This window comes from Lathyrus oleraceus, chromosome 2 (assembly GCF_024323335.1).
Source record: "Lathyrus oleraceus cultivar Zhongwan6 chromosome 2, CAAS_Psat_ZW6_1.0, whole genome shotgun sequence".
Classification (NCBI taxonomy): Eukaryota; Viridiplantae; Streptophyta; class Magnoliopsida; order Fabales; family Fabaceae; genus Lathyrus; species Lathyrus oleraceus.
In genome coordinates this window covers 356,975,091-357,047,179 of record NC_066580.1, presented here as the reverse complement: position 1 = coordinate 357,047,179, position 72,089 = coordinate 356,975,091, and the positions used below count along the sequence as shown (strand labels likewise).

The following is a 72,089-nucleotide window of genomic DNA, read 5'->3' as shown; positions in this document are numbered from 1 at the left end:
AGAGGAGGAATCAACTATAATCCTTCTCTAGCAGTCAGACAGTTTGGGTATACTTTAAAAACTCCGCCTTTGGAAAAAGATGTGGAAGAATCTTTGTTTTTCCATTCTTCATCTGATCTGACTGTATCCCATAAGGCAGCTGAGGCCTGGCTCAAGGTAATCAAGAGAGGAAGGACTGTGTTTGGAAAGGGGGATTGCAGGACTTATCCTTAATATGAAGATTGGCTTCGGGGAAGAGTCGAAGAGTTTAGTCTGCCCTTTCCTATTAAAGAACCTTTGTATACGCCTACTCCTGAGTAGTCAACAATGATGAGCCGAGAGGAGTATGACAAATTGAAGGATACCATTGAGGAACTTCAAACTGAAAACTCGGAGTTGAGTGTGAAGTTGCAAGACTTTATGCGTCTATACCATGAGGCAGAATATCAGAAGGGGGAAGCTGTCAGATTGCAAGAGGAAGTGGAAAAGAAATTGGTTGTGGAGGTGAACTTCTTTAGGAAAATTGACAAAGCCTTGGAGTCATCCGATTCTGAGTTGAGGAGAGTCAAGCAGCAGTTGACAGATGCCCGTGGTAAGTTAGTTGGGTGGCAAGAACAATGGGATGCATTTTCAGCTTCTCGAAAGGCAAAAGAGGAGGAGATGGTGGCCCAATTGACTGGTCAGATGGAGAAGTTGAAGATTCTGCTGAAGGAGAAGAACAATGAGCTCCTGTGTGCCCGTACAACCAATGGTTACATCACGGATCAACTCGACAAGGCTCTAGAACAGATTGAAGAACTCAAAGTGCTAGCGGGTTTGAAGAAATCTAGACTTGAAGAGGTATTCGGGGAGGATGATGGGGATTATTACATAGAGCACATCAAAGAACTGGATGGGATTATTCACAAGAGGAATTTGCTTATCCGGCGTTTGACAGAATCTCCAGATCATCCTGACACGATGGCACTGCTGGCTGAAGTTAGGAGCAGTCCTTATGGGTTGTATACAGGAGGGTGATTTTTTGTTCCTTGTTTTACTTGTTGTGTTTCTTTGTTGCTTTGTAGTAATGATCCACAGGCTTGTTGTGGAGACCCTTTTTTGATGTACTGTTGGCTAAGGCCCTTCTCTTTGAACTCATTTGTGTGACGGTTTTTCTTTATTGCATCTTGGTCTCAGGAGTTTATCCACGGCTCGATCTTCTTACACTATTTATCTGATGTGAGACTGGAATCAAAGGGTAGAATACCCTTTGGAATTGATAAACATGTGATTGCATTTGCATATCCATTAGCATGTCTTGCATAACAGGTACCGCCGCGGTGTTCTCATTTTTGTTTGGTATTCCACTAGAAGGATAGCTTACTCGGGCATTCACCGATACGGTACCCGAAGGAATCAACGCAGAGCAATGGAAGGCCTACAAGCAGAGCTTGCTGAGATGAGGATTTGCATGAATCAGTTCATGGACATGGTCCAAGGGGTGGCTCAGGGACAGCAGGAACTTAGACTGTTGATACAAAGGAATCCCCCTACTCAACTGGAGATTGTGATTGATCCTCCAGTTGGAGAGACTAATGGACCCAATGGACCGGGGCCTATCCCTATCCCACGTGTCAACCCTGATCAATAACCCATCCATGATGATCAGGAGGATCAGTTCACCCTGCTTCAGGAAGACTTTGGCATGGGCCATGGTATGGACCCTATGTTTCGGAGATTGGAGGAGAGGTTGAAAGCGGTGGAAGGGCAGAATGCTCTTGGTGTGGATGTTGCTGACTTGGGGCTGGTCCCAGGTGTGAGAGTTCCACCAAAGTTCAGAGTTCCAGTTTTCGATAAGTACAATGGCAACTCTTGCCCGAAGACTCACGTGCAAGCCTACTTCCGCAAGATGATTGCGTATTCCGATAATGAGAAACTGCTCATGTACTTCTTCCAGGACAGCCTAGCTAGGGCATCCTTGGAGTGGTATATGAGGCTAGACAGAGCCCATATTCGTTGCTGGAGAGACTTGGCTGAGGCTTTTGTGAAGCAGTATCAGTACAATGCGGATATGGCACCTGACAGGACTCAACTCCAGAATCTGTCTCTCTAGAGTAATAAGTGCTTCAAAGAGTATGCTCAACGCTGGAGAGAGATGGCTTCCCGTGTTCAGCCTCCAATGTTGGAAAAAGAGATGGCCAACATGTTTATGAACACACTGCCCGGGTCTTATTTGGAGCGTCTGGTGGGTTGCAACGCCTCAAATTTTGCTGATGTGGTCTCTACCGGTGAGAGGGTGGAGAACTACTTAAAGACGTGTAAGATCCAAAGTGGGGTTGGATCATCCTCGGGGTCGAAGAAGCCGTTCATAGGAGGACAGAAGAGGAGAGAAGGGGATGCAAATTTTGTGTCTTCTTATCAGAGCAGGGGTAACCAAAGGAACAATTTTCAGAATTACCATCAGCAACCCTATGTTGCAGTTGTGACCATTCTGGCTGCAGCACCAGTATAACAATAACAACCCCAGCGTCAACAAAATCAGTACCAACAACAACAGGGTAACAGACCTGCCTACCAACAGAGGTAAAGGATGATGGATAGGCGTTTCGACACTCTTCCGATGTCGTACGCCCAGTTGCTTCCCAACCTTCAACAGTTGCAACTTGTGCATTTACGCACTTTGGCTCCTCCTATTGGCAGGCTTCCAGTGGGTTACGACGCCAATGCTAGGTGTGAGTTCCACTCTGGGGCACCTGGCCACACTATTGAAAACTGCAAAGCTTTTAAGCACGTAGTTCGGGACCTTATTGACTCCAAGGCCATTAACTTTGCGCCGGCTCCTAATGTTGTCAACAATCTTATGCCGCAGCATGGTGGAGAAAATGTTAACATGGTCGAATGAGAAGTCAAATTAGTCAAGGATGTGTTGAAACTGAAGACTCCGCTATTAGAAATTAAAGAATACTTGCTAAAGGCATATGTTTTCCCCGGTTGCGGGAGCGGATGTTTGGGTTGTGTTGCACAGAGCAGGGATTGTGCGAGGCTGCAGCAGGGTATCCAGGCCTTGCTTGACGATGGTATCCTCCAAGCTGAAGACCTATCTACCCAAAAGTCTATTGAAGGGGTTGTTGAAGAGGTGTTTGAGAATGCAGATGTTGATCCTCTCTTTTCTGAAGATGTCGTTGATGTTGAAGAATTTACGAATGTTGTTCCTGTTGATTTTATAATTCCTAATGATGTAATTAATTTTCCTGATGTTGTTGCTGATATTCCAAACATTGTGTTTGATTCTGATGAATTTGTTGAACTTAATTCCGATGTTTCGGATGTTTGTACTTCAATGAATGGGATTTCTGAGTATGACGGTGACGTTGCCACTATCACAATTTTCTACCCGACCGCTCAGATCAGTGTGCCAGTAGCGCAACAAGTACCACTAGTGCGACCACATCAATCCACTATGACCATCACGACCCCTGGTCCTTTACCTTTCACTAGCGAAAGGGTCATTCCTTGGCATTACGGGGGGAGTGTGTACACGCATGATCATAGAGTGGAGCAGCCACTGAAAATAGAAGAGGTGCAGGATCAGAAATCTGAACCTAAAGTTGAAATAAAAGATCCCGCAGTGGACAATGTTGGTGGAATCGGGCGATTCACCAGAAGTGGTAGACTGTTCTCACCACCAGTTACCCAATTTGATAGTGCTGACACCGCGGCGAAGGCCAAAGGGAAGCAAGTTGTGAATGAGGGTACCTCTGCACCACAGGCTGGCTCTGAGCCTGCTTCCGCGAAGGATATGGACGAGCTCTTGAGGATCATAAAGAAAAGCGACTACAAGGTAGTCGATCAATTGATTCAGACGCCGTCCAAGATATCTATTCTCTCACTCCTACTGTGTTTGGAGGCAAACAGGGAGGCACTTCTGAAGGTCCTTAATGTTGCTTATGTGCCTTAGGAGATCTCAGTGAACCAACTAGAAGGGATCGTTGCAAATGTTCATGCAAGCAACGGGTTGGGTTTTACTGATTCTGACTTGACGCCAGCTGGACGCGATCATAACAAGGCTTTGCACATTTCGATGGAGTGTAAAGACACTGTGTTATCCCATGTTTTGGTGGATACAGGTTCCTCTCTCAATGTGCTACCCAAGAGAGCCCTGTCAAGGTTAGATGTAGAAGGTTTGATCTTGAAGCCTTCCGATCTTGTTGTGAGAGCCTTCGATGGTTCTAAGAGGTCGATATTCGGAGAGGTAGAATTGCCAATTCAGATTGGATCACAAACCTTCAACGCCGTTTTCTATGTGATGGATATCAGTCCTTCGTATAGTTGCTTTCTAGGTCGTCCTTGGATCCACAATGCTGGGGCAGTCTCCTCGACCTTGCATCAGAAGATCAAGTTCCCGGTCAACGGAAGAATTATCACTGTCTGTGGTGAGGAGGATATTCTGGTCAGTCACCTGTCTACATTCAAGTATGTAGAGGTAGAAGGTGAGATTCATGAGACCCTGTGTCAGGCCTTTGAGGCAGTTCAAATCAAGGTTGCAGATCCAGTGGAAGAGGTTAAAATAGGTGCCTCTATTTCGTCCTTCTAGCAGGCACAGGCCGTGGTAAATTCAGGTGTTGCTCCCAGATGGGGACGTCTGTTGGATTTACCTATAAAGGAAGACAAGTTTGGGATTGGGTATCAGCCAGCATTGACTTCTACAACTTCAACGCCTCAGACTCGTCAGGGGCCGATTACTTTCTCCAGTGCTGGCGTCATTCGGTATGGCCAGATCTCTGCAATTAACGAAGAAGATGGGGATAGTGATTGCGACATTGACAACTGGGTGCGTCCAAGGGTCCCGGGTGAAGTTCTCCGCAATTGGTCTTCTGAAGAGATTATCCAAGTCACTTTTCTTGAAGAGTAACTTTCTTTGTTTATTTGTGCATATCCAAGTCTTACGATCCGCCCAGGGCGTAATGACTCATTGTAGTGCTCATCTATGTGAACACCTGCATTTTTTATCGTAAATAAAGGACGTCTTTTTGCATTCAAATATTTTGTTCACTGTCTTTCTATTTTTGCAGTTTTCAAAAATCAAAAAAATATATTTGGCAATGTTTTGTTTAGTTTCCACTCCTTGTTCACACTCATAAGCACATACCATCACTCATGCAGATGCACGTCATCAGATCCTATTGATAACAGTTCTGCTATGGCTCGCTTCGACTTTGAAAATCCAATCTTTCAAGCTGAAGAAGAGGGTGATGAAGACTGTGAACTCCCTGAAGAACTTGTCAGGTTGTTAAAACAGGAGGAATGGGTCATTCAACCGCATCAAGAGTCTATTGAAGTGATTAATCTCGGCACCGAGGACGTCAAGAGAGAAATCAAGATAGGGGTTGCTTTGGAAGATAATGTGAAAAAGGGGCTGATTAAATTGTTGCAAGAGTATGTTGACATCTTCGCCTGGTCTTATCAGGACATGCCAGGGCTTGACACAGACATTGTGGTACACCGTTTGCCTCTCAAAGAGGATTGTCCTTCGGTCAAGCAGAAGCTCAGAAGAACAAGACCAGAGATGGCTGTCAAGATAAAGGAAGAAGTGCAAAAACAGTTGGACGTAGGGTTTCTAGCGGTTACAAATTATCCTCCATGGGTTGCAAATATCGTCCCAGTACCTAAGAAGGATGAAAAGGTATGGATGTGTGTTGACTACCGGGATCTGAACAGAGCTAGTCGTAAAGATGATTTCCCATTACCTCACATCGATGTTTTGGTGGATAACACGGCTCAGTTCTCGGTATTCTCCTTTATGGATGGCTTTTCTGGCTATAATCAAATTAAGATGGCACCGGAAGACATGGAGAAGACAACTTTCATAACCCCATGGGGCACCTTCTGCTACAAGGTGATGCCGTTTGGTCTGAAAAATGCTGGGGCAACATATCAATGAGCTATGGTAACTATTTTCCATGATATGATTCATCATGAAATCGAGATTTATATTGATGATATGATTGCCAAATCTCAGACGGAAGAAGAACATTTGGTGAATTTGCAAAAACTGTTTGAGCGTTTGAGGAAATTCAAGCTGAGGCTTAATCCGAACAAGTGTACTTTCGGGGTGAGATCTAGAAAACTGCTGGGTTTTATTGTTAGTGAAAAAGGGATTGAGGTGGATCCTGCCAAAGTGAAAGCAATACAAGAAATGCCTGAGCCAAGAATAGAAAAACAAGTTTGTGGTTTCTTAGGGAGGTTGAACTACATTGCAAGGTTCATCTCTCACCTAACAGCCACGTGTGAGCCAATATTCAAATTGTTTAGAAAAGATCAGGCTATCAGGTGGAATGATGATTGCCAAAGGGCTTTCGAAAAAATAAAAGAGTATTTACAGAATCCTCATATCCTTATGCCTCCAGTCCCAAGGAGACCGCTGATTATGTATTTGACAGTACTTGATAATTCCATGGGTTGTGTTCTCGGTCAACACGACGAGACAGGTAGGAAAGAGCATGCCATCTACTACCTGAGTAAAAAATTCACAGATTGCGAGTCGAGATACTCAATGCTTGAAAAGACATGTTGTGCACTTGCATGGGCTGCTAAGCGATTGAGACAATACATGCTGACTCACACAACCTTACTGATCTCCAAAATGGACCCAGTCAAGTATATATTTGAGAAACCAGCTCTCACTGGAAGGGTTGCTCATTGGCAAATGGTACTAACAGAGTACGACATCCAGTATACATCCCAGAAAGCCATCAAATGGAGTATTCTGTCAGACTATCTTGCTCAGCAGCCGATTGATGATTATGTGTCGATGAAGTTTGATTTTCCGGATGAAGACATCATGTTCCTCAAGATGAAACACTGTGAAGAGACATTTGTTGAGGAGGGACCTGACCCAGATGAAAAGTGGACTTTAAGGTTTGATGGGGCCGTCAATGCCAAAGGAAGTGGAATTGGTGCTGTCATTACCACTCCGAAAGGTGCCCACATGCCTTTCACCGCTCGTCTGACTTTTGAGTGCACCAATAATGAAGCTGAGTATTAGGCATGTATATTGGGTATTGAGCAAGCCATTGATTTGAGAATCAAGACTCTGGACATCTTCGGAGATTCAACTCTAGTGATCAATCAAGTGAATGGTGATTGGAATACTCTCCAGCCTAATCTGGTCCCCTATAGAGATTACACTAGAAGACTGTTTACTTTCTTCACAATAGTAAAGTTGTATCATATACCTCGTGATAAGAACTAGATGGCAGATGCTCTTGCTACTCTATCCTCTATGATCAAGGTGATTTGGTGGAACTATGTTCCCAGGATCGATGTTATGCGCCTAGATAGGGCCGCGTATGTGTTTACTGCTGAACTGGTAGTTGATGACAAGCCTTGGTATCACGATATCAAGTGCTTTCTGAAGAACCAAGGGTAGCCTGCAGAGGCATCCAACAATGATAGAAAGACTTTGAGAAGATTGGCAGGCAGTTTCTTCTTGAACAAAGACGATGTGATGTATAAGAGGAACTTCGACATGGTTTTGCTCAGATGCGTGGATAGACACGAAGCAGACATGTTAATGCAGGAAGTTCATGAAGGCTCTTTCGGTACTCATGCCGGCGGACATGCAATGGCTAAGAAATTGTTGAGAGCGGGTTATTACTGGATGACCATGGAATCTGATTGTTTCAAATATGCTCGGAAGTGTCATAAATGCCAGATTTATGCTGATAAGGTGCATGTGCCACCAAATCCTCTGAATGTGATGTCTTCGCCGTGGCCGTTTGCTATGTGGGGCATTGATATGATTGGAAAGATTGAGCCGACTACTTCTAATGGGCATCGCTTCATCCTTGTTGCCATTGACTATTTCACCAAGTGGGTCGAAGCAGCGTCATTTGCGAAGGTCACCAGACATGTGGTTGCCCGATTCATTAAGAAAGAAATCATTTGTCGTTATGGGATTCCCGAAAGAATCATTATTGATAATGTTTCTAATCTCAATAACAAAATGATGAAGGAGTTGTGCAAGAACTTCAACATTCAACATCACAATTCTTCCCCTTATCGTTCTAAGATGAACGGTGCTGTTGAGGAAGAAAATAAGAACATAAAGAAGATTGTGCAAAAGATGGTCGTTACATACAGAGATTGGCATAAGATGCTACCCTTCGCCTTGCATGGGTACCGTGCTTCAGTACGTACATCGACCGGGGCAACCCCTTACTCCCTTATGTATGGTATGGAAGCAGTCCTACCTGTTGAAGTGGAGATTCCTTCTCTAAGAGTCCTGCTGGATATCGAGTTAGACGAAGCTGAATGGATTCAGACAAGGTTCAATGAGTTGAGTCTTATCGAAGAGAAGGGAATGGCAGCCATTTGTCATGGGCAGTTGTATCAAAGTCGGATGAAGAGAGCCTTTGATCAGAAAGTGCGTCCTCGATGTTTCCAAGTCAGAGATTTGGTGTTGAAAAGGATCCTTCCTCCTCAGACAGATCACAGGGGCAAGTGGACTCCTAACTATGATGGACCGTATATTGTCACCAAGATTTTTGATGGTGGAGCCTTAATGCTTGCAACTATGGATGGTGAAGACTTTACTTCCCCTGTGAACTCAGACGCAGTTAAAAAAAACTTTGCATAGAATAGACCCGCTGGACAATAAAAAGAATAGTCCAGGCAAAAAATGGGCATCCCGGCGAACCAAGAAAATAAAAAGGTTCGGGCAAAAGTTGGGATTAAAAAATGAAAAGATTGTACACCCGGTAAGTTGATAACCTGAAAAAGGCAACTTAGGCAAAAATGGGTATCCCAGTGGATTGAAAACCCGAAAGGGCGATCCAGGCAAAAGTTAGGGATTAAGCGAATGACTGCGTTCTGAATCTCATCTCGTGTCGATAACTGGAAACTTTCGAAGGATAGGAAACAGTCCAATCACCTTTTTCAGAAAGCTGATCATTTGGAGGATCTTGAAGATGAGCGAGTCATAGCAAAACTGGAACTCGATAGAAATCCATTTCACATTGCCATTAGATTAATTTCTGTTTTTATCTTTTGTGCAATTACCTCTTTCCAGGGATTGCTTACTGATGTAAATGCCTATTCAGAGGTCATTCAATCAATAAAATCATGTTATCAGTATATCTCTGTGTTCATTTTCATTTTACTATTTTGTTTGCAAAAATGACGTCCGAATTTTTGATAAACATTGCATCATGAAACATAAGAGCTTTACAAGTACATGCTTAATAAACATTTAAAATTGCTCTAAATTTTAAATGCTTTGGATCGTCTATTCAAAACAGGTACACTCGCGGCATTTCCTTAAGGTTCCCGGCAGATGATCACGGATGTTTTTCTTCAATAGTTGGTATTTGGTATCTTATCCCTGCAAAGTTGGTCCAAGCATTGGATTCTTCAATCCCCAACAGGTTCTCACTACTGTATTTCCCCAAGCATTTGTTTCAGATTATACATTCACCAGTAGAGTCGATAGTGTCAGACTGTATCTTCCCAGCAAAAGCGGCTGCTCCTCAGAGTTCGATGCCAGATCGATGATCTCGACGCTAGATCCATGGTTTCTTTCCTTGAAGCAGAATCTCGGTACCATATCGATGTTTGCTTCCCCTGCTGAGTCGTCTCTCTCGCAGATTATGGTGGCCAGAACCACTGTCGGTTTCCTCAACAGCAAGCTTTCAGTGCCATTCTCTCCCAAGTTAGAGTCTCGGTATTTTGTTATTGCCAGAACACCGCGTGGCTGGTCATTTCCCCACAGAGTTCATTGTGCTGTGTATTTCCAACAGCATTGCCAAGGTCCAGAAGATTGTGATCATTTCCCCAGCATAATTCCTTGCCTCGGCTTGACGTTCTCTCTAACTTAGCATTTCGCATCCCTGCATGTAGAATCATATCGCATCGCATCCTCCCAAATCGCGTAGCATTTCCATTTTCATGGAGCATTACGCCATTGAAAAATTCAAACATACGGATGTAAAGCATAAGACATTCACGGTATCCCAAGTGATAAGCCAGAAGTTTGTTTCCAGTACTCAGACTGAAGGTTGTTCATGACTTATCCTTTATTATTCCCAACAGGGGTCGTTGGCCCACGCGCCGCCTCAATTATCATTTTCCCTATTTCTCCCGATGTTGACAGGCATGCAAGTTTTCGGTATTCAAACCGAAGTGGCACTCAGGCCAGTTTTTCGATGTTCAGATCGAAGAAGTTTCTGACGTTCAGGTCGACGCAGCTTGTGGCATTCAGGCCGGTTTCCGGTATTCAGACCGAAGTGGCATTCAGGCCAGTTTTCCGATGTTCAGATCGAAGAAGTTTTCGACGTTCAGGTCGACGCAACTTGTGGCATTCAGGCCAGTTTCCGGTATTCAGACCGAAGTGGCGTTCAGGCCAGTTTTTCGATGTTCGGATCGAAGAAGTTTCCGACGTTCAGGTCGATGCAGCTTGTGGCATTCTGTAGCAGGGTATTCGTTACCATTAGAGATATTGACTAAATCCAAGGTAAATCATACAAGTCGAGTCGCCACCGCACTTCTATTTATCCAAAGGAATGGTTAGAAAGCGAACAAAAACCTAAAAGTTTTATCGAATCAAAAACTAGTAAAAATGTCAGAGATCTGGGTAAGGGGGTTGGTTATGCAATGGGAAGGTATTAGGCACCCAAAGCATCCTAGGTACTCCTAGGGAGCCCTTTTCACATTTGTTGCAAAGGTTGTTGTTTTTTTTTTTTGAAAATTTATTTGTGCAAACATGATTGAAGGGATGAGAAAAGCGTGTATGTTTATCTAATGTACTACTTACTAAAAGAAGGGTCAAAAGAAAATGACTCGCACGGACGTCGCATCCACTGCATACGTATCTCATTTGAATTTGAGAATCAGAGTCTTCGTAGCTCGGCTACCTATGGGTTAAAGAGGAGTGTGCTCCCTAAGACATCGCGTCTTATGCCTACGTATCTCATCTGGGATGAAAATCAGAGCAAAACGTAGTTCGACCACCTATGGGGTAAGGGTTGCGTTTTGGGGTGAACGACGTTACTACGCAATCTACCGGATGTTTGACCTTTGGAGACTTACTCGTCTGTAGTAGAAGGAGATAATGTGTTCTTAGGAGAAGAAAAATCAATAAGTTTGGGGTGTTTAGGGATGCTCATGCAAAAAGGCAGTCCTAGATGAAGGAACCGCGCTACCTTAAATGACATGCCACGAGAGGCTATACGAAACCTAAGAAATCGGTAACATGCGGGAAAAGTAAAGGGATCGAGAGATCTACCGTACGGATAAAGATCCGAAGTAACAGCAATTAGATAAATAAGAAACCCAAAGATCTCTCAAGCTAGCACCATCAAAGAAAGTGAGTCAGTACAGGTAATCGGAATAAACCTCCAGGTGGTATCCCACAAATAAAGTGGAACACCAAGCAAGCTATCTATGCAAGAGTATGTGAGCCCTCACAAAACAAAACTCAACAAACAGGTTAGAGAAACAAGATAGGGTAATCAAGAGTTGCCCCCAAATCAAAATGTAACCACATGAATCATGCCATTAAAATTCACAAAAAGCTCACAAAAAGCAACCAAGGGTAGGAGGCCTAAACCTCTTGTCAAACACATGCATCAAAAGGGTATCAAATTCACCCATAATACCTCATACATTCAGAGTATTCAAATTAAAAGCATAAAGTAATGGGAATAAGGCAAACCTGACTGGAGAGATCGAATGAAATTGAATTGCCCGGTTGGGTTTGCAAAGCACTCTGAGGGTTTATATGAGAGGGAATTGGTTCTTTGCCGATGAGTTCCCTTCAGTCTCTGGAGGTTGCTCTGAACTCTGTTAGCTCTTCTCTCACTATCTTTTTCCCTGCCAGGGTAATAGGAATAGAATGCCTTTTGTTTCACTGAAACTCTGAATTTATAACCTGATTTTTGTGGACCTGTGGGCTCAAATGAGAGAGGCCCAAGTCCAAAAATTTTATGTTATATTTTATTTATTTATTTATTTATTTTCGTTTTTTTTAACACGTGGGCTTCGCGTAGCGAGCATGACAGTTCAAGAAATTCCTCTGAGCGTAGGTGATTCTGGTGGCTTTTCTTGGGACTCGCTAGGCGACCCATTCTGCTCGCCTAGCGAGCATGACAGCTCATGAACAAACTTTTGCTCCTTCAAGATTAACGTTTTGACTAACGAATAGACCCCATTTGAACCTGATGGAAGTATCTCAAGCCATTCCCTTGTGTTGACTGATCATCTAAATAGAACCCACAAAGTGTCTTGGATGATACTCAAGCTTCAAACAAAAGATGTTAGTGACACATTTTTGTGCTTTTGGTTAGTAAACAAAAGTAAGAGAAACAATGATGTATAATTCAAGCATGCTTGGTGATCTCAAACCAATCACAAGGAGTCCCACCCAAAGGCAAAGGGAACCAAGATGCTAAAGATCCTTGAGGCAATGCAAATGCAATGTTATGATGCCATGAGGGATCTTAGGGTCAAAATTGGGGTCTTACAAATGCCCCTATTTAAGGTCATTCTAGCCGGAGAAGTGAAGGTTAAAATCTTCGTCTCGACGGGGTAGAATGGGCTTAAATAATAACAAAGAGACGAATTTTGGTCCCTAAGAGACCTCATGATGCAAATGTAGGTATGAAAAATGGTAGCACTCTATGGAGATATGTGTCCACAAAAGCAAAGAAATCAGAAGCCACTGATAATCCATATGAGCAATTCACTCCATGGGACCAAGACCCTGGGGACTCTCCTGGGGATAGAAAAGGGATAAAAATGCGCGAGCAGGTCACGACTCAAAGCGTGGGGAACAGAATTCCAAAGGGAAAAGATCCAATGGAAAGACTCGAGCTGGCTCGAAGATGCATGTATTGGGGAATATGCCAATACAGCAAAAAACTATCCACAGCGGATACTTCGGATAAAATCCGGATGAAAACAATCCACTAAGGGACTTCGCTGGGGATGTCCACAAGGACACTCCTGGGGAAGCAGCGGGACGAGGTATTACCGGTTACTGGGTAATAAGCTCAAGGAGACATGTGATCTGAACGCCAGGTATGAGGGTGAGAGATACAACATGCTCAGGAAGAGATGAATATCCAAGACCGACATAAGGGTGAGAGATATCAAAACTTCAAAACGTCTGAGGAAAACCTAAAAGGTATACTTCAACTCAGGGATTCTGACTCCACAGGGGACAAAAAGTCATAATAGAGAGCAGAGAGGAAGGAACACCAGGGATACCGGTTACTGGGCATATAATAGGTGACCAACCAAGGCGTGAATTGGGGAATATTCCCAAAACACTCATCATCCAAAAGAGGGCTAAAAGCAAACTCGATTTCAGGATGGATATTCGACTCCACAAAGGGGATACGAATCTTACTCAACTGGGGAAGAACAAAAGGCTTCAGACCCGAGAGTGCATGAGATATACTATTTATTACCGTCAGAACATAGATAATATGCTCGCATGGACGATTATCCACAACCGGTTACTGGGTTAATAAAGGATAAATCGACCGAAAAGAAAAGGCATCGGGATACCGAAACTAGGTATATAATGATGACCAATTCAGGGGAGAAACAATCGTTACCAACAATAACAAGGTAGACGAGAGATGACCCGCTGGGGGATAAATTGCGTAATCAGGGCAATTATCCAAGCAGATGAGGGGATATCATCACCGAATATTGGATGAAGATAACTGTCACCAATTAAAGATGAGCAAAAATAGTTACTCTGCAAAAAGGGAAGAAATAGGGTTTACAACTACCGGTATGAGGGTAGAGAAACACAGACTCCGCCGGGGATAATAATTACTAATTATTGAGAAATTATTCATTTACCACGAGGAAACAGGAAAAGAGTCTCAAGAGACCGATCTAGGATCAAACTAGATATGCACACCAAATCAAGACTTGTCCTGGTGAGAATATAACTCAATGGGGAAACCCATCCCAATATATGTGTTGGGAAGGAACAAAAACAATCAACATCCACGAGGATATAACCCGGTGGGGAATATGGAAGAAAGGATAGACGCTTTCTGCCTATGGAGCTGACTCTATATGGAGAGATCAGACGCACACATCTGCTTGGGGGAATATATCACCAAATAGCAGGAGACAGCAAACAACGATATATGGCAAAGAATGCAACATGAATATATGAATGTTATAATTATGCATGAATATGCGTGGTTTATGTATGATGTATGCTGACAGACAGACATATTTAACACAACCAGGTCCAAGAATCAACCACCCGGTACTACATCTCGAGAGAGAAAGCCAAGTCCACCGGAGAGTATCCAATCTGCTGGGGATCAGAGATACCAGGAAGCAAAGAACTCTGCAGGGGATGAATCATCAATCATTCCAGCTGGGGACGAGAGTTATCACAGACAAGGTCCACCATACCAACAACTCTACTGGGGAATTTATCCGAGGAGATAAAGGATTTATCAAGATCAACCACCAAATACCGCTCTTGCCCAAAGAAGATCCAAGCTGCTGAGGAAGAAAGATTGCTACTCTACTGAAGGGAAGAGAGGTGACTCTCAACAAGCAATCCACTTGGTAGGATAAACCACAAGGGGTTCCGGAGGGAGGAGATACAGTCATGCCAGGAATATGGACAAAAATCTTACCCTGTTGGGGATCGTACCACCCTTGGGAGAGCACTGAGGATCTCCTAAGTATCCTTTCGTCATTTTGAATGTTCACTTTGTTTAAAAACAAATTATAAAAAATTTGATCGTTTAAAACAATGATATTTTCTTAATCAAAACATGCAAAACATTTGTTGGATAGAAACAAATAAGAGTGCCAATAATTGGATAAAAGGCTCAAATTTATTTGATAGAATGGTAGTCTGCGAATGGCAAGACTCCATAGATCTTTACAAATTTGAAATTGGTGATATATATTGGAAAAGGGCTACATTGAACATAATGACCATTTCTCCACCAATTTTGAATGTGATGTATTTGAAGCTTTGGCTGATAATGAGCAAGGATCTCTGATGGACGATAGTTGTAGAACAAAGTCTTGTCAGGATGCAGTTACTTGCCAAATCCCTAATTTTTGCCTAGATTTCCCCAGGATGAGGTACTCAATCTAGCGGGATACATATATCATTATTATATATTTGTTGTGTCTCTAACTTTTGCCTGGATCGCCCTTTCGGGTTTTCAATCCACCAAGACGCTCATTTTTGCCTAAGCCGCCCTTTCGGGTTTTCAACTTAGCGAGCTATTCAGTTTTTATTTTTTAGGCGAAGTATTTCTTGACTGCATCTGAATTCACATGACGAATGAAATCCTCCCCATCCATAGTTGTAAGTATCAAAGCACCGCCTGAAAAGGCTCTCTTAACAACATATGGACCTTCATAGTTTGGAGTCCACTTGCCCCTGGAATTGGGCGCGAAAGACAAGACTTTCTTGAGCACAAGTTCATCTTCTCGGAACACACGAGGCTTGACCTTCTTATCAAAAACTTTCTTCATCCTTTGCTGATATAACTGACTGTGGCACATGGCAGTCAATCTCTTTTCTTCTATCAAGTTCAGCTGGTCATAACGACTCTGAACCCATTCAACATTAGTCAACTTGGCCTCCATCAAGACTCTCATTGATGGGATCTCCACCTCTACTGGGAGTACCGCCTTCAATCTTGACTTAGCGATCATATCGTCAACGTACACCTAAATCTCCTTGTGCATCATGTCATGGAACAAGGTAGTCATAGCTCGTTGATACGTGGCTCTGGCGTTCTTCAAACCGAAGGGCATCACTCGATAACAGAATGTTCCCCAAGGTGTGATGAATGTTGTCTTCTCCATATCCTCGGGTGCCATTTTAATCTGATTATATCCGGAAAATCCATCCATAAACGAGAAGACTTTGAATTTAGCTGTATTATCTACCAACATATCAATATGTGGTAGAGGGAAATCATCTTTCGGACTAGCTTTATTCAAGTCTCTATAGTCCACACACATCCGGACTTTTCCATCTTTCTTAGGCACGGGCACAATATTGGCCACCCATTGAGGATATATAGAAGTCACCAGAAACCCCGAATCAATTTCTTTCTGAACTTCCTCTTTGATCTTCACTGCCATATCAGGATGAGTTCTTCTGAGCTTCTGCTTTACAGGCATACACTCAGGCTTTAGAGGTAGGAAATGTTGCATAATATCAGTATCTAGACCAGGCATGTCTTCATATGACCAGGCAAAGACGTCAACATATTCTCGTAGCAACTTAATCAACCCCTTCTTAACAGATTCTTCCAGAAGTGCCCAATCTTTACCTCTCGCACACAATCTTCAGACCCCAAGTTGACTGTGTCCAGATTCTCAAGATGCGGCTGAATGATCTTCTCTTCATGCTCAAGTAGCCGGGTGATCTCATCAGGAATCTCTTCAACATCATCTTCCTATGCCTCAAATACAGGGGATTCAAAATTGGGAGATGGTGTTGGGTCATTATGTTCAATGGGTTTGATCAGCCTGCATAATGATTTTGGATATAAAAGAGATTTTAGAATTCAAACAAAGCAAATCATTATGCAGATGAAAAGATTGATTTTATTCTATTTTTAGGGTTGTATGTGATCACCAATTCCATGCAAAAACGAAAAGGGAAAATAATTGGAAAAACAAACATTTAACATGAATTTATTGAATGAAAATATCATGGTATTTATGCGCCAACAATGTCATCACTCCTCCTTTTGGCATGGGAGAAGGGTTTTTAAAACAAAGTGATCATTACGTTGACTTATGGGCAACTGTTGGAATATCCACAGCGACCCAATTGTTGCAGACCCCTCCAGGGATGATGAAATTGCCAGAATCCTCTGCATCTTCTTCTAAGACAGCAACAGCCTCCTCATCTAGACCAGTGTGGATGAAACCTCCACTCTTGAATAACCCTTGCTTGTTGAAAGTACCAGAAGAAAAACCTATGCCAGCCCGGGACTCGTTGTCTTCTAACTCAATCATTTTTCCTAAACCAGTGGTTGCACCACGCTCAATGGCCAACTTTGCATCTTTATAGGAAGCAAATGAAGGAGTTCTCTTCTCAATAGGCTCAGCTATAGATAAAGCTTGGAAAGGAGTTCCAATTTCAATCTCAGCATCTATATAAGAGAAGGAAGACAAATGGCTAACCAGGAGAGCCCTTTCTCCCCCTACCACCACCAGCTTCTTATTTTTCACGAATTTCAATTTCTGGTGTATGGTGGACGTCACGGCGCCTGCCTCGTGAATCCATGGTCTGCCTAAAAGACAACTATACGATGGGTGAATGTCCATAACCTGGAAGGTAATCTGGATATCACTTGGTCCGATCTTGATTGGGAGATCAACTTCCCTAATCACAGTTTTACGAGACCCATCGAAAGCCTTCACAACTACTCCACTCTGCCTCATGGGAGGCCCTTGATATGATAGCTTTGAGAGAGTGGACTTTGGCAATACGTTCAATGATGACCCGGTGTCCACCAGTACATTGGACATGGCGTCGTCTCTACAACCCATAGATATATGTAATGCCAAGTTGTGGTCTCTTCCCTCCTCAGGGAGATCAGAGTCACAAAAGCTCAGGTTGTTGCAAGCAGTAATGTTTGCAGCAATGCTATCGAATTGCTCCAAAGTGACATCGTGATCCACATATGCCACATCCAACACCTTCTGCAGAGCCTCTCGGTGTGGTTTTGAATTTAAGAGTAAGGATAACACGGATATTTTGGATGGCGTTTGTAGAAGTTGGTCTACAACATTGTACTCGCTCCTTTTGATGAGTCTCAGCATCTCATCACAGTCTTCTTTCACATTGCCACTCGGGCCAACAGAAGTAGGAGTTTTTAGTACGGAGGAGGGCTTAACAGCAAGTGCCGGATTCGGAGAATTCACAGCGTTCCCGATCGGGCGTTCAACAAAATCAGCATTAATTTGAGGCTTCGGCGGTGCTGAAAATACACGGCCACTACGGGTCAAACCGCTAACATCGGCAATATTCACAACAAAAGAAGAGGGCAAGGACACCTCTTTCCCATTCTCTACTGCTACGGCGTTGTAGCGATAGGGAACTGCCTTTTCAGAGGAGTAAGGCACAGGACCAGCAGGCTTAATGATTAGAGCGGGAGAAGCCTTCTGCTTGCTACCATTGTACTTGATGATAACAGGCTCGGGTATCCGGAACACTGGGGAGATCACATTGACCTCAGGCTCATTTTTATCAACATTCCTATTTTGAAGGATCTCAATGACTCCTTCGTCCAGCATTTCCTGAACATCCTTGCGCACCTGGCAACAACCCAATCGGTTAACAGAGCAGACTCGGCATCTATCATGGTCATGCTCATAATGACTGTAGTCACACAACAAACGATGCATCTGGACCAGAGACTGTTGAATATGACTTACATATTTGACCTTGTATTTTCCAGGGCAACCCTGGACCATGTTGACAGATTTCCCATGTTCGGGCAATGGGTTCTTCTTCACATTAGGGCCTACGTCCTCAACACATAGAATACCACACCTCACAAGGTCTTGAACCTTGGTCTTCAAAGGGTAACAATTCTCCACGTCATGGCCGGGAGCACCAGAACGGTAAACACAATGTAACTCGGGCTTATACCACCACTGGGGGTTAGCAGGTATAGCCGGTGGGTCTCTCGGAGTAATCAGCTTCCTTTCTATCAAAGAGGGATATAACTATGTGTACGTCATAGGAATAGGATCGAAGGTGACCCTTTTCCTCTCGTAACTCGTGTTGGTTTGATTACTATTTCGAGGCTGGTAGGCTTGTTGTTATGGTTGGTGCTGTTGTTGCTGATATTGCGGATGTGGTTGCTGATTGTTGCTGTGTTGCTGATATTGTTGATTGTCTCTGAAAACAGATGTTATATGAGCCACCTGGTGCTGGTTACTAGCGGGACGCACAGTCTTCCTCCTCACAGAGGGTTTTCTTGGTTTCTCATGGGAGATCACAGCATGTGCCTCTCCATCTTTCTTCTTTGCAAATGCCCCATAACGTTTGGCAGAAGAGCCTTCTTCTCTGGTTAACCGTCCTTCACGGACCCCTTCTTCTAGACGCATCCCCATATTTACCATCTCGATGAAATCAGAAGGAGCGCTAGCAATCATCCGCTCATAATAAAAAGAACTTAAAGTCTTCAAAAAGATCTTAGTCATCTCTTTCTCTTCTAGAGGAGGCACGATCTGTGCTGCCACCTCTCGCCACCTCTGGGCGTACTCCTTAAATGTTTCTTTATCCTTCTGGGACATGGCTCTCAATTGATCTCTATCGGGAGCCATATCCACGTTGTACTTGTACTGCTTGACGAAGGCTTCGCCGAGATCATTGAAGGATCGGATGTTCGTGCTGTCTAAACCCATGTACCAACGCAGAGCGACACCGGACAGACTATCCTGAAAGTAGTGGATGAGTAGTTGGTCATTATCGGTTTGAGTCGACATCTTCCTGGCATACATGACCAGGTGGCTGAGAGGACAAGTATTTCCTTTGTACTTTTCAAAATCAGGGATCTTCACATTTGGAACGAAGCAGAGTTCGGCAGCAGACTTGCCGAAAAGATCCTTCCCTCTGAGAGTTTTCAAATCCTTGCGAAGCTCAAGAAATTGGTCGTTCATAGCATCCATCTTCTCATAAACATTTGGACCCTCAGACGGCTCAGAATGATAGATGGTGTCGTCTACCCTGGGCAAAGTATGCACGACAGGAGGAGGAACGGCAAGGACCGGGCTAGATGCCGGCAGAGAAGCAAAGGTAGGAACAGGACCCTCAGGCATGAAATTGGGAGGCATCCCCCACGGGAACCTGGTTGGCATGGTTGTTGGAACAAAGTATGCACAGGCAGCAGGCACAGTAGAGGAGACAATCTCGGAGATAACTGTCCTCTGGGGAGGAGTTGAAGGTGTCGGAGAAGACTGGCTCTGGGCGGCCATGAATGACTCAATTAGGGCAGTCAATTTGGCCACTTCTTCTTTCAGCTCGCGGTTCTCTTGCTCTAAGTGATCCATCAGTCTTGAAATGTTGGCTCTAGTGTGGTACCGGTGAGTCAACTTGTCTTTCAAAATAAATGAAGGACGCGGAGTTAGACCATAGGGCAAGGGACCGGAAACAAAACCTGCTTGTGCATATGATGCATGCAATGTTTGTGCATATGATTTGTTTTTTATTTTAAAGGAACTTTAGAGTTTTATTTGCAAATTCTGGAAATATTAAGCATTTTATCACATATGGAAATATCTCATCAAATAATATCAGGGAAAAGAAGTGCAGCATCGTCAATCATATACAAGAGAAAAGGAAAATAATCGTCTTATGGATCCCTAGAAACAATCATCTAAAGCTCGGGACACAGGAAGATAAGATGCGCGAAGCCTCTTCACCTCCCTCTCGTAGGCTGCCTCCATATCGGCTTTCTCTTTGGCGAGTCGATCATACCTCCTCTTCTAGAACTTAGAAGACTAAGGAAGTAGAGAAGTCCATACATCATCAGGGTCATCAATAACCTAATGCTCAAGAAACTCAATCAACGCATCCTTCTCCTTAATCTGCTGAAGCAACTCTTCACGTTCACGGATCCAGGCACGTGAACGGTCTTCGTCTCTCAACTCCTCTACTCCTTGATTAGGGAGGGTTGAAGGCCTAGCCATAATCATAGGTGTAGGTCTCGGATACTCGTAAGGCATGAGATACTCAGATGCCCTCTTCCTAACCCAAACAGTGTAAGGCTCCAAAGCGATGCAATTCTTAGGACCCAACTCTTTCCTCCCTTTCCTATGAATCTTGCGCCAAGCACGGACCATCCTAACTTTCAAGCCTTGGGGATCTTTACCATCCTAAAAGAATGCACCCTCTAACAGAATGTTATTGGGTTTATCCTTTAGGGGGAACCCAAACTGCCGACGTGCCAAAACAGGATTGTAGTTAATCCCACCACATGTACCAAGAAGAGGTACATTGGAGAATTCGCCACAAGAGTCAATAATCCGCACACCATCATACACATGGTTATACCAAGAGATATCATCATTAGTGAGAGACATAAGTCTCGTGGACCACCGTAGACATTCCTTGTTCTCCTTGAAAGCTACCGTCTGAGGTAAGTGAGAAATAAACCACTTATACAACAGAGGCAAACAACACACAATGGCGCCACCACCCTTTGCATTCCTCATATGCAAAGAGAAGTAGGTATCGCCCAACAGAGTCGGAAAGGGATTAAGAGTAGAGAAGATCCTAATAGCGTTCACATCCATAAACTTGTCGATGTTGGGGAACAATACCAATCCATAGATGAGAAGTACAAATATGGCTTCAAAGGCATCCTCCCTCATGGCCTTCCCATATATAGTAGCTTGAGCAATGAGGAACTCAGAAGGGAGACCTTGAATTCCACCTTTGGTAGTCATATGAGCACCAACCAGAGATTCATCTATGTGTAACATGTAAGCTATCTCTTGAGAAGTAGGAATACTCTCCAAGCCACTGAACGTCAACTGGTCTAGAATAGGTATACCCACAAGGTAAGCATACTCCTCAAGGGTAGGCAAAAGCTGGAAATCCGGAAACGTGAAGCAACGGTACAAGGGATCATAAAACTGCACCAATACACTCATCATTCCTTCATCCACCTGAGTAGTCAGAAGAGGAAGAAGCTTCCCAAAATGAGCTTTGAAACCCAAGGGATCTAATACATAAGATGTCAAATTCCTTAACTCTTTCAAGTCTGGTTGCCTGAAGCTGTACTTCTTTGTATTCCTTCTTTGTCTTTCCATGTCTGAAAATTTTGCAAATAAACCCCTTAAGTTCCTTGAAATTTTTTCTTATTTATTGATGATATGGATGCAAATGGGTGCATGAATGCATGAATGCAACAATCACACTCAAGGATCAAGCAAAGCACACCAAACAAAGGTCATGGGATGGATCATGTTATCCTTAATATCAATCATCCATTTTGGTAGATTATGGTTTACACCTTATCAACACCCAAGTTCCATTGATATTAAGGATTCATGAACGGATCAACCATGAATCAAGGGTTTGTTGTAAGTCACGAGCATGGAGTTAGGTTAAGAACCACCCAAAGGGAGTGTACTAAGGTTTAAACCTGCCAAACATGTTCTACAAAAGGTTCCCATAGTCATCATCCCATCTTTTGGATATTATCGAAGAAACAACTACTCGTATTCCGAAAATATTCTCAAGAGAGACTCTTATGAGTGTAGTATCGCGTAACAATCGTATCAAATCTTACACTTGAACGACTTTCGCACTACATCCTAAGAATAGGCCAAGATGGGCTTGGTAAACTAAGGTCCTTGGCTTCTAAGGTCTATATTGGAAAGAGTAATGTCTAACCATAACTTACTTGTGTGACATTATTGATCCCAACATAACCTCCACCAAGTGAATGGACTTGCAAGTCAACTTGCTAAGGAATAACTCCACACAAGTCAACAAGACTACGCCATTCTCCTATCCTAAGTGAACTCGAGTCCGGGTATAGAACTCATCTCACAAAGATCACCAAGCATACAAGGAATTAATATTCAAACAATTCAATCATTACATACAATACAGTAATCCCAAATTGCACAAAAATATGTCACACAAAGAAAAATATACAATACAACAAATATGAAAAGTAGGCAAAACCCACTAGGCAAATACCCCATTTTGTCCCCAGCAGAGTCGCCACTTTTCTGTAGCGGGGTATTCGTTACCATTAGAGATATTGACTAAATCCAAGGTAAATCATACAAGTCGAGTCGCCACCGCACTTCTATTTATCCAAAGGAATGGTTAGAAAGCAAACAAAAACCTAAAAGTTTTATCTAATAAAAAACTAGTAAAAATGTCAGAGATCTGGGTAAGGGGGTTGGTTATGCAATGGGAAGGTATTAGGCACCCAAAGCATCCTAGGTACTCCTAGGGAGCCCTTTTCACATTTGTTGCAAAGGTTGTTGTTTTTTTTTTGAAAATTTATTTGTGCAAACATGATTGAAGGGATGAGAAAAACATGTATGTTTATCTAATGTACTACTTACTGAAAGAAGGGTCAAAAGAAAATGACTCGCACGGACGTCGCATCCACTGCATACGTATCTCATTTGAATTTGAGAATCAGAGTCTTCGTAGCTCGGCTACCTATGGGTTAAAGAGGAGTGTGCTCCCTAAGACATCGCGTCTTATGCCTACGTATCTCATCTGGGATGAAAATCAGAGCAAAACGTAGTTCGACCACCTATGGGGTAAGGGTTGTGTTTTGGGGTGAACGACGTTACTACGCAATCTACCGGATGCTCGACCTTTGGAGACTTACTCGCCTGTAGTAGAAGGAGATAACGTGTTCTTAGGAGAAGAAAAATCAATGAGTTTGAGGTGTTTAAGGATGCTCATGCAAAAAGGCAGTCCTAGATGAAGGAACCGCGCTACCTTAAATGACATGCCACGAGAGGCTATACGAAACCTAAGAAATCGGTAACATGCGGGAAAAGTAAAGGGATCGAGAGATCTACCGTACGGATAAAGATCCGAAGTAACAGCAATTAGATAAATAAGAAACCCAAAGATCTCTCAAGCTAGCACCATCAAAGAAAGTGAGTCAGTACAGGTAATCGGAATAAACCTCCAGGTGGTATCCCACAAATAAAGTGGAACACCAAGCAAGCTATCCCTGCAAGAGTATGTGAGCCCTCACAAAACAAAACTCAACACAGGTTAGAGAAATAAGATAGGGTAATCAAGAGTTTCCCCCAAATCAAAATGTAACCACATGAATCATGCCATTATAATTCACAAAAAGCAACCAAGGGTAGGAGGCCTAAACCTCTTGTCAAACACATGCATCAAAAGGGTATCAAATTCACCCATAATACCTCATACATTCAGAGCGTTCAAATTAAAAGCATAAAGTAATGGGAATAAGGCAAACCTGACTGGAGAGATCGAATGAAATTGAATTGCCCGGTTGGGTTTGCAAAGCACTCTGAGGGTTTATATGAGAGGGAATTGGTTCTTTGCCGATGAGTTCTCTTCAGTCTCTGGAGGTTGCTCTGAACTCTGTTAGCTCTTCTCTCACTATCTTTTTCCCTGCCAGGGTAATAGGAATAGAATGCCTTTTGTTTCACTGAAACTTTGAATTTATAACCTGATTTTTGTGGACCTGTGAGCTCAAATGAGAGAGGCCCAAGTCCAAAAAATTTCTGTTATTTATTTATTTATTTCGTTTTTCTTTTCGTTTTTTTTAACACGTGGGCTTCGCCTAGCGAGCATGACAATTCAAGAAATTCCTCTGAGCGTAGGTGATTCTTGTGGCTTTTCTTAGGACTCGCTAGGCGACCCATTCTGCTCGCCCAGCGAGCATGACAGCTCATGAACAAACTTTTGCTCCTTCAAGATTAACGTTTTGACTGACGAATAGACCCCATTTGAACCTGTTGGAAGTATCTCAAGCCATTCTCTTGTGTTGACTGATCATCTAAATAGAACCCACAAAGTGTCTTGGATGATACTCAAGCTTCAAACAAAAGATGTTAGTGACACATTTTTGTGCTTTTGGTTAGTAAACAAAAGTAAGAGAAACAATGATGTATAATTCAAGCATGCTTGGTGATCTCAAACCAATCACAAGGAGTCCCACCCAAAGGCAAAGGGAACCAAGATGTTAGAAAACTATTTTTAGATATATATATATATATATATATATATATATATATATATATATATATATATATATATATATATATATAATATATATTATATATATATATATATATATATATATATATATATATATATATATATATATATATAGAGAGAGAGAGAGAGAGAGAGAGAGAGAGAGAGAGAGATAAAGATATATATATATATAATATATATATATATATATATATATATATATATATATATAATATATATATATATATATATATAGAGAGAGAGAGAGAGAGAGAGAGAGAGAGAGAGAGAGAGAGAGAGAGAGAGAGAGAGAGAGAGAGAGGAGAGAGAGAGAGAGAGAGAGAGAGAGAGAGAGCTCATGGTTTATGGATGTGAAAATGTAAAGGGATATGCATTTATTTATAGGCTAGAGGTTGACACAAAAAAAGGAAAAAATCCATGGCCAAATTAATGTCCTAATTGATTGGGTCCTCAAGCCAATTGATAGGGAGAGTAAAATAATCAATTAGAAAAACTCATTTTAGAAAGTTTTGATAGAGAGTAGTTGCCAGTAATTAAGACACTTTCCTAATCAATGAAGGACATAATTTGAACTTACATAATCGATTTGGAATATGTCCCAATCGATTAGAGAGTTCAAAAAGTTATTCAAATCATTTTGATAGCTCCCGATTCAATTGGAACGTCTCCAAAACATGTTTAGGTTATTTTATTTGAGAAATAGAGGCTTTAAAACATGTTTTAGTGTGTGTAATGTATCCATGCAACTTTACGAAAATGCCCTTGTGTTTTTACAAAACATTGAGAACTCAGACGTAATTGGGCGAGCTTTAACACTTACTCTCTTTCACATTTAGAATCTTCAAGTCTTTTCCAAATAAGCTAATCATATAAGCACTTGCTTGAATTTTCTTGGAGATGAGGCTTGAGATATCTTCAAGTTAAATACCATCATCAGAGGATAAAAATCATTAAAACCCTAGTTCATCAGAATGATTCAGAGGAAGAACTTTACACAAACCACTACTATAAAATATATATTTTATAACGATTGAAATAGACATTTAACCATGTATTTCAGGTGTTTAAGGACAAAACATGGCAAGTTGGAGCTAAACTGGGGCATAATACATGAAGACTGCACAAAGAGAAAGTCTTAAATACAAAAACAGAGCCCACTCGGCCTGGGCGTAGCAGTTGCTACAGGCCGTACTAGGTACAACTTTCCCCCTTTTCCATTTTTGGCTCAATGGTAAAACTAGAGGCCACTACGACCCACCAATAGCGGGCACTGCGACCGTAATGCACCTAGAGTCAGCCTAAAATTCCATTTTTTATGCAACAATTTTCATTAAATTTTTAACTCTTAGCAGCTACAACTGTTTCTTTTTAGCTTTATGGCTTAATTACACAAATTAGTCATCATCATTATGGATTTAGGCCTATATGAAGGTTTTTAACATTAAGTTTGAGACACCAAGTTTTTTTTACATACACTAGTACTCTTAAGATTAAGTTTATTTTCTCTACCTTTTATTTCCTGCAAAGCTTTGTTTCTGTCATTGCTATTAAAGTCTCCATAGAGCAATCTTGTATCAAACTTTTTCAATGCAATTCTAGGTTTTATTTTGTCTATATATTGTTGTTATAATTATTTTCATGTCTAATGCCATGTATGATTTAATATTAAGCAATGCCTAAGTAGAGTTTCCTTAAGATTTTGGAAATGGGGACATTCCAAATGACATAACTCATCTAGGTTTCTTAATGAATGATGTATAACGAGAAATTCCGATTTGTTTCGATTTTTTATTTTAAATGATTGAGTTCCCTACAAAAGTAGAAACAATTTGAGTATCAATTATGTTCTGAAAATGTATAGTTGATGTCTGACTTAGAAATTTTGGATAGTTGAACCTAAGGCGACGAAAGTGTCTAAAGCTCAACTGAGAAAAACTTTACCTTTTTAAAATGATTGTGTTATAAGGGATTCTAAACGAATGAGATACACTTTTAAAGCAAGTAACTCGTTAGTTTTCGACATGGTAATGCACTGACAAAAATAGACATTACGACAGTTTCTATTATTTTTCTTCTGCAAATGAGTTTCTTGTTATTAAGTAGAATCGAAACTTGCACAAGCAAGTCAAGGATAAGATTCATTGTCTTGAATCTCATTTTATAAACCGTTAAAAATCAATTATAATTATTTTCAAAGCAATATCAAAACTCGTCTTAGATAAACATAGGAGTGGTGGAAATTGATAATCAATTAGGTCTTTGGGGACAATACTCTTTTTATTACTTCGATATAGTTGTATGCTTGTGACATGTTAAAATGTTACTTGATCGATTAACAAGAGCACCTAGCCGATTAGGATGTGTTACTCTTTCTTTAACCGATTAGATGAAAGACCTAATCAATTATGCAATGCATTTTACTTTCCTAATTGATTATAATTGCTTCATAATAGATTAAGTACTTGCTAGGATTGATTTTAAGAAGCTTGAAGAAAAAGATGAAGCATTTTAGTGTGTATCTCTGAGTGCACATAAGCTTAATACTGCAAGACTTACTCTTACTTCATTTAGATAAAACACTAAGTACGAGATCATTGAAGCTTTCACAATTCCAATTCTTTTCGATTATTTGATCTAAGTTTGTTCAACTCTTTCAACAAAAATTTTAAACAAATTTATAGTTTAATTAAAAATACAAAATTTAAAATAATAATATACTTTTTAAAATATAAACTAATAATAACATAAAAATAATATTCATACTTATTTAAAAGGGTCATCTTCTAAACCTATAAAAAGTATGTATATATTAAATTAAGTTTTCTTGTTAACTAAATTGCAACTTGTGTCAATAATATGTCTCGTCTATTCCCACCTCTAATAAGTCCATAAAAAAGTTTGATATTTTCTTAGACCAAATGATAGTGACCCTCAAAAAGAAATATCCTAATTACATTAGTGTTACATAAAAAGTACTAAGTGACAAGATACAAGGTGGACCATTTAAACAAATATGGATCGATGAAAATTGAAAACAAATTTATCTTTTGACACCCATAACACAACTACCTTTTTTTCATTTGCTTCAAGCCTGCCATACAACCAACAATGTCATTCTTATTCTTTGGTGAGATGTCAATAACACATGGCAATGCTTTGCTTCATATGAAACCATCTACCTAAACTACACTACACATATACAATAATTAATTAATGAAAGCTACCAACAAATTTCTGTTGCCTAACTCAATATAAAAAATTCAACAATGTTATAAATAGAAAGGCTATTCATTGTATTTAGTTAGTAACTTATAAACAACGTTTGCCATTTTTCAATTATGTGTTTCTTCGAAATATGAACGGGGATTGACCGTTGGATGATTGCAAGTTAATTTTTTTTTTCTCTAAAAATAATTTAATAAGAAAGTTACATTTCACCTGATAGGAAAAACAAAGATTTTGAATTAAAAATTAACTTTTGGTAAAAGATAAGGCTACTTTGGTAATAACGTGACAAACCGGCTCTTAGCCTGCTACTTTATTAATTAGTTAGTTATTAATGTACGACCTATTCTATGATCATGCCAAATTCACAAACTTATTGTTTAAACCTATAATTATATGAAAATAGTTTTTCAAAATATTAATCAAACAGACCCATTTTAGAAACATACTAATGTTTTATTTATTGAATTTTTAAAGAAATTCATATGATAAAATATGAAATTTTATATATTATAAAAATCAACCTAAAGTATTAAGAAGTTTTACGTGTTTTAACTTATAATTTCAGTTTGTAATAGGAATTTCCATTTAATTTGATTAAGGGAATATATTAGTTAAACGCGTAAGAATTAAGAAAAATGTTCAGTTAGGCAAAACCAAGGGATTTGGTTTCTAGATTCCACCAAGGAAAACAAGGTGTCTTCGGCTGTGTTTGGGACATTACGAATACTCCAAGAGTAAATGGACCAGGTCAAGAACAAAGAAAATTAATACACATAATATCAATTCTAAAATATAACAAAAAAAATAATCCATTAAGTTTGTAATTTATTTCCAAAATTTAAGAAATTCATATTTAAAAGCCAAGATCAATATTTTTAAAAGTCATAATCAATTAATATGCACAATTCTTTAAACCCTCTTTAAAAAGTTTATTATTTCTATTTTAGATATTAAAAAATTAAATAATATTAAAATATTTTAATTGTAAAAATACTTATTTTATATAATAATATTTCCCAAAGACTCGTTAACTTGACTTAGCAATTTTTGTTTTTGCTTACAAATATTTATTTACATATTTACCTTCCATTTCAAACTAAAAAAATCTAATAACCCCGAAGAAAAGGTGTCCGAATGTCTTGTGTTTTTACTTTTCAATACCGACTCTTTTTTTAATATATTCATATATTTTTTTTAATTTTTATTTCTCTGTCAATCATTCATACTACACGTATTAAGTTTGAACAGAGAAGAAATTAAAAAGACACAAAATCAGAAAGAAACTTCAAACTTCTAAAACAAAGAAATAACACCAGCACAAATTATTATTATATTTCCCTCTCTCTCTCTCTCTCTCTCTCTCACTTCACTTTCTCTCTCTGCATTTTCCGCCATTTTCACAAGAAAACCTCAGAAGGTAAAACGATTCTCTCACTCGCTTTCTCTTTCAATGCTTTACATTGCGATTCTACTTCCTTTTCACACTCTCCCTGCTCGATTCTTTCTAATTTCTTCCAATTTATTTCTGATTTTTCACTTCTTTTGCTCCATTTGACTCCGCTTTTACTTGCTTTTCTTTCAGATGCTTGCTTGTATGTACACTTTAATTCTTCCTGAAATTAACTTCAATTTTATATAACTGTTTTAGTTTAATGCTAATTTTTGTTCATGATTTTGTTCTCAAGTTCATGATTCGATTTTGTAATGATTCATACTTTTTCTGCTTTGGCATTTGATTTGGAGATCGACTACTTTAGGAAGAAGCTCATAGATTAACGCGTTTACTATATTTTTATTATATATTTATCCATAAAAATATATAAATAAGTATTTTCTTTTGTATATGCATTTCTAAATTTAATGCTTAATTTGTAAAAAGGTGAAGCGATGAACATAGTAAGATCTGAGTTTAAATTGATAATAGTTGATTGCAGTAGGGTTTTGTGATTCTAATTAATGTATTATTTGAGATTACAATTGAATTTAATTGAACTTTTTCTGTGATTTAAGTGTCGTCAAATTATTAGTCAGTTTATCTTTGTTCTATTAAATATTTTCATTTTCACTTTTTTTTTTAGTTCTAGTTATTAGTATTATTTTTTTGTATATGTTAACGTTTCTAAATATGAATTACCGTAGTGCTATGTTGACCAAATGGTGGTTGTTTGCTTAGGTAGGGTATTGACTGGTCAACATTTATTGCTAGAAAACTTTATTTGAATTGGCTTCACTAGAATGCTGGTGAGGGGATTGACTAACAACAGAAAAATGTTTAGAAAATACTAATATCTTCATGATATTAGCAAATAATAAATTCCTAAAGCCATGATAAATTTTAAGTTTGAAAGAAGTTATGATTCATATTGCCTCATGGCAGTGTAAATAATTCAACATTTTTTGAGATGGTGTTTGAATTTGGTTACTATTCATATATTGGTGGAATTAATTATGGTCTGAAACCAATTCAGGAAATTAGTATATGCACACAAAACTGAAAACTGAACAAAATCAAACATGATATGTTAGTGGATTTAATTATGGCCTGAAACCGATTTCAACAAGAGCAGGGAAGAAGATGAGCACTAAGAATTATTGTTGTTGTTCAGTCTTGGAGCTTCTTTTTTTCATAACTATAATCTTAATCTAATTTCTTTTAACACTGTAGAGAGTTTACATGAATATACAATTCTTGTATTTTACTTGGATTACCCACTTAGAGATACTCAATGCTATTGATAAGATCCAAAACACAAGCTTTGCTGAAAACATAAATAGTAGAATTACGTTAAATCAATTATGGCCATTAACTGATTGTAACAGAATGTAAGAACCTGTAACAAAATCATAACAGACTCCTAGATGCTTTGGTATGTGTAATGTAAATCACTTGTAAAAAATTTTGAGACACTTGAACATGATACAAATAATACCATATGTACTATACATATTACAAGATTTGTTCGGTAGAAAGTCGTTCATCTTTTGCTTTAAATCTAGTTAGTAATGATTTGTAGTGTTTCCATTCTATTCTTTTTGTAGTATCCTTACAAAAAGGTGATAAGTTTCTTTAAGGTATAAAAGATCAAAAACTTGCTTTTGGTTTGGATTAATCTTATTGACAGAGCTCCGTGTTTGAGTTATTTTATCCCCATCTGCTGCATATATAAAGATATAATTGTGTAAACTTATTGTTTTGTATACAGGTTCAGCGTGCTTGCTACATTTGATTTGCTTTTGATATGATTTTCAAGGTGATGTCTCAGTATACAAACATGCTTCTAAAGGCTGGTAGTTGGTACTTGGTTTCAGATTGAGAACAGACATGAAAAAATAAGTGAATCTCGCATAGCTATCTAGCAAAGTTTCACTACACATGCTTCCATATATCTAATAAGAACTTTTACAATATTTGTGTTCCTTATCTGTTTCTATTCTACCATTTCTCTCTCCACAATTATTATAAGAAGTTGTCTGAAAGACAATGATCAATTTGGTTGTAGTTTGACATTCTCATGATCAAGTACCATAAAGTCGTAGGGATATTGCTTCATTCATAGGAGCATCAAGATGAAGAAATTGTATGGAGGAGTTCTGATTGCCTCATCGTTTACACTTTTTATGCTTATGATTCTGCGATATGGGGTCATGAAAAATCCTATTAGTGAAGGTTATTTGATCATACCTGTCTCTAATAATGGTACTAATCCTCTAGAATGGATAAATCCGGTGATTCCGACTGCTATTCAAAATCCAGATGGTAGTTCTCAAGTTATTTCTGCGGACATTTTAGTATCTAGCCTCTTTGCCAAGAACAGCTTTTCCAAAAAAGAACAACAAACTCTGCAAACATGGAACCACTTGAAACACTTAATTGGTCATGTTCAGGGTTTACCTAGTGCAGCAGACGCTATCAAGGAAGCTGCCAATGCATGGAATAGTCTTGTTTCTTCAGTTGAAGAGCAAAAGCAAGGTCATGCAAATGATAGTTCAAGAGCAAAAGAGAAACAGTGTCCCCATTTTCTTAATAAAATGAATTATTCTGAACTTGGTAATAGTAGCTACAGACTGCAAGTACCTTGTGGTCTGACACAGGGTTCTTCCATTACTGTAATTGGCACTCCAAATGGTATTCTAGGTAATTTTCGGATAGACTTGACTGGAGAACCAATCCCTGGGGAGCCTGATCCTCCAGTTATCTTGCACTACAATGTTAGGCTTCATGGTGATCAAATCACTGAAGATCCAGTAATTGTCCAAAACACCTGGACATTAGCTCATGATTGGGGTGAAGAGGAGCGTTGTCCATCCCCTGATTCTGAAGAGGTTAAGAAAGGTGAAAAATACTCTCATTAATATCCATAGGAATTCATGTTCATCATAATTGAATCCAAAGTTTCCTCTTATGATTCTGAAATAAATCATAATTGATGTCAAGGTTCCTCTAATGATTCTGAAATCAAATTTTAATATATTTGAGTTCAATGATGGCCGAAGAGTATTTGTTCTATAACAAAAAGGCCCTTCTGCTTAGTTTTATTAGCCAATTAACTCGCAGTTGCAACAGATTTGAGTCTTTTCTACCTTTTAATCTAATTATTTTTCTATCAATATTCATAATCACCGTTCCTCTTCTATATAGTTTGTAGTGCTAAAACTTAATTTGTTAACTTTTTGCTGATCCAGATGTTGTATATGCCATAAAGTGCATTTACACTACTTTTAACTTCCTTTATTTATTGCTGTTTTATATGCCAGTTGATGAGCTGGAACAGTGCAATAAGATTGTAGGCAAGAATATTAGCCAACTTTACATAGGCGGCATGCATTCCCACACTTCAAGACAAATATCAGCTGCTGAAGAGCAATCAATTAAGAGAAAATATTTTCCTTTTAAGCAAGGTTACCCATTTGTCGCAACTATTAGGGTGGGATCAGAGGGAATCCAGATGACAGTTGATGGAAAACACATATCTTCATTTGCTTTCCGTGAAGTACTTTCTTTCTCTCTTGCTTTTCATTTTTTAATATTATTGAATAAGTGTGTTTAAATATGCTGACTAATTTTGCTGGTTATGATTCAGACCTTGGAGCCATGGCTTGTAAGTGAGATAAGAATTTCAGGGGACCTAAAATTAGCATCCATTCTTGCAAGTGGTCTGCCTACATCAGAGGATTCAGAGCATATTGTTGATCTGGAGCTATTGAAATCAAGTCCTGTATCTGCACAGGCACCGTTGGATCTCTTCATTGGTGTTTTCTCTACAGCCAACAATTTTAAGCGAAGGATGTCTGTTAGAAGAACCTGGATGCAGTATAATGCAGTTAGATCAAATACAACGGCTGTGCGCTTCTTTGTTGGTTTGGTGGGTGTTACTTGTGATCTTCTCACTTGATTCTAAATAAGTAGAATTGGGGAAAGATCGTCTATCATATCATAATATAAAATTGATTTTTCTTTGTACTTTTCTGAATTAGTGGTCTTGGAACTTAGAAATTTGTTTCATTAACAATAAACAAAATGTGCTAACATATTTGTTTCCATTTGAGCCTTTTGTTTTCAGTATCTATACAGACATGATATTTTGATATGTAGAATTCTCTGTTAATAGTGTTAAATGAAGGACTTTGCTGAATTAAAGCTCATGTTTGATTTGATGCAGCATAAAAGCCAAATAGTTAATGAAGAATTATGGAAAGAAGCACAAACGTATGGAGACATACAGTTGATGCCATTTGTTGACTACTACAGCCTCATCACCTGGAAGTCTTTAGCAATCTGCATTTTTGGGGTAATGTCTTGTCTTTTCTTTGACTTGGAAAATCATTCATCTCTCATTGACTTTATCTTTTGAACAGACACAGGTTGTTTCAGCAAAGTTTATCATGAAGACAGATGATGATGCATTTGTTCGTGTAGATGAAGTGCTAGGCTCTTTGCAGAGGATCAATGTGGCTCACGGTTTGCTATACGGACTCATCAATTCTGATTCCCAGCCTCATCGAAATCCTGATAGCAAATGGTACATCAGTACAGAGGTAGAGATCTCCTTTCTTACTTGAACAATCTTCCTTCCATTTCATTTACATTATTAGTTTCTGATTGAAAGTTAATGGTATATGCAATATTTGTTGATTGAGCCTGCTTGTAAATAGATTTTGGATGAATCTATTATAGTTAATGTTATTTCCTGTGGTTGGATTGAAACTTGATTCTGCAGTCGCGGGCCATGGGCTGATGCATTTTTATCAATTATCATATGCTTATTATCAGAAAATGGAAATCTCCCTAGGTGAAAAAGTATTTACTGAGATTGGACTGAATGAACTGCTTATTTGCTACACTGTTGGAATGAAACTTTATTGTGCATTTCCTCTTTTTTATTTATTATTTTCAACTAATGTAACATTAACTTATTGTAAAGGAATGGAGCGAAGAAAGCTATCCTCCATGGGCACATGGCCCCGGCTATGTGATCTCACATGACATAGCAAAGGCAGTCTACAAGAAATACAGAGAGAATCATTTGAAGGTATGTAAAATCCTTTAATTGTTCAAAATGTAAAAAATGCTAGTGGGGCTCTAAAGATTTTATGCAAAAAGCATCGGAGGCATACATGAACACTTGGCAATTCTAAAACTGTTTTGCAGATGTTTAAATTAGAAGATGTTGCAATGGGAATCTGGATCGCAGAAATGAAGAAGGAAGGTCTAAAAGTTCGATACGAAAATGAGGGCAGAGTTTATAACGAGGGTTGCAAGGATGGTTATGTGGTTGCCCATTATCAAGGTCCAAGGGAGATGCTATGTTTGTGGCACAAACTTGAGGAATTAAAACGTGCAACATGCTGTGGTGATAGGAGGTGACTACTGAATGCTGACTAACCAAGATCCCACTTCTGATAAAGAATTTCCCACTTTTTTGTATAATAAATAGTAGAATAGTTAGCTAGCCAGATATGATTAGGAATAGGTATTAGTAGGGCATATATGTAAGTCATAGATTCGTTTAAGTAAATCTGATGATTGTCCTATGTAGAGAGAGGGAGAGATTTGTATAGAGCTGCCAATTAGAAATGGGTTATCAAATTTTCCCGTCTGATCAATTTTTTGATTGGAAACATGCCATTGTAGAAAGAAACCTCAAATAGTTTAATGTGCCAGTACTGCAATAGTTAAGTAATTTTTACTCAATTACTCACTCAGTCATGCCTTCTTAGTGTTATTCCCAGTGTCATTCAAATTGTAGCATGTGTGGGAAAGTAGTATTAAACTTGCATTCCATGTTATATTTTGCTTACTAAAATATGTTTACATATTTGTGACTTCTCATTTGTAAGATGGGAATGGTGATATTTATTTACCAGCTTGACAAAAAGTGATGGAAATAATACTATTTTAGGATAAAAATAAAAAAATATTCTATTTTTCTTACAAATATAACAATATGATGAGAAACATTATTTTTCTCTCTCTTTTTATTGAGCGTCAATTATATAGATAGTTTCTATTTTAAAATCATCAAATAGTATTCATATTTTCTTGTTTCTCACACTTTGTAGAGAAGACTTTAAATGAGGCAAGTTATTCTTTCATAAAATGGCAAAAATGTCATGTAATTCAGAATTTAACACCATTTAGTATTTTAACATGTTTATAGGAAAATTTCAACCCATACCCCATCATCTATTTTTTTTGGAAATTATAAATAATAAATGTCATGGGCATATTCCAATATGATAAAATTGAGCTTTTGAATTAATGATAATAAATACATTGTAAATAGTCTCATATAGAAAGTGGAGCTAACATTAAAAGCATTTATAAAGACATTGAAACATTAAACTTACCAAAGGAGTCAAAGAGGATAAGGTGCCACATTGACATATGTGGTGGTTTCAAACATTATGCCACATGTCACATCCGAACAACTCTTCGCCGGTGTAGCCACCGGGTCCGAGGGCGTGGGCGTAGAGACGTTAGTGGCGGCTTGTACACTATGTCTTAGATCCTGACTTAGCACCAATTCCTGAACCATCAGAAAATGAATCTGAAGAAGCCAAGAAAGAGCGCAAGAAACGTAGAGGACGAACTGTTATGCTGTGGACATATTCTGAATACACTGTCTGATCGTCTCTACGACCTCTATGCGGATAATCTGTCTGCAACAGAAATCTGGAAAGCGCTCGAATTCAAGTTCAAGGCCGAAGAGGGAGGTACGAAGAAGTTTTTAATTTCTAAATATTTTGATTTTAAATTTATAGACTGCAAGCTCATTCTTCCCCAAGTGCATGAGTTGTAAGTCCTCGTGAATAAAATAAAAGCGGTGAAAATAAACATCCCTGAGACCTTTCAAGTCGGCTGAGGACTTCTCTTTGAAGAAAATCCAGAAACATCTTCGAATCGAGGGGAATCGAAGGAGAGGGAGAAATCAGAATCTACGAGTCTTTCTAAAGTCAATGTCGTGACCACCAAAGGAAAGAAGAAACATGATGACTGATCAGTCACCATTTATGCTAGACAGTCCACTATTTAACCGTAAATAAGTCAGGTAAACTGTGTAAATTGAAGCATTTTTCATTAGATATAAGCTCAATTCTATAATATTAAGTGTGTTGTTACTTATGAGTTTCTTGAGGATATTTTACGCTTTTTGGTATGTTAGCAGGTAAAAAGCTAGTTTGGAAGCTCGGGAAAATCAAATGTAAGATGCCAAATCGAGCCCGAGCAAGAAAACGGAAGAAAAAGCCAATTTTTGGAGAACCTGCTGTCCATACGCGTATGGCCTTACATGATACGCGTATGGACCTTCCCAGTACGCGTAGCATACGCAAATGACCAGAGGGATGGAAAATTCAGCCAAAAGACCAGCTTCTGGTGATACGCGTACCAGTCTGGGCAATACGCGTACCAGTCTGGGCAATACGCGTATCAGAGGCTGTGTACGTGCAGTACGCGTTTGAGACCAGCCAATACGCGTATGGGACAGCTCAATACGCGTATGGAGCACAAAATCAGGAAAAATCCAACTGAAGAGCTATTAAGAGGCCAGACCACGATTTTCCGGGGGTTGGACAATTTTTGGAGAGAAAAGACGCGTTTTGAGAGCTGGAGACTCAACGAATATCCAAGGATTCATATGTTCAAGAGTTTTCCGACTATTGAAGATTGATTCCTCACGAAATTCTGTAATGACAACAATATTAATCTTTGTTTTTACTTTTATTATGAGTAGCTAAACCCCCCATTGCTAGGGGGGTGACCCTGATTCTGAATGTGACAGATTTGATGTTTATGAAAGTATTGCTTATTTCTTCTTTTCCATTAATTTGTTCTTATCGCCGTTCTTTGTGCTTTATTCGTCGGACCAACGAATGATGATTAATATGAATAGTGTAAGCTGGACAGCAATTATTCATTGACCTGGATAAGAACTTTGGATAGTAAAAATAACCTAGGACTAGGGATTTTCTATCTGACCGGTAATTCTTGATATGTGAATGCTTGAGTATGAACCTAATTGTTTATGGACATAGTAATTAGGTTACATAATCAAAGGTCTATTACTAAGGACTTAGGAATAGATACCCTTGAGGACCGGAATTAATTTGACAGGAATATTGTCTAAGTCTTCATAAATTATATCTGTTACAGGAAGATTCATTCACCGAACCCTAGCAATCTTCTCTCATTTGTATCTCGTTCAACCTTTTTACTTGTTTTCTTTATTTGAAATTGGTAGGATAATTACTCACCACACAAAAACCAAAGGCTTTTGTCTAATTGAAACAATCTATAAACTCTGTATTGTCAAGCAGTCCTTGAGATCGACAAACGGGGAAATTCCCTTTTATTACTACAGTGAGAAAAATAGTACACTTGCTATTTTCCCATCAAGTTTTTGGCGCCGTTGCCGAGGACTGCCAAAGATAGTAGAGTTTATTAATTTATTTTCAATTAGAATTTTGTTGCTCTGCATCAAAAATTTTATTTATTGTTAATTGTATTTTTATTATCATTATAACTAACTTCTGTCTAATCTGTGTATGCGAGGTAAGGCCTCAGCTGATTTTCATTTTGACGCAGAACCAGAGAGAACATTGCGCAAAAAGCTCAGAGAAGCGAGAAGAAAGAAACTGGCCAACTCTGACACCGAAGAACCGGCCACACCTGTCACACCAGTTTCTGTTCACTCCGAAAAATCTGAGTCAGACACAGATTCACATCCAGATACTGAAAACATGGCTGCAGATCCACCTCCAGCGGAAAGACTTTTAGGTGATTATGGCAGACAGAATAACCCAACAGTGCGGTTGACCATTGTTAACCAACCTGTTAATGTTGCCCACTTCCAGTTACATCCCTCAACTATCCGCCAGTTAGAAAGCAAACCTTTTGCAGGAAAGATCAATGAGGATGCAAACAAGCATCTGCAGAGGTTTCTGACTATGACTACATCATTAAAAATTGATGGGCATTCTGAAGAGGCAAAGAGATTGGTCATGTTCCCATTCACGTTATCTGAGGACGCTGAGGAATGGTTCTATTCCCTACCCGCCGGAAGCATTACTACTTGGCAACAAATGGAAACAGCATTCTTGAACGAATATTTTCCTGCTTCTGTGTATATCCGTAAGAGGTATGACATTGTGAATTTTAAACAGAAAGACGGAGAGACACTTGGAGATGCATACAAAAGATTCAAGAGATGTTTAGTTGCATGTCCTACACATAATCTGGATGAAACTGAACAAATGCAGAATTTTGTAAACGGGCTGAAAATGAAAACTAAGCAACTCATTGATACAGCTGCTGGTGGCTCATCTAATTTTTCAACAGCAACCGGTATCAAAAAGATCATCGAAGCTATTGCAGCAAATGAGCATTTGGAATTATATGACCGTACTGTGAATCAGCCAGAGGGAAAAGTTGACTTGAAATTAGCAAATCAGGTGGTGAAAATGGAAGACCAGGTTGCTGCTGAGGTTGAAAGAAGATTGAAAGCTATGAATTTAGGTACCCAGACTGTTGCTCAAGTGCAACCGGTTCCGACCATGATTTGTGAGATTTGTAGTGGACCACACTTTACCATGCATTGTGTTGCAACCGCAGAACAAGTGCAAGCTATAAATTACTTGAGGCAGAATAATCCCTACTCAAATACTTATAATCCGGGGTGGAAAAATCATCCTAATTTCTCTTGGAAAGATCAGCAGGGTAATATTCAGAACCAAGGACCTCCACAACAACAACCACCGTACCAACAGCAACCTTATCAGCAACAGGTACCGAAGAAAGCGGATTGGGAGATTGCTATAGAGAAGATGGCAACTCATAATATGCAATTTCAGGAGGAAACCAGGAATAATCAGAAAAGCACCAATGCATCCATTAAAAATCTGGAGATTCAATTGGGTCAGATAGCACAACATATAACAAATTCCCAAATACCAGGTGCATTACCTAGTGCAACTGTGACAAATCCGAGGGAGCACAATAATGTGAGTGCGGTAACAACAAGAAGCGGGAAATCTGTTGAAGATCTTAAGAAGAAGGATGAAGAAGAAGATCAATTGCTTGAAGTGGACCTGGAAATCTTAGAAAACAAGACACCAACTGAGGAAGAAAGTGTGACACTGCCGGTGGTGCAAGAAAAGCTACCTGAACCAAAACCCATCATTAAGCTTCCATTCCCACAAAGAAACAAAAAGAAGAAGCAAGATGAGAAAAATTTTCAGAAATTCATGGAGTTGTTCAGGAAACTAGAAATCAATATTCCATTCTCTGAGGCACTCGAGCAGATGCCTATCTATGCGAAGTTCATGAAAGACATCATCTCCAAGAAGCGCACCACTGACACTGACCCTGTTATATTAACTGAAACTTGTAGTGCTATTTTGCAGGGTATGAAGATTCCAGTAAAGAAGCCAGATAGAGGTTCTGTGACCATCCCGTGTACCATTGGAGATAGGTCTTTTAAAAGGGCGCTGATTGATTTGGGGGCTAGTGTTAGCCTTATGCCTCTGTCTATTTACAGGAAGCTGGGAATTGGAAATGTTCAGGATACCAGAATGACACTTCAATTTGCTGACCACTCAGTGAAGAGACCTTTTGGGGTAGTTGAGGATGTTCTGGTCAAAGTTGATAAATTTGTTTTTCCTGTTGATTTTGTAATTTTGGAAATGCCAGAAGATGAAGAGATACCTCTGATTCTGGGAAGACCTTTCTTAGAAACAGGTAGATGCATGATAGACATTGAGGGAGGTACCTTGACCCTAAAGGTATATGATGAAGAACTCAGAATTGATGTCCGGGAAACTATGAAACATAAATAGGAGATGTGTACAAACCACTCTGTTGAAGTAATTGATCAAATGGTAACTAGCACAATGCAAAGAAAGTTTCCTGAATTACCATTGGAAAGAGTTCTTAGTCTTTCGGTCAGAGAGATTGAAGAGAATGATGATGAAAAAGAAAAAGAAGTGCTTGCCATGCTGGATACACAACCTCTTTGGATGAAATCCAAACCACGTCGGTGGGAGGATCTGAGATCTCCACCAGAATTAGAAAATGAAAAGGTAAGTAAACCAGGTATAAATTTTGAATTAAAACAATTGCCTGTAAATCTTAAATATGTCTTTCTAGGATCTGGAACAAATTATCCTGCTATTATCAGTTCTGAGCTAAATGCCATAGATGAGGAAAAGTTAATACAGGTACTAAAGAAGCATAAGAGTGCTATTGGGTGGACTATTGAGGATTTAAAAGGTATTAGCCCCACAGTATGCATGCATAAGATACTGATGGAGGATAATCAGAAACCGGTGGTGCAACCACAGAGGAGGTTAAACCCAGCAATGAAAGAAGTGGTAAGGAAAGAGGTTGTAAAGTTGTTAGATTCGGGAATGATTTACCCCATTTCTGACAGCTCGTGGGTGAGTCCAGTGCATGTGGTACCCAAGAAAGGAGGAACCACAGTAATTTTAAATGAAAAGAATGAACTGATCCCAACCCGCACAGTGACAGGGTGGCGAGTATGCATCGATTACAGAAGACTGAACACTGCAACAAGAAAGGACCATTTTCCTCTCCCGTTTATTGATCAAATGTTAGAAAGACTTGCAGGTCATGAGTATTATTGCTTTCTGGATGGATATTCGGGATACAACCAAATTGCTGTAGCCCCGGAAGATCAGGAAAAAATTGCATTTACCTGTCCTTATGGTATTTTCGCTTACAGACGGATGCCATTTGGGCTGTGCAATGCCCCAGCTACTTTTCAGAGATGTATGACATCTATATTCTCCGACATGCTTGAGAAGTATATGGAGGTGTTTATGGATGATTTCTCTGTGTTTGGTTCTTCTTTTGATAATTGTTTAGCTAACTTGTCTCTTGTTTTGCAAAGATGTCAGGAAACTAACCTTATTCTCAATTGGGAGAAATGTCATTTCATGGTGCAGGAAGGAATTGTGCTAGGACACAAAATTTCCCACAAAGGAATTGAAGTGGATAAAGCCAAAGTGGAGGTGATAGCTAACCTCCCACCTCCTGTGAATGAAAAAGGGATAAGGAGTTTTTTGGGTCATGCAGGTTTTTATCGCAGGTTTATCAGAGACTTCTCAAAAGTCGCAAAACCGTTGACTGATTTGCTAGTCAAAGACAAGCAATTTAATTTTGATAAAAACTGCATGGTAGCTTTCGAAACTTTAAAGAGTAAGTTGATCAGTGCACCTGTTGTAATCGCCCCCGATTGGTCCTTGCCTTTCGAAATAATGTGTGATGCAAGTGACCTTGCTGTGGGGGCTGTCCTAGGACAGAGAAAGGACAAATTATTGCATGTGATTTATTATGCTAGTCATGTCCTTAACCCGGCCCAAATGAATTATGCAACTACCGAAAAGGAGTTGTTAGCCGTGGTTTATGCTTTTGACAAATTTAGATCATATTTGCTTGGTTCAAAAGTCATTGTGTATACTGATCATGCTGCTTTAAAGTATTTGTTTGCTAAGCAGGAATCAAAGCCGAGACTTTTAAGATGGATCCTCCTCCTTCAGGAGTTTGATTTGGAAATCAAAGACAAAAAGGGGTGCGAGAACACGGTCGCGGATCACTTATCTCGCATGTCCCCAATCAAAGAAACTGAGGAGGATCATCCTATTCGGGACACATTCGTTGATGAGAAAATACTTGCTGTTCAGGAGATACCATGGTTTGCTGACTATGCGAACTATGTGGTAGGTGGGGTTATACCTGATGACTTTAATTCTCACCAAAAGAAAAAGTTTCTTTATGATTGCAGGTTATACCTATGGGATGATCCATTTCTCTAAAAAAAGGGAGTGGATGGTTTGATCAGAAGATGTGTTCCAGAAAGAGAGCAAGCCGATATTCTGAAAGCTTGTCATAATTCAGAGTATGGTGGACATTTCAGTGGAGATAGAACTGCAGCAAAAGTCCTCCAATCAGGTTTGTATTGGCCGTCACTATTCAAGGATGCAAATTCTATAGTCCGAGAATGTGACAGGTGCCAACGAATGGGTAACATTACAAAACGGAATCAGATGCCGCAAAACTCCATGCTAGAAGTGGAGCTGTTTGATGTTTGGGGAATTGATTTTATGGGACCCTTTCCGCCATCATCTGGTAAGAATTACATATTGGTGGCGGTCGATTATGTGTCAAAGTGGGTAGAAGCTGTGGCATTGCCAACAAATGATGCTAAAGTGGTGGTGAAGTTCTTGAGGCATAACATCTTCTCTAGGTTTGGGGTACCACGGGCTTTAATTAGTGACCAAGGTACGCATTTTATAAATAAACTCTTGGAGAATCTGTTGAAGAAGTATAATGTAAAACATAAGATAGCCACACCATATCACCCCCAGACGAGTGGGCAAGTGGAAGTATCCAACCGTCAAATAAAGCAAATCTTAGAAAAGACGGTAAGTGCTTCTCGGAAAGATTGGTCAGTAAAGCTGGATGATGCATTGTGGGCATACAGGACTGCATTTAAAACACCAATAGGTATGTCCCCCTATCAATTAGTTTACGGTAAGGCTTGTCATTTACCACTCGAACTCGAGCACAGAGCTTTCTGGGCCTCCAAATTCCTAAACTGTGATCTTTTTAAAGCTGGTGAATCCCGAATTCTTCAACTTCATGAGTTGGAAGAATTCAGGAATCAAGCTTATGAAAATGCCAAAATTTACAAAGAACAAACAAAAAAATGGCATGATCAAAAGATACAGAAGAGGGAATTTCGGGAGGGACAACTTGTACTGCTATTTAATTCCAGGTTGAAGCTGTTCCAAGGGAAATTGAGGTCAAGATGGTCAGGACCATTCGTCATTAACAAAGTACTTCCTTATGGAGCAATAGAGCTTAAAAATGAGAAGAATGGCGACACCTTTAAAGTCAATGGTCAGAGGTTGAAACCATACAATCCCGGTGAAGGGGGACCGATTGAAACTGTTAAACTCATCTGAGTATGAGGTGTCCCGTCGAGCCATGCGACGTTAAACGAAGCGCTGCTTGGGAGGCAACCCAAGGGAGGTTTGATTGTAGCGTCATTTTATTTTTGCCGAGTCAGTTTTTTTTTAGAAAATCAAAGAAATGAAAACAAAAAGAAATTTTTTTTGAAAATGAATCTGCCAATACGCGTATGGGTCTTATGATACGCGTATTGGACACCAAAAATGCACGCCTCTGGTGAAACGCGTATGATACGCGTATAGACGAAGCATACGCGTATGATACGCGTAAGGGACCAGGCCATACGCGTATTACCTTATGATACGTGATCTGTTACGCAGATCATGTTTTACACTTGTTTCAGCAGCGTATGACACGCGTATGGCAGAGTGATACGCGTAAGGTACGCGTAAGGGAGCCTGATACGCGTATTGGCAGCGTATCATACGCGTATCAGTTTTATGGGGCTGCATATATAGTTTTTGTCCGTACGGACTTCATTTTCTCACTTTTTCATTACGTATTTTCTGCGTATTACTGTGATTTTTCTCTGTTTTCTTCTTTTTTCCTTCAGTCCACAGATTAATATCATGTCTCAATCACCAAACGAGATCAACACATTCCGTACCACCTACCATGAAGATCGATATGAGCAAATCAAGAATCGCAACATGGTCGAAGAAAAACATTGGATGTATCAGAATGACACGTATCCAGAGGTCACTAATATTCTGAAAAAGCAGAAGCTGATATACTTCAATGACAAAATCCAACCGGTTTCACTGGATCTGATCTGGGAGTTCTATGCCAATGCACTACGGGTAACATCTGATGAGGAAGACCCCACAGGGAATGCATCGTTCGTTTCATGGGTAAGGGGCAAAGTGATAAAATATGATGGGAAGACGATTAACAGTGTGCTGAAATGCAAGTTCTATGATTCTGTTTGCCCATTTGCCGAAATGAAACGGTCTGACAAGAACTACTGGCCTTACACTGATATGAAGAACTCACTGATTAGGCCAGGTCACGATTGGGCACCCACTTCAAAAATTTCTCCGGCGAAGATTATGGTGGTTGATCTCGCTCCGATTCCTAAGGCATTGGCTTATTTCATTCATCACAATTTGAGTACGAATCGGAGCGGGTCAGAATTGATATCCGAACGTGCCCTGCTTCTCCATCAGATCCTGCATCAGAAACAAGTGAATATTGGACAGATCATCGCTGCTGATATGGATGACATCGCTCAGTCGCCTAAGAAATCCTTAGGCCACGCGACTGTGATTTACCTGCTGTGCAAGAAAGCGGGTGTTCCGGATTTCCCTGATTCGCTGATGTTGCGACCGGCTGCACCGCTGAACGCCCATTGGATGAAGGAGCGGACGGTCACAGATGATCCGCCCCGACCTCTGAGGCAACCACGAGACAGGGAGGGAAGCACCAGTGCTCCGCACCAGGAGGCTCAGCCGAATGCAGCAGAGACACAGCCACCTCAGCCTCCTCCAATTGATGAGAACTCCAGAGAGTACCGGATGCAGATGTCCCAGTTTTGTGTTATGCAGGATTTCTATTTTCAGTATGGGCTGTCAGGGAGAGTTCTGACTCATCAGACTGATCTGTGGGAGGAGGCACAACGCTTCAGAGATAGATTCTCGGGACCGCCTCCAGCACCTCATTTTGGCCAGTTCACCTTTCCTTGGTGGAACCAGCCAGTTCAGATAGGGGGAGAGATTCCGCAGCAGCCACCGCACCAGACACCCCCATCAGCAGCAGCAGTCTCCGTCGGGCCACACAGAGACGTTGACGCCTATCCCTGCCTTCGCACGAGGGCAGACTATCTTGGATCCGACAGATATGATTAACTTTGATACCCATATGCAGGACGGTGGTCAGAGTGATTGATTTTGCTTGTTGTTTTTGTACTTTTGTTTTTTTTTGTGTAATTTTTGTTTTTTTTAGTTAGTTATTCAGTTTTTAATTTCTGTTGCTTTGATGTAACCACCTATTATGGGTTGACTTATTCTAATGAATTTGATTTGGTTTACCTCCAGTTTCCTGTTTATTGCATTAGATACGTGACTATGTCTGGCTATTGGTTTTCTTGATCACGTACACCAACTACTTGGGCGTTCTCTCTTTCAGTCCCCTGACTGTAGATACTGTTGTTTATGATTGGACGCACTAGTTAAGATTAACATCAGAACCACGAGCATGAGCTTTGAACTCAGAGGTATGATAGAACAAGTCAGCTTAACCCGTCCTGGTGAGTTCATAAAAAGCCAAACACTTATTATCATATGAGCGATATCAGGTATGTCTTTATCAATCTTGGTTTGCGTACGTTCTTTTGTTATTATTAGCTGTACGAATACACACACTGAGGCATGTTTTTTGTTATCACCTAGAGCCTTTCTAGCCATCCCATTATTATTATTATCCATTATTTTACCCTGTTGAGCCTTTAATCATTTATTGTTGATATACCCGTTTTTTTTTCTAAACCCATGACCTTGGACCTATCTTACCCTGTTTAGAGTATGTGAGAATTGATTTCATATCTACGTTTCTATCTAAGTTTGGGGTTGCTGTTGGTATAGCAATCTTTAAGTTTGGGGTAGCTTTGCAGTACATGAATAGTATGTGAATGTCGTATAAAAAAAAAAAAAAAAAAAGAAAGGAAAAAAAATAAGAATAAAAAGAAAGAAAGAGGAAAGCGAAGAACAGCTTTTGAAAGATGCTACATTCACTAGAAATAAAAGGAAAAGAGGATTGCATAACCCTACAGGAATAATAACAAAGAAACGTAGTAAGAGAATGATTGCATGTACTCTGAACCAACAAAAAAAATAAAATAATAATAATAATAATAAACATAAACCCTAGGTTCCACTTTCATAGCCTACCTAAACCCAAGCCCCGTTACAACCCTAAAAGACCTCAAAAAGTGTGTGTGATTGTACATGTTGATAGGATGAGAGAATTTATTCAAACTGTTGATTTGATATTGCATATTGTGATTTGAGAGTGATAACACTTTAACCCAGAGAGACTTGGTGAGAGTGTGATATAAGCTGACAGGTAAAGTCATATCTCTGAGGGAAAGAGTTTCTAGCTCGGCGGCTATGTGGAAGAATCAGAAAACCTGAAAAACATCAAGAGGTCCAGTGCGAAAAATTTCAGCAGTATTGTGGTAAGAACTGTTTTACAGTAAGTTTGGGGTGACATGATCTTTGATGGTAATAAAATGTTACTTGAGGACAAGCAACAAGCTAAGTTTGGGGTTGTGATCAGTCACCATTTATGCTAGACAGTCCACTATTTAACCGTAAATAAGTCAGGTAAACTGTGTAAATTGAAGCATTTTTCGTTAGATATAAGCTCAATTCTATAATATTAAGTGTGTTGTTACTTATGAGTTTCTTGAGGATATTTTACGCTTTTTGGTATGTTAGCAGGTAAAAAGCTAGTTTGGAAGCTCGGGAAAATCAAATGTAAGATGCCAAATCGAGCCCGAGCAAGAAAACGGAAGAAAAAGCCAATTTTTGGAGAACCTGCTGTCCATACGCGTATGGCCTTACATGACACGCGTATGGACCTTCCCAGTACGCGTAGCATACGCAAATGACCAGAGGGATGGAAAATTCAGCCAAAAGACCAGCTTCTGGTGATACGCGTACCAGTCTGGGCAATACGCGTACCAGTCTGGGCAATACGCGTACCAGTCTGGGCAATACGCGTATCAGAGGCTGTGTACGTGCAGTACGCGTTTGAGACCAGCCAATACGCGTATGGGACAGCTCAATACGCGTATGGAGCACAAAATCAGGAAAAATCCAACTGAAGAGCTATTAAGAGGCCAAACCACGATTTTCCGGGGGTTGGACATTTTTTGGAGAGAAAAGACGCGTTTTGAGAGCTGGAGACTCAACGAATATCCAAGGATTCATATGTTCAAGAGTTTTCCGACTATTGAAGATTGATTCCTCACAAAATTCTGTAATGACAACAATATTAATCTTTGTTTTTACTTTTATTATGAGTAGCTAAACCCCCCATTGCTAGGGGGGTGACCCTGATTCTGAATGTGACAGATTTGTTGTTTATGAAAGTATTGCTTATTTCTTCTTTTCCATTAATTTGTTCTTATCGCCGCTCTTTGTGCTTTATTCGTCGGACCAACGAATGATGATTAATATGAATAGTGTAAGCTGGACAGCAATTATTCATTGACCTGGATAAGAACTTTGGATAGTAAAAATAACCTAGGACTAGGGATTTTCTATCTGACCGGTAATTCTTGATATGTGAATGCTTGAGTATGAACCTAATTGTTTATGGACATAGTAATTAGGTTACATAATCAAAGGTCTATTACTAAGGACTTAGGAATAGATACCCTTGAGGACCGGAATTAATTTGACAGGAATATTGTCTAAGTCTTCATAAATTATATCTGTTACAGGAAGATTCATTCACCGAACCCTAGCAATCTTCTCTCATTTGTATCTCGTTCAACCTTTTTACTTGTTTTCTTTATTTGAAATTGGTAGGATAATTACTCACCACACAAAAACCAAAGGCTTTTGTCTAATTGAAACAATCTATAAACTCTGTATTGTCAAGCAGTCCTTGAGATCGACAAACGGGGAAATTCCCTTTTATTACTACAGTGAGAAAAATAGTACACTTGCTATTTTCCCATCAATTACATAAAGAGTCATCTTGGACCAAAAAAGGAACATGATAAGTTCAAGAATGCTGGCGGTCATAAGGGTCCGAAAAGCAAATGTTTTGTTTGTGGAAAACTTGGACACTATGCTAGAGATTGCAGGCACAACAAGTCAAAAAACGAGATCAATGCAGTTCATGCAAATGATGACATAATTGCTACAGTAAGTGAAATTATGGCAATCAAAGGAAAAGTTCAAGGTTGGTGGTATGATACATGCGCTACGGTGCACGTCTCTTATGACAAGGCTGTTTTCAAAACCTATTTTGAGACAAATGATGGACAAGAAGTGCATATGGGAAATGAAGTACGATCTAAAGTTGTTGGAACCGGATTGGTCGAACTCAACTTCACCTCAGGAAAGAAAGTCACTCTCGTCAATGTGCTTCATGTCCCGGACATGAATAGGAATCTTGTTAGTGGGGACTTATTGGAAAAATCGGGCATTAAATCTGTTTATGAATCGGGCAAACTTATATTGACCCGTAATGGTGTATTTGTTGGAAAAGGATATTCCGCTGAAAGAATGATCAAATTATGTATTGTCGACAATATTACTAATGAAATTTCTACTTCCGCTTACATGCTTGAATCTGTTTCTTTCAGGCATAATAGACTAGCACATTTCAATATTAGTTATATGAAAAGACTAATTAAATTTGGATTGATTTCATGTAATATAAATGATTTCAAAAAATGTGAATTATGTGTTAAATCAAAGATGATTAAGAAACCTTTCAAAAGTGTTGAAAGAAATACAAATCTACTTGATCTTGTACACTCAGATTTGTGTGAATCCAATGGCATGTTAACCCGCGGGGGAAATATATATTTTATTACATTCATCGATGATTCTTCTAGATACACACATGTATATCTCTTAAAGCATAAAGATGATGCTTTTAATGTCTTTAATATTTATAAAGCAGAAGTGGAAAACCAATTAAGTAGAAGTATTAAAGTCCTTAGGAGTGATAGGGGCGATGAATACTTTTCTACTGAATTCGATGTATTTTGTGAAGAACACGACATAATACATGAATGTTCGGCACCTCGCACCTCGCAACAAAATGGCATGGACGAAAGAAAGAATCGAACATATCAAGAGATGATGAATGCCATGTTGATGCTTTCTGAATTACCCCTCAATTTGTGGGGCGAGGCCTTATTATCCGCTTGCCATATAATTAATAGAATTCCTTTAAATAAAACCGGTATTTCTCCATATGAGACATGGAAAGGAAGAGCACCAAATATCGATTACTTTAAAGTGTGGGGGTGTGTGGCTTACTACAAAAATATGGATCCTAAAAGAACCAAGTTAGGTCCTCGAGGGATAAGATGTGCTTTTGTAGGATATGCACAAAATAGTAAAGCATATAGACTCTTAAATTTAGATACTAATATAATTATAGAATCCTGGGATGTAGAATTCTTTGAAAATCTTGTCACCAAGGATAAAGAATCAGAGTCGGCTGCAACTAAAGAATCTTGTGGAAAAGATTCCTCTCAGATTGTAGAAATACAACCTGAAGGCACCTCTCGAATCATTGAGTCACAACCCGAGCCTATGATAATCAAAAGAGTCCGGAAAATAAAGAATCTAGGACCAGACGAAATTGATCCTCAATTTATTTCCTTTTATCTAGTTGAAGGAAATTTCAAGAATTTCGTACAAAGTATTCCGGTCATTCTTCAATTAGGAGATGATCCTGAAACTTACAAGGAAGCAATAACTTCAAGGGACTCCTCCTTTTGGAAGGACGCTATCCAAGATGAAATGGATTCAATTGTTTCAAACCACACTTGGGAACTTGTTGACTTACCAAAGGGATCAAGGTCCATTGGATGCAAGTGGGTGTTTAAAAAGAAATATCATAGTGATGGTACCTTAAACACTTATAAGGCCAAATTAGTGACAAAAGGATTTAGACAAAAGGAATGTATAAATTAATTTGACACATATGCACCAGTAACAAGGACAACCACAATTAGATTGTTGTTTGCCTTAGCCTCTTTAAATGACCTTATAGTTCATCAGATGGATGTTAAAACAGCATTCCTAAATGGAGATCTTGATGAGGAAATCTACATGGAACAACCAGAAGGCTACGTGCTTCCTGGAAATGAACTAAAAGTGTGTAAGCTTGTCAAATCCTTATATGGCTTAAAACAAGCACCAAAACAATGACATCAAAAATTTGATTCCATGATACTTTCAAATGGATTTATTCCTAATTCTTGTGACAAGTGTTTATACACAAAAGTGTGCAAAACCACTGTGATATTTCTTTGCCTCTATGTTGATGACATGCTAATAATTAGCAACGACTTGAATGGAATTCTAGAGACAAAGAGGTTTCTAACTTCCACTTTCAAAATGAAAGATCTTGGACCTAGCGACACAATTCTAGGGATAAAAGTTAAGCGAAATAGTGGGGGTTATGAACTTAGTCAAACACACTATATTTAGAAAATGCTTGATAAGTTCAAACACCTAAAATTTAAGGAAGTAACACTCCATTTGATCATGTCGTCAAACTTCAAAAGAACAATGGAAGAGTAATAGCTCAATTCGAATATGCAAGTGCAATAGGGTGTCTTATGTACTTAATGCAATGTACCAGGCCCGATATATCATTTGCAGTTAGTAAAATGAGTAGATTTACTAGTAATCCAAGTAATGAACACTGGAAGGCAATCACTAGGATTTTTGGCTATCTACTGAAAACCAAAAACCTTGGCCTTCATTATGGTAGGTTCCCTACCGTACTAGAAGGATATATTGATGCGAGTTGGATATCTAACGTTGGAGATCATAAATCTACAACTGGATGAATATTTATACTAGCTGGAGGAGTAGTTTCTTGGAAGAGCAAGAAACAAACATACATTACTCTTTCGACCATGGAATCAGAGTTTGTGGCTCTCGCTTCCGCTGGTCAAGAAGCAGAATGGTTGAGGGATCTTCTGTTGGAAGTTCTATTGGCTAAAGATAATATTTCAAAGGTGATGATACACTGCGATAGCCAAGCCACTTTAGCAAGAGCGTTCAGCGAAGTGTATAATGGAAAGTCTAGGCACATAGGACTTAGACATTCGTTTGTGAGGAAAATGATTAAGGATGGAATCATTTCACTCACCTATATACGAACAAGCTATAATTTGACCGATCCATTTACTAAGCCATTGGCTAGAGACTTAGCAAAAACAACCTCGAGAGGCATGAAGTTGAAACTCCTTGAATAAGAGTTCCAACGACGGCGACAACCCAATCTTATGTTAACAGAACATTAACTTCAAGATTCAATGGGTAACAACAAGTCGTTGATTTGGATGTAAGTCAGGCATTGGGAAATAATGTTGACTATTTTAAATAGAGGGTTGAGGTTTTCAAAACCTCTTAATGAAGTTCATAACCGAGGAAAAGTATCTCATGGAAAAGGATCCAACATGAACTTCACCTATGTGAATTTCGAGATGGTGCCGTCTCAAATTGAGAGTTGGAGTTTCTCTCATGAAAAATTCTTGAAACAGGATATCATATGGCCATAAATAAGTGTTAAACGAGATATGTAGAGGAAGAATCTTTAAAGAGTGTGTGTAAGGTAACACCGGTCTAATCATATGGATTAATGGTTTAAAAGTATTGATACCTAATACTCTGATTAAGCTTTGTGTTATCCTCACTAAGGTTAAGTTTTAAATCGAAAGATACCTGACTGTATTAACACTCTTTATATCTCATTTTCTGGAATTAGTTTTGTCAGTATTAGAACAAGTAGAGGATTATTGGAAATTATAAACAATAATTGCCATGTGTATGTTCCAATATGACAAAATTGAGCTTTTGAGTTAATGACAATAAATGCATTCAAATAGTCCCACATAGAAAGTAGAGCTAACATTAAAAGCATTTATAAAGACATTGAAACATTAAACCACCAAATGAGCCAAAGAGGATAAGGCGCCACATGGACATATGTGGTGGTCCCAAGCATTATGCCACATGTCACATATGAACAATCCCTCGCTGGTGTAGCCATCAACGACACCGGCTCCGGGTCCGGGTCCGAGGGCGTAGGCGTAGAGGCGCTAGTGGCGGTTAAAGTAAAAGGTTTCAAATCTAAAAAACTAGAATTTTAGAATGTATTATAAAATTCTAAAAATATATCTCACATTCATGTGTACATTATTTTAATTCTAGATATAACACACTTTCGATCGTCATTAACTTAAGGTGATAAAGTGTTTGCAGTCTCTCACCGTCTAACCAACACGAACAAATACCTCCAATAACATTTAGCATCAAATCTCAATTTTATAAAATTCTAAAAATATATCTCACATTCATGTGTACATTATTTTAATTCTAGATATAACAAACTTTCGATCATCATTAACTTAAGGTGATAAAGTGTTTGCAGTCTCTCACCGTCTAACCAACACGAACAAATACATCCAATAACATTTAGCATCAAATCTCAATTCACATCCTTATTTGTGAATCAGAAAGATCTTCCCATATCAAATATATTTTTCTTTTCATAGAGTAAAATTTCACATATTCTTAGTTATAACTTTTTTCCGACTCTAAGACATCAAAAAGAGTGCTTGAAATACTTTTAAGGAAAATGAGTTTGTTCACGATTCAACCTGAATCCATTTAATCTTTTCGAAATTTCTAACACTATTCCCCTATTCCTACAATAAATTTATTTTGACCAAAATATCCTTATATAATTAATTTATTAAAAATTAAATAATATTATAAAAATTGATTATCGAAACATTTTTGCAAAGTCTTCCGGTACAAAAAAAAATTGAAAAATGATTATCGAAACTCTTTTGCAAAGTCTTATGATACACAAAAATTGACTACCGAAACTCTTTTACAAAGTCTTCCGGTACAAAAAAAAGTTAAAAATATACTTAGAAAAATGACTATCGAAACTCTTTTGCAAAGTCTCCCGGTACATAAAAATTGACTATCGGAAGTCTTTTGCAAATTCTTCCGGTACAAAAAAAAAAATTCTCAAAAACTGACTACCGGAACTCTTTTGCAAAGTCTTCTGTTACACAAGAATTGACTACCGGATTTTTTTTACAAAGTTTTCCGGTACAATTAATATGCAAAAAATGACATATAAATTTAAATGGTCAAAATAAGTCATCAGTCGATACATAATGAAGTCGAAATACACAATAAAGTAGAAATAAGTCAATAAAATACAATCGATAAGAATCCAAAATACAAATACTATATACTATTGTGTATGCCGAACTACATCTCATTGGGCTCCTTTACCCCGTTCTCCGACGTTGTTTCCGGTACATCAGTGCCTCTCGTGCCTCCGTCATAATGGCATCTATGACTCGTCTCACCTCAGACCCATCAGGGAAGATACCTCTATCAATGTCTGCCTACGAAATCTCCATAATGCGACGACATCTAGGCAAGACATTATGAGCATGATCTAAAATTTTCTGCTCCTCTTCTAATATCTCTTGATGATCTGCCCTCAGTGGATCTCCTAAAGCAATATGCACCATATACGGATGTGACACCCTGAAGAACCACCTGATGTATCCGTCAACATAGCTCCAATCGCTCTCAGCTACAGTACTATGTGCCTCCTCCTGTACCAGATGACTAAGATAATCATAAAACATGACATCCATATCTCTATGTGTCATAATAGAAGAAGCAAAGACAATAGGGTGTTTAGGAATAGTTTGAGTGTAGCCGAACTGCCGCATGACCCGCTCAAGAAAATGAAGAAATATCAGATAGTCTACCATCAACTCGAGTGCCTCGTCTTTGCTAATCCTCCCATGATCTAGAAGTTTCCCCTTAATCGGAAGATGCAACAAATACAACACATTGTCGAGTGTGATAGACATCTCACTAAGTGGTAGATGAAATGATGACGTCTCATTGTGCTCTCTCTCCACGAATGCATTAAGCATCCCGTGGTTGACCGTAACATAACTGGTCTTTCACAAGTCTTTCATCATAAATATGGACAAAGAAGCCTGAAATCACTCGTCATTAGGCTGAGGCAAGTCAGTAATATTTCGCCCATGATTAATAAATTTCAGCGGATCACGTGAAGGTTGAGAAAAACAAGAAAGGGGGTTTGAATTGTTTTGGAAATAAAAAACTTTTTCAAAAATCAAAACACACAAAATTTTATACTAGTTCGCTTGAAATTCAAAGTTACTCCAGTCCACCCAGCCAAGGTGATTTCGCCTTCAAAAAGGACTTAATCCACTAATCTTGAAAGATTACACAACCAAACGTCTAACAGAATAATCTCTTAGCCCTCTCAAGTATTCAGACTGCACAGTGTCACTTGAGGAAATAGTTTGAGCAAGAGTGAGTTGTAATGTAAAGTGCTTCTAACAAAAAGCAAATATTGCAAAAAATAAAAGAACAAAATCTTTTCACGTAAGAGCAGTAGCTCGTGAAAATGAGAGAGGATGAATGAGATTTCGGTGTGTCTCAGGTGTATTCTCTTGTGAGGTAATCCGTCCTTTATATAGTCGTTGTGAAGGACCGTTGGAGTGATGACATAATCTTGGTCATTAAAGAATAATTAATTTCATTACTCTTTTTGTTTCTTTCTAAAACCATTTTGTTCGCCTCATTATTCCCTTCTTTAAATACTTTCTTTCCATAATGAGATTCTCTTTGGTTACGCGTTCTGAACTGGTGAGTCTGTGTCAGAGTCTTGATATATCAAATTTATCTTCAGAGGATGATTATGTCTGACTTCATCAGAGCTTCTCAGTGCTCTAGACTTCTTAAGTATCAGAGTCTGGATTCAGTAGTCTTTTAACGGAGCTTCTGACTTCTAAGTGTTATGCTGGTATCTGCTTTGGTCAAAGTCAGAACCTTCTGGATGTATCCTTTCTGAGTGGCATCTGATCATCGAATATCTGACAATTCTGTATCTGATGTATGGTCAGAGTCCTGCGTAAATGTTCAGAGTCCTGCACACTAAGAAAAAATCTCGTTAGAGTACCATTTTTGTTTCATCCTTTGTTATCATCAAAATCTTAGAGATATATTGTAGAACCAATTTTGTTCTTACAATCTCCCCCTTTTTGTTGATGACAAAACAATTCAGATTAAAGATGGAACATTTAAAGAAATCCTTAGATCAGATATTGCAGTGGGCTCCCCCTGAGTTAGATCTTTGGATAGCTCAGAAGTTCTTACCGAACCTTCCATGGTTTGGTGATTTTAGCTACTTTTCTGCATATCTTAAGTCATTGATTTTGTAATAGTTTATTGAACATGTTTGCCGTGCTTGAGAGGAATTAATTATGTTTTCATTAGAGCTGTTTTAGTTCTCCCCCTTTTTGTCAGAATCAAAAAGATATAGCAAAAAAAGTTGATATTGATAGATAAGCATATACAGATAAGCACATAAGTCAGAAAGCAGAAAACAAGAAGTAGACATCAAAACATAGAAAGCAACAAGCAAAGATAGCCTAGGTGCCTAAGGGTTTGAAGGTGGAGGCATCCTCTGGAGCAGCTGGGGCAACATGTTCTGAATGTTAACGTTCTGTTGGTCCAGTCTGGCTCGAACTACCTATTGTTCTTTCTGCAGTTCTTCGAGAGTCTTCGGGACAAGAGGGACGAATCCAGAGTTGGAGGACTCCCCCTGAGTCAGTTCATCAGCTTTGGCATTGGCAGCAGTTTCTTCAGCAATGCGGGCTGCTTCTTCAGCGTCGACTTTAGCTTCTCTGATTCTCTGAAGTTCTTCTTGACGCGCTTTCTCTTCAGCTTCCTTCCTTGCCTGTTCCTCAGCTTCTCTAGCTAGGCACTCTTGGAGTCGGATCTCAGCGTCTCTGATGAAGTCGTTGTGGACTTGTTCAGAGAGGCCTTTCAGCTTGAAGGCTTCAGAGGTCATCCAACCTATCACTTTGTTCCAGTGAGTCCTTACAGTAGAGGGATCATCACCGAGACCAAAGTTGATGGTTAGAGACTTGACCTTTTCAACTAAAGACTCTGCAAAAACCTTGATTGCTTCTTCAAGGGTAGGAAAGGTATTTTCTGGTTCATTGGCAGAGGCTTGGGAGGGTGAGGAGGGTGAGATGGGGGCACTTAGATTAAGTGTGGGAGTTGTTGGGTCAGCGAAAGTGATGGTTTGTGGTATGTCAGAGTGTGTTGGTTCATATGGTTGCGATTCAGAGTGGATTGGTTCTGAAGGTTGTGGTTCAGAGTGGGTTGGTTCAGATGGTTGTGGTTCAGATGTGGTTGAGTTTAGATGTTCCAGGGGTGGGGAAGTGACTTCAGGTTCAGGGTCAGGATGTGATGGCTTTTGAGAGGCCAGAGCACGGTCTTGGAGCTGAGCCAGAGTGGGGGAGTGAGGGTCAGATGGTTCAGTGTCAGATGAAAGTTCGTAGTAAGGTGGGGATTGAGGAGATAGTGATGATGATGGTGAGGTGGTTTCATTTAGAATTTATGCTTCTGAAACAGGTAAAGTTGTGGTGGCGAGGTTGAATTTTTGAGATGGTAGGTTAGAGGATCTAGTGGTTGAGGGAGGAGTTTCAGCAGTGGTGTATATAGTGGTTGTGTGGGGAAGAGAACAAGCAATGGGTTTAGTTTTTACAAAGGGAGGGAGAGATACAAACTTACCTAGAGAGCCAACCAGAGGAACTGGGGGTCTTGATCCAGATGTTTCTCCCAGCTTAGCTATCTTCGCCTTGTTGGACTTCTCAGAGGGCTCCCGCATCCTCTTCTGGAAGTTTGGAGGAAACTCAGGTAGCCAGTCCACTGAGAATTCAGTGATATCCATCCCTTTCTTGTACAGATCCTCTAGATAGTAGGCTATTACCTCTGGAGGGTCGATCTTGGAGAACAAGTAGAGTCCATTGGGAACCTCCCTCTGATCTTTAAGTGCTTCCCACGAGGTATCAAGTGTTGGTTTGGCTCTCACTTGATCAATGATTCCCATGCTCTTCAGATTCCGAGAATTCAGAGGTCTTCCAATATCAATCATGACATCTTCCATTAGTCTAAGCTGAATTAGATGGTCCACGAGGCCACTCTCGATCAACACATCAGATATAAGTCTCCCCAAAGGGATGTAGTTCCTTGTCTTCATGTTGTTTCTGGTGTCTTTAACAGAATCTTTGTGGTACTTGAATAAGAGTGCTGGTAGGCAGAGCTTCAGACCCTTATGAATACAGTACAAGATGCACTTCTGATCTATGTTGATGTAGTCAGAAGAGTTTGAAGCCGGACGATGATGGATGGTGCCTAAGATAATCTTCAGCCAGACCCGAAGGTTCTGATGTAGTTCCTTATTCTTGGAATTCTTACCTTCAGCATTCTATTGGAAGATGGTAGGGTTTATCTCCTGGAACAAGTACTTTGTCCTAGGGTTGATGTTGTAGATGCGTCTTCCTCCTGTCTTCTCCATGTTCAGAAGAGAAGCAATTGATTTCTCAGTGATGACTATCTTGACTCCCAGAACGTAGGAGACAATGTAGTGATCATCTGAGTCTGCGAACCGCCAAAACTCCTTCACCAGATTCGTATACGGGGCCATAGAGGCGTTGAAAGTAATTTTTCCACCCTTTCTTTTTCAGTTCTTCAGTGAGGTCGACGCCATTGCGCTTCATGTTGTTGAAATCAACCAGTGTTTCACAAAGAACTTCAAGCTTGTCAAATGGAGTTGCTAGATGAATGTGAGGCTCACGATCAAGAATGTGAGGTTCCCCGTAGATTGGAATTTAGACGACGCCGGTGGTTACAGTAGTATGATGACTAGAACTGGGTGCTTGCTCTGTTGAGTTCATCTGTTGGGAGAAATTGTACACTGATTGTTGCTGAGAATCCATGAAGAAAGGTTGAAGATGATGATGAATGTTGAAGAACTTGGTGAAAACTGCAGAAAAACCTTTGAAGGAGGTGAAGAACGAGAGAGAGAGGGTTTGTGAGTTCGTGAGTGTGAAAGTGTGCAAGTGTAGATTATGAAATGAATATATACACAATTAGGGGCATGCAAAACGATAATGAAATGTTGAGTTTAACAGATAGAAAATTAAATGCAACACGTAAACCAAGTAAGCACGTTTTAGAGGAGAATGATTACAACTCATGATGACGTCTAATCCCAAAATTAGCACACTGCTCGAGGAGATATCAAGAGTCTGTTTCTTGATTACTGCTAGACAGCTGTCTAGAAGTTCCAAGGTCAGACGCAAGATGTACCACGTGTTACTTTATCTGATCTTCAGGAATACCAAATGGTTGGTTCCTGGAGATTTTTAACTCAAATGACTTCTAACTGGTAGTAGCATCAGAGTCAGATACAGAATCCAGTTGTTTACTTCAGAGTCTTATTTTGTTATCTCAGAGGCACATATCATTCTGGACAATTTTTAATGTTTAGATTTTTCAAGATAAAAGAGAATTTATCTTCAGCAAGGGGTTTGGTAAAAATATCAGCCCATTGATGGTCTGTATCAATAAATTTTAATGTTATTACCCCTTTCTGAACATAGTCTCTAATGAAATGATGTTTTATTTCTATGTGCTTAGCTCTGGAATGCAAAATAGGATTCTTACTTAAACAGATGGCGACAATATTGTTACAAAAGATAGGAATGTTACTCTCAAAGATTTGAAGATCTTCTAGTTGATTCTTCATCCAGAGCATCTGAGTAGTGCATAGTGATGCTGAAATATATTCTGCTCCTGCAGTGGACAGAGCTATGGTTGATTGCCTTTTGCTGGCCCAGGATATCAGATTCTTTCCCAAGAACTGAAAGTTCCCATATGTACTTTTACGTTCCGTTCTATCCCCTGCGTAATCTGCATCACAGTAACCAGAAAGTCTATACTCTGATGTTTTCTCATACATCAGGTCCATGTTTGGGGTTCCTTTCAGATACCTGAGTATTCTTTTAACAACTATTAAATGAGACTCTCTAGGATCTGATTGGAATCTGGCACATAGACATACACTAAATAGAATATCAGGACGTGTAGCAGTCAAATAGAGAAGAGAGCCTATCATACCACGATAGAGCTTCTGACAAACCTTCTGGCTAACTTCTTCTTTTTCCAGAATGCACGTTGGATGCATAGGTGTCTTAGCAGGTTTGCATTCCGCCATTTCGAATTTCTTCAGAATGTCTTTAATGTATTTACTTTGATGAACGTATGTAGCTTCTGAAGCTTGATTGATTTGAATTCCTAGAAAGGACTTTAGTTCTTGCATTAAGCTCATTTCAAATTCTGCCTGCATTAGCTCAGAGAATTCTTGACATACAGAAGGATTAGCTGATCCAAAAATAATGTCATCAACATATATCTGGCATATCATGAGGTCATTACTAAAGTTTTTACAAAAGAGTGTAGAGTCAACTTTTCCTCTAATAAAGTCATGTTCCAGAAGAAAATTGCTTAGTCTTTCATACCAAGCTCTAGGAGCTTGTTTTAAGCCGTATAGTGATTTCTTAAGTTTAAAAACATGTTCTGGACAACTGGAGTTTTCAAAACCTGGAGGTTGATTGACATACACTTCTTCTGATATATAACCATTAAGAAATGCACTCTTGACATCCATTTGATATAGTTTGATTGGGTGATTTACAACAAATGAAACAAGTAAGCGAATAGATTCTAACATGACGACTAGGGAAAATGTTTCATTGTAGTCAATGCCTTCTTGTTGACTGTACCCTTGTGCCACCAGTCGAGCTTTATTTCTGATAACTTCACCTTTTTCGTTCAGTTTATTTCTGAACACCCATCTGGTTCCAATAATGTGAGTACCTTTAGGCTTTGGAACAAGATCCCATACGTCATTCTTTGAGAATTGATCTAGCTCTTCTTTCATAGCTAGAACCCAGTCATCGTATTGAAGTGCCTCATCACAGGAAGTAGGCTCAATCAAAGATACTAGTCTTAGAGGGATTTCTTCAGGTACCTTGAATGTTGACCTAGTTCGGATATGTTCATCCTTGTTTCCCATAATCAAATCTTCATAGATGCTGGGGCGGCTTCTTGATTTCTTCTGGATAGCTGAGTCTTTAGTTGTATCTGGACTTTGTTTATCAGATACTTCTGGTGCTTTGGTCTTTTCGTCAGAACCTGCAAAAGTAATCTCCAGATCTGCAAGTTTCTCAACTAGCTTTGACTTTTCAGGGTCAAGCTTATCATCAAATCTAACATGAATTGATTCTTCCATAATTTTGGTTTCTGTGTTGCATACTCTGTAGCCTTTAGAGCGTTCTGAGTATCCTAACATAATATCTTTTTGTGCTTTTGAATCAAACTTGTTCAGATGTTCTTTAGTATTCAGAATAAAGCAAGAGCGTCCAAAAGGATGAAAATAAGAAATGTTGGGTTTTCTTCCCTTACACAGTTCATAGGGAGTCTTCTCCAGAATAGGTCTTATAGAGATTCTATTATGAATATAACACGCTGTATTTACTGCTTCAGCCCAAAAGTGCTTAGCCATATTTGTTTCATTGATCATGGTTTTGGCCATCTCTTGGAGTGTCCTATTCTTCCTTTCTACAATTCCATTTTGTTGTGGAGTTATAGGACATGAGAAATCATGGGATATTCCATTAGAATCGAATAGTTCTTCAAAAAATTTATTTTCAAATTCTCCACCATGATCACTTCTGACTCTGATGATTTTGGAGTCAAATTCGTTTTACCCATGTCCAGCGACTAAAGTCATCAACAATAACTAGTCCATATTTCTTTCCATTGACTGATGCTGTTTTGACAGGTCCAAACAGGTCAATGTGAAGAAGTTCAAGAGGCTTAAAGGTGGAAACAATATTTTTCTTTTTAAAAGATGTTTTGGAAAATTTCCCTTTCTAACATGCCTCACATAGAGCATCTGAAGAATACTGCAGCTTGGGTAGACCTCTGACTACCTCGAGTTTATTTAGTTGAGATAGTTTTCTCATGCTAATGTGGCCCAAGCGTCTATGCCATACCATTGCTCTTCATGAACAGACATCAGACATTTTACATTTTGTTCTTTTAAGTCTGAAAGATTTATTTTGTAAATATTGTTTTTCCTCTTGCCAGTGAATAAGACTGTTCCATTGTTCTGATTAATTGCTTTACATGTTTTTTGATTGAAGATTACATCATAGCTGTTATCACTTAATTGACTTATTGATAACATGTTATGCATTAATCCTTCTACATAGAGAACATCGAATATAGAGGGAAGAGTTCCATTACCTATAGTTCCGGAGCCTCTGATCCTTCCTTTCTGATATCCTCTGAAACCTACAAAGCCAGCATCTTTAAGTTCCAGGCTTTGGAACATATACTTTCTTCCTGTCATGTGTCGCGAGCATCCAGGGTCCAGGTACCATGACTGGTGTCTTAATTTTGCTGCATAAGATATATGCAACATAAACAATCTTATCATTTGGTACCCAGAATCTTTTGGGTCCTCTATGATTAGTTTTCTCAAAGTTTCTTAGAACTTTGGGTTTTCTAGCATTATCAAAACGTTGTGCTTGTGTATGCGTGTAGTGATAAGAAAATGGAGATTTAGGTTTGTCATTTGTGGAAGATTTATCTTCACTAGGGTCATACCCAATTCCTCTTTTATTATTCTGACTAACTCCATAAATCATGGATGCCATTCTGCTTCTCTCTATCCCATTTTTCAGAAACTTTTGAAAAGATTTTTCATATTCATAAATTACTGTGTTCGAAGTTTGTGGAACTTGAGATAATGCATCTTCAAGTTTTAAACATTGTTTATTTATGGAGTCTCTTTCTAATATCAAAGTTCGACTTTCATCTTTTAGTTCTGAAACTGCCATCTCAAGTTTACCACATTCTTCGATGGTTTCTTCAAGAACCTCTTTTACAGCTTTAAATTTTTGTTTCAGTTTCTGATATGAGTTAAGAGTTTCAGAAAGGCATGATTCAAGGTCAGAGCGAGAAAGATCAGAAAATACCTCTTCAGATTCAGATTCTCCATCTGATGTATTTCTGGAGGTGATAGCCATGAGTGCATCATTTGCCTGTTCTTCAGAGTCTGATTCTGAGGAATCAGATCCACTGTCGTCCCAGGTGGCCATCAGTCCCTTTTTAGTTCTGAATGAAATTTTCTTGAAATATTCGTTTCTAGAGCTTTATTTCTTCAACTTGGGACATTCATTTATGTAATGACCTGTTTCCTTACATTCATAACATGTTATATCTTTATTAGACTTACCTCTGGAAGTTGATTCTGATCAATCCCCCTTGGGTCTCGGTCTTTTAAGGTTATTGTTCCTTTTTCTCCATAGTTGTTTTACTCTTCTGGTTAAAGGGTGTAGCGGGGTATTCGTTACCATTAGAGATATTGACTAAATCCAAGGTAAACCATACAAGTCGAGTCGCCACCGCACTTCTATTTATCCAAAGGAATGGTTAGAAAGCGAACAAAAACCTAAAAGTTTTATCGAATCAAAAACTAGTAAAAATGTCAGAGATCTGGGTAAGGGGGTTGGTTATGCAATGGGAAGGTTTTAAGCACCCAAAACATCCTAGGTACTCCTAGGGAGCCCTTTTCATACCTGTTGTAAGGTTGGTATTTTGTGAAAAATTGTTTGTGTAAACATGATTGAAGAGATGAGAAAAGAATGTACAAGTTTATTTACATTTTGTATTTGGATGGATGAACTCGTTGCCTACGTACCATCTTAAAAAAGATTAGGATCAAAACCTCGTAGTTCGGGGTAAAAATCTCAAAATGAATGGGTGAATTGATCGGTCCAAAAGCCTTAAGGTCTTTTGTTATCCAAGGGAGAAAACTCAACCTAAAACCACAGAATCCACCATGTGAGGATAACTTCAACATGCTAGTGAGGGGTTAACCCTATAATAAGCATGGAAGACTCATTGTCCATCACTAAGGATATAGGTGAGTAATACATCTACCACAAGTATAACTCAAACCTAATAGCTAAAGGTTATGAAAAGTTTGATTAAGGAAGTGGCCTTTGAAACCACAAAAGACATTTGAATGGGTTATATTTACCAATGAGAAGTATTTACAAAATATGGTCAAAGTGGATTTAAAGATTCAATTCAAAATAAGTATTATGAAAAGAAAGTTTGAAAATCAAAAGCATAAGGCTTAGGTTTCTAATGTTTGAAAGCAAAGGTTAAATGTTTGCACAAAAGTTTTGGCTTGGGTTAGAATGGAGAGAAGAAGAAGAATGGCTAAAGTCCTAATCATGCAAGAGGTAAGGAATAAGAAGTGAAACCACAAATGGAGTTCCTCTCTTGAGATCATATTGATGATCCAAGTAGCTCTCATCCTTTGGAATAAGCAATCACAACAATAGTAAGCTCAAGCAATCAACAATCAATTTAACTCTTGGAAAGCTCTTCAATGTATCCTGGATCTCTCTCTCTTAGAAGCTCATGGCAATGGTTCCTCAGTTAGGCTCAATGTTGGGATCCCTAGCACAAGAACACACACATTAAAAGGTTATAGCAAACAAACAAGGAATGGACAAGAAGAGTTTAGAAGTTGGTCCTTTCATGGTCATCTTTCAACATTAAGCATTCTAAAGGCCCAATGCCTAGTTGCTCTTTGACTTTTAATTTGCATAGGGAAAGTCCTAAAGTCTAAGTCCATTTTGTCCAATTCTTTGCATTGTGGTCAACAACAATCAAAACAAAACACAAGCACAAATGATATATACACAATTATATGTGCTCAAGTGAGCAAAAGGCAAATTGCATTAACATAAACATGTGCTCAAGTGAGCAAAGGAAAAAGCAAATGAATAATATGTACAAGAATAATAAATTGCATAAATGTAAAGTGCAAAAGGTAAATGTTAATGGTTAATGATTAGTGTTAGTAGTTAGTGTGCCATAAGGCAAATTTAGCGCCATGTTAAGTAATCGTAATTGGACTTATGTAGAAGTCACAACTATCTGAGGCCGGTCAATAATAATGTAGGCAACAACACAAGTTAGAAGTCTTGATTAGTGAACCAAGTTCCAATAACTTGCCATGCCAAAAAGAAAATGGGAAATGATCTTGTATTGGTTTAAGTCCTTTGCATGATTTAGGAAGCAACCTATCCTTAATGCAAAGCCATTCACTTGATCATTTGATCAAGATGAATTAGATTTGAATCAAGGAAGATTAAGCCTCCCTAATCAATGCTAACTTATCAACCTTTAACTCATTGATCAAAAAGAAAAAGAAGAAGAAGAAGATGAAGAAGATGGATAATGGAAATGAAAGGAATAAAGAGCATTAAATGAAATAGAATGTACCAATCAACAAGTGTTGACCAATGACATTGAGGATCATGGTTAAACAATCAGAAACAGAAGTGAGATGAAGATTGAAAGTCAAGAAATGAACAAAATATTTTTGGCATTTTTTAATATTTAAAATAAACTTGAATTAAAATATTAAAGAAATGTCAAACTTCAAAATCACTTCAAATCAACTTTTGAAAGTCCAAGTGATTTATCCCAAGTTCAACAAGGTCAAACAAAGTTTGCCAAAAAATTTCAGCATTTTTAAAAGTCAAAAACTATTTTTAATCAATTAAAAATGAATTAAAATAACCTAATTGAACTAAAATCTCAAATAAATCTCAAATCAATTAATAAATTGATGAGAATATTTTTCATAGATCTATCATCATTCAAATAGGTTGAGAAAATATTTTTGTATTTTTTGAATATCAAAAACTATTTAAAATGAATTAAAAATAACCAGAAAAGAGAAAATTCACAAAAAATATCAAATGATGAAATAAAAAATATTAAAAATCATTTTTAGAAACTAGAATTAAAAAGAGAAATAATGCAATTGGTCCCATATTTTTTGGATTAAAAATGAAAGAGTTATGATTTTTTGAAGTTAAAAGAAATAAAATGGAAATTATAAAAAAACAGAAAAAAGGAGAGGCGTCTGATCAAACCTCATTAATTGACGTGGCTGATCAGAGGGCCCTCAAGCGCGCGCCTACCAAAGTCCTCAGTCAAACGCATCACATGGACATTAAATAAAAGCCATAACAATGGAAGGTTGTGATTAAATCTGGGGATGCCATCACACGGTCCACAATCCATCTGGAAAAGGGACGGTGGTGTACACCACCGTCTTCTCCGACGAACACTCCAGCTCCGGCCAGAGTTGCAGGTTCTACAACCTCAACCAAAACTCACGATCCATACACCATAATGAAGCTGGGGTGATGTACATCACCCCTTTAACCTTAGTTTTTGCTCAAGATCCTTATAGAAGAAGAAATCTGAGGTTGAAAAACTAGGTGTTCAATCTGAAATTCACCAATTCACAAAATTAAAGCCACCACTGGCTTGCCTCTCATATGAGGACTTCAGAAATGCAAATGGACTCAAGCAACACACAATATTCAGTGAGATTCGAAGCAAAACAGTTGAGGTATAAACCTTTGTAGAGCAGTTTTCAACAGCACAGTTCAACCAATCCTTTGCTTGCAGCTTGATCTGGATGCTTGGTAAGAGAGCTAGGCTTAGGAATAAGTATTGAAGATCAACTAATTTTGTTGAAATTCAAACTTGAAAATCAGAAGTAAAAATGAATATTCCTTTAGTGATGGCTAGGTTTTGATTTCTGCAGCATTTCAGGTTGATTCAGGGTGTCCAAATGAATGAAGTAGTGCATCTATTTTTCTTTGTGTATGCTAAAATTTGTGTAGGGGAGGAGGAGAATTAAAAGGGCAAAGTCACAAACACCTCCAAATGGAAGGAAACCACACAAGTGCAGTAAACCAACAGTAGTCGCTGTGAGTCCCCTTTGTATCTGGATTTAAACATTGAGGTCAATGTTTAGTTCAGGTGTGGGGGGGTTTTTCCTTTCATGTTTTATTTCCATCGCTTTTGTTTTTGTTGTCATCGTATTGTTTTTGTTTGTTTTCGTTGTTTACCTGTGTGTACAGAGTGATGAGAAATGGTTGGACGAATCCGGGATCAATGGTAGTGGATGAAAGACACCCCTCATACTTATTCTGATAAGGCACCCCGGAAGTTGATGCAACCATGAGAAAGTAAAGTCGGACAATATTTGGTGACACTGGACCAAGAGAGCGGTATGGTGGAACCGAATCAGAAAAGAAACCACATGACACGAGGAGGCTTCAGAGCTTGCAAGCTAACCAACATGGTGAGATCACAAAAAGCCAAACACTAAATATCAACATGAGAGTTCAGCCAGGTATGACTTTATCACTCTGATTTTGCGTATGTCCTGTTGACACGTCACAGCATGACAACACACACTGAGGCAAGTTGTTTGTTTAGCCAGGGCCTTTCTAACCATCCCTATCTGTATGTTTCCCTTCGTGAACCCCGTTGAGCCTTAGCCATTTTATTCATCATAAACCCCCTGTTAACTATTAAGCATTATTCATCATAAACCCCCCGTTAACTATTAAGCATTATTCATCATAAACCCCCTGTTAACTTTTAATCATTCATTTTTCCATAACTCGGTATGATTGTGTGAATTGCAAGATGTGCAATAAAACTAAGTTTGGGGTGGAAATCTTGAAAGAGAAGGCAAGTGCATAATAAGAGATCATACAAAAAGAAAAAGAGTATGTATGTTCTATAAAAGAAAAAAAAAAAGAAAAAAAAAAGAAAAGAAAAACAAAAGAGAAAAATGCACTTGCCGAGACTTAAGACTCTAACACATATAAAATGCTCGAAAAATTTGAGTAGAAAAGAGTCAAAAGAGTGAAATTAACCCCCAGAGTATACGTGATGCACGAGAAAAAGAGAAAGAAAAATCACACAACATGACTACCGAGTTCAAAACCCTTTGTTATCCATTTTTTTGTTTATCCCACCGTACCCAAGCCCCGTTACAACCCAAAAAGACCTCGAAAAGTGTGTGGAATCTGCTGTGGTAGTGACATTAGAATGTATTCAAAGTTAAGAGTTTGGTATTGCATACTGTGCTGTGAGTGTACACACCTAACCCTGAGAGATATTGTGAGTGTGTGAAAAGCTTGCAGGTGAAGAGGTTTCTGATGTGGAAATGTGGTAAACTGTCTGAATCGGAGAGACCTGAAACTCGATTGGAAAGGAAGAACATAAATGGTGAAAGACTAGGTTGCACTGTGGAAAATGAATTCAGGGGTGACCTTTGTTTGGACTCAATACATCACTTGAGGACAAGCAATGATACAAGTTTGGGGTTGTGATCGGTCACCATTTCCATTGAATTCCCGCCGTTAATCCGACATATTTTCATCACTTTGGTAAGATTTATGTTTGTTTTTAGTTGCTTTTGAGTCATTTATCATGTTTTGTTGGTTTGGTATCGCATTGGATTCGATTACAACTTTATGTCAAAAAGATCTCGTTTATGCTTCGTTTGGTAGTGTCATTATTACAGGCCATTGCACAGGTTTAAAAGCAATAATGGTGAAGTTATGGATACTCAGAAAGGCAAAAATATGAAGAAACAACAGGTCAACACGGGCACCCGTGTGCCACAACACCGCCCGTGTTGTTGATCAGGCAGAGTAAAACGGGAGAAGAAAAATAGAGATCAACACGGGCACCCATGTGCCACCACACGACCGTGTTGATTAAAAGAGTGCATTAACACGGGTACCCGTGTGTAGGAACACGGCCCGTGTTGTTGCCTCTGTAGCTTGTCTGAAAATAATTATAATGGAGAGCAACACGGGCACCCGTGTGGTGACACACGGCCGTGTTGATTGGACGCAGCTTGGAAACCCTAATTTTGCTTTGTGAACCGATTCTGCTCATTAAGGGTAGTTTGGACCTTTTGCTTGGAAGAGATTCATCTGAAGCTATAAGAAGGCTTGGAAGAGAAAGAATGAGGCACTTTTGAACGGACAAAAGAAAACATTGCATTGGAGAAGATAACTACTACGAAGGATTTGAAGACGGCGAGATTCAAGGGCATCAACCATTGAAGATCAAAATCTCCTAATTCCTTGTAATGTCTAATCTTTACATTATGAATTCTTTGAGTACTATGAGAGGCTAAACCCCCTTATGCTAGGGGGTGGTCCTGATATGATCGTACGTTATGAATTTGAACAAATGATTTCTTGATTACCATGTTACTTATTTCAATTCAATTGTGTGATGTTATTATGCTTTTGTATCGGACAAATACAAATTGATCTATGACTATCAATAACAGGACTGTGATTGTTAGGGTTTTCACACAATTGGGTTTATAATTGTATCACCTAGGACTAGGAACTTTTGTAAATCACCAATAACCTTGATATTGTTTATGATTAAAACCAACGATTAATTGAATGGACATTTGAGTAAGAATTGGTAGTTTAATAGTTTCTTCTTTAAGGACTTAAGGAAGAACATTCTGAGGTTAGGTAATTGAATGTTTCATATGTATTAAGGAAATCTTGACTGAATTCATAACTGGTTAAATCAACCACTCACCCTAGCATATTTTATCTTAATCAATTATTTCTACTATTTTTGTGTTTACTATTATAAATTCCAAAACAACCAAACCATTATCTTTTGTTCGGATAGAATCAAATTAAAATAAGTATTTCCTACGCAATCCCTAAGATCGATACTTGGAAATAAAACTCCTTATTACTACATCGGTAAAAATAGTACACTTGCTATTTTTCCGATCAAATTCAAACTTGAAAATCAGAAGTAAAAATGAATATTCCTTTAGTGATGGCTAGGTTTTGATTTCTGCAGCATTTCAGGTTGATTCAGGGTGTCCAAATGAATGAAGTAGTGCATCTATTTATAGATGGAAAGGCAAGGTAAGGATGATCAAACTCGTGTGCATGAAGTTGGGTCCTCCATGCATGGGCCTGTATAGGCGCATGTGAGGCCCAAGATCAAGTGCAAATGCAAGCTGATCTCAGTCTGGAATGAAATGGACGTGTAATTTGCTTTGAATTTTCTTGTGCATGAAGTTCCATCATGAATTCCATAATTATGCCTAAATGTTCACCTCTTCGAAAATGCCAATTAGAAAATCCAAACATAAGAATATGGGTAATGGTTGGAAAGGTCTTGACATAAGAAACAAATTTTATGTTGGACAAAAACTCATTTGAAGTGTGGAAATTTATGAAAACAGGCCATGAAGTTCATAGTGCAAAACATGCCTTTGAGAATTTTGTCAAATTGAAACAATTTCAAGCCCTTCTGTTTTGATGATGCAAGCCTCCAATGAAAAAACCTCCAACATAAATGTTGTAGATCTTTTCAAGAAAATCAAAATGGACTTAAATTTTGCATCATTTGGATTTTTGATGAAGAGGTTATGGGCACTTGAAGTTGGACTTTCTTTGCCTTTCAATGCATTTGGTCCAAAGTGACCTATAATGTTTTGCATTATCACATGGGTTTCTTTTGAGATTTTGAAATTTTGTTCAACATAACATTCGAAGTAGACATCTTAAGCTTTCTAATGCATTTAATCCCACCTCAAAATAATAAAAAATGAATGAGTTATGTTCTTGGGAAGTTGACCCAAAATTAGGGTTTCAGTCAAAATGACCTATAATGTCTTGGAATGGGAGATGACCTTCCAAGCTTCAAATCAAATTTTTATGAACATGAAAGTTGTTCATATTGTCCTTAAGAACATTTTTTATTTTTGGGTTATCTCCATTTGACCAACACATAAAAAGTTAGGTCTCAGTGCATTTCGAAAAAGTCAGATGAATTGACTGATCAACTTCTCAAGTCCACAACTCATATCTTGATGAATTGATGATTGATGACACTCAAATAAGTTCAAATATGCATGAAATGATGAATTAGAGAACTTCCCTTGATTTTATTTGACCATGGGCTGAGGTTGCTTCATGAGTAAGGCATTGTGGATGATCAGATGAATTAGGGCTTCCTTGAGACACAAACTTCAAACCTTTTGACTTGCTTTGATCAAAATGATGAATTGAGATGCTAGGGAGGCATATTTGGTGGATGAGAGCTTTGGGGACCATTTCCATGCTTGCCTTCATCTTCTCTTGGCCATATCATTGCACAAAAGATCACCTAGAAGCTTTTTGACCTTGTGATTGCTCAAGCTACAAACAAGAAATGTTAGTGACATATTTTTGTGCTTTTGGTTAGTAAATAAAATGAGAAAAGAAATGATACATAATTCAAGCATGTTTGGTGACCTCAACCACTCACAAGAGGTCCCACCCAAAGGCAAGGGGAACCAAGATGCTTATGATCCTTGAGGCTTTGCAAATGCAATGTTATGATGCCATGAGGGATCTTAGGGCCAAAATTGGGGTCTTACAGATGCCCCTATTTAAGGTCATTCTAGCCGGAGAAGTGAAGGTTAAAATCTTCGTCTCGACGAGGTAGAATAGGCTTAAATAATAACAAAGCGACGAATTTTGGTCCCTAAGAGACCTCATGATGCAGATGTATGTATGCAAATGGTAACACTCTGTGGGGATATGTGTCCACAAAGAAACAAATCAGGAATAACCGAAAAATACCCTGGAGTAACACACTCATAAATGGGATAGAGACTCTAGGGACTTTACTGGGGAGTAAAGGGATAAAAATGCGTGAGCAGGTCACGACTTGAAACTTGTTGAGAGACACGAAGGAAATCCATGAAATAAATCAATGGAAAGACTCGAGCTGACTCAAAGATGCATGTATTGGGGAATATGCCAATACATCGCACATAATCCGTAACGGATACTTCAGATGAAAATTCGGACTCGGGCTGGGAGAATCCACTAAGAGACCTCGCTGGGGAAACACCTAAACAAAATTCCTCTAGGGAAGCAACGGGATGAGGTATTACCGGTTATTGGGTAATAAGCTCAAAGAGACATGTGACCCGAATACCGGTATAAGGGTGAGAGAACAACATGCTCTGGGAGAATGAATATCTAAGACCGGTATAAAGGTGAGATATATCAAACTTTCGAAAATCAACTGAGGAAGACCTAAAAAGGTAAACTTCAGCTCAGGAAAATCTGACTCCGCAAGGGACAAAAAGTCATAATAGGGAGCAGAAGGAAGGAACACCAGGGATACCGGTTACTAGGCATATAATAGGTGACCAACCAAAGCATGAATTGGGGAATATTACCAAGACGCTCGTCATCCAAAAGAGGGCTTAAAAGCAAACTCGATTATAGGATGGACATCCGATTCCAATAAAAAAGGGGTACGAATCTTACTTGACTGGGGAAGAACAAAAGGCTTCGACCAAAGAGTGCATGAGATATATTATCTATTACCGTCAGAACGTAGATAATATACTCGCAGGGAAGATTATCCACAACCAGTTATTGGGTTAATAAAGGATACATCGACCGAACAGAGAGGTCATCGGGATACCGAGAACTAGGTACATAATGATGACCAATCCAGGGGAGAAACAATCATTATCAACAAAGGGTAAATGAGAGATGACTCGCTTGGGATAAATTGCTTTATTAGAGAAATTATCCAAGAGATATATCACTGGTTATTGAGAGATACACTCAAAAAATAAAGGGGTGAAGGAATATCAATACCGAATATTGGATAAAGATAACAGTCAAGGAGGGGATTACATCTACCGGATATTGGGTAGAAAACCACGGAAAAGTAACCGTCATCGATTAGGATGAGTAAAACGGTTAACTCTGCAAGGGGATAAAAATAGGATTTACAACTACTGGTATAAGGATAGAAAACCACAGACGCCGCAGGGGAGGAGATGGATAGTTACTGGTTAATGAGCAACTATTCATCTAGACCGCGGGGAAGTGCAGGAAGCAGACATAAGATGCCAATCTAGGATCAAACTAGATAGGCACGATGGAACAAGACTTGTCCCTATGAGGATATAACTCAATGGGGAATTTCATCCCAATATATATGTTGGGAGGAAACAGAAACAACCATC

The 72,089-nt window shown here is 38.9% G+C and overlaps 1 protein-coding gene across 1 annotated transcript; it reads left to right on the top strand.

Moving 5' to 3' along the window:
- Window positions 1-29,209: 29,209 nt before the first annotated feature.
- LOC127119506 (beta-1,3-galactosyltransferase GALT1) lies at window positions 29,210-35,164 on the top strand. Its single transcript, XM_051049745.1, has 8 exons — window positions 29,210-29,378; window positions 31,165-32,294; window positions 32,717-32,952; window positions 33,043-33,324; window positions 33,622-33,750; window positions 33,818-33,997; window positions 34,384-34,491; window positions 34,611-35,164. The coding sequence occupies exons 2-8, from the start codon at window positions 31,529-31,531 to the stop codon at window positions 34,824-34,826; spliced, it is 1,917 nt and encodes a 638-aa protein (XP_050905702.1). The 5' UTR covers window positions 29,210-29,378; window positions 31,165-31,528; the 3' UTR covers window positions 34,827-35,164.
- The last annotated feature ends 36,925 nt before the right edge of the window (window positions 35,165-72,089 follow it).

What these genes read in the sequence shown, in the direction of transcription:
- LOC127119506 (XM_051049745.1), top strand. Translation starts at nt 31,529, where the DNA reads ATGAAGAAATTGTATGGAGGAGTTCTGATTGCCTCATCGTTTACACTT. An exon ending in CTTCATTTGCTTTCCGTGAA is followed by an intron (nt 32,953 to 33,042) that starts GTACTTTCTTTC and finishes GTTATGATTCAG; the next exon opens with ACCTTGGAGCCATGGCTTGT. An exon ending in ACAGAGAGAATCATTTGAAG is followed by an intron (nt 34,492 to 34,610) that starts GTATGTAAAATC and finishes ACTGTTTTGCAG; the next exon opens with ATGTTTAAATTAGAAGATGT.